The sequence below is a fragment of the Bufo gargarizans genome, chromosome 7, assembly GCF_014858855.1.
Source record: "Bufo gargarizans isolate SCDJY-AF-19 chromosome 7, ASM1485885v1, whole genome shotgun sequence".
NCBI classification, from domain to species: domain Eukaryota; kingdom Metazoa; phylum Chordata; class Amphibia; order Anura; family Bufonidae; genus Bufo; species Bufo gargarizans.
In genome coordinates, this window is record NC_058086.1 from 7,867,218 (window position 1) to 7,939,306 (window position 72,089).

At 44.3% G+C, this 72,089-nt stretch overlaps 1 protein-coding gene across 1 annotated transcript; it reads left to right on the forward strand.

Moving 5' to 3' along the window:
• The first annotated feature begins 6,405 nt into the window (after positions 1 to 6,405).
• CSNK1E (casein kinase 1 epsilon) lies at positions 6,406 to 57,922 on the forward strand. The gene is made up of 11 exons (XM_044300936.1): positions 6,406 to 6,484; positions 29,485 to 29,568; positions 41,788 to 41,898; positions 42,227 to 42,375; positions 44,379 to 44,607; positions 45,125 to 45,295; positions 49,938 to 50,086; positions 50,502 to 50,694; positions 53,390 to 53,529; positions 54,650 to 54,711; positions 57,100 to 57,922. Exons 2-10 carry the CDS (start codon positions 29,493 to 29,495, stop codon positions 54,680 to 54,682), a joined length of 1,251 nt encoding a protein of 416 aa, XP_044156871.1. The 5' UTR covers positions 6,406 to 6,484; positions 29,485 to 29,492; the 3' UTR covers positions 54,683 to 54,711; positions 57,100 to 57,922.
• The last annotated feature ends 14,167 nt before the right edge of the window (positions 57,923 to 72,089 follow it).

Here is a 72,089-nt window from a genome sequence, read left to right on the forward strand (position 1 = left end):
TAGTGATCTGAAGGACACTAACAGCTCAGTGATATGTGAAGGACATTCTGCGGCCACATGTGTTGTCTATCATGGCAGGGCTTCCAACTGGTATTTTTCAGCAGTATAAGGCCTCATGCACACGACCGTTGTGTGCATCCGTGGCCGTTGTGCCGTTTTCCGTTTTTTTTTGCGGACCCATTGACTTTCAATGGGTCCGTGGAAAAATCGGAAACTGCACCGTTTGGCAGCCGCATCCGTGATCCGTTTTTCCTGGCCGTGAAAAAAATAGGACCTGTCCTATTTTTTTCACGGCCAACGGTTCACGGACCCATTCAAGTCAATGGGTCCGTGAAAATCACGGATGCACACAAGATTGTCATCCGTGTCCGTGATCCGTGTCCGTGATCCGTGTCCGTTTTTTCCTATCATTTCAATGGCAAACTTGACTTAGATTTTTTTTTCATTTTTCATGTCCGTGGATCCTCCAAAAAACAAGGAAGACCCACGGACGAAAAAACGGTCATGGATCACGGACCAACGGAACCCCGTTTTGCGGACAGTGAAAAAATACTGTCGTGTGCATGAGGCCTTAGGGCTCATGCACACGGACGTTGCCCGGCCGTGGCAATACACAGACACCGGCCGTGTGCACCCTGCATCACGGATGCGGACCTATTCACTTTAATAGGTCTGTAATTCGGGAGATGCGGTGCAGTGCGGAACGGAGGCACGGATTGGAAGCCCACTGAAGCACTACGGAGTACTTCTGTGGGTTTTCTGTCCGTGTCTCCGCACCGCAAAAATGTAGTACATGCACTACCTTTTTGCGGTGCAGACAGTCGGATGCGGATCACAGACCCCATTCACATTCGTGTGCATGAGGCCTAATGCTCGCCTACACACTGCAAGGGTTTCCCAGGAATGTCTCCTCCAAATTACAACACTTCCTTGGGTTGCTCGTTCACCAGATTTATCTCCAATTAAACATTTATAGGACAAGCTGGGATGCCAGCTTCGGCAATCTACGAGTGTGCAGGATCTACAGGACCATCTGCAACTTATGTGGGCAAACGTGCGTAGGATACCATACAGAACCTGTATACCTCCATGCCCAACCACATCTTATCTTGTATCCAGACTAGAGGTGGCCCAACAGGGTACTAGAGCCTCCTTTCCATTGGGCCGTTTCCCCAATAAACTTATCCTTACTCTTTAATACAATAATCCGCACAAAAAAGTGCACACAGAATTGACATGCTGTGGATTTCAAAATCAGGTCAATTTCCACATGGAATAAAACAGCAAAGTGTAGAAGACCTTTGTCTAATCTCATCCACTTTGCTGGTATTGTATTACTGTATTAGGCCTCATGCACACGACCGTTGTGTGCATCCGTGGCCGTTGTGCTGTTTTCAGGGTTTTTTTCGCGGACCCATTGACTTTCAATGGGTCCATGGAAAAATCGGAAAATGCACTGTTTGGCAGCCGCATCCGTGATCCGTGTTTCCTGGCCGTGAAAAAAATAGGACCTGTCCTATTTTTTTCACGGCCAACGGTTCACAGACCCATTTAAGTCAATGGGTCCGTGAAAAATCACGGATGCGCACAAGATTGTCATCCGCGTCCGTGATCTGTGATCTGTGTCTGTTTTTTCCTATCATTTCAATGGCAAAATTGACTTAGATTTTTTTTTTTCATTTTTCATGTCCTTGGATCCTCCAAAAATCAAGGAAGACCAACGGACGAAAAAACGGTCACGGATCATGGACCTACGGACCCCGTTTTTGCGGACCTTAAAAAAAACGGTCGTGTGCATGAGGCCTTACACTGTGGTTTTGCTGTATGAGAATCTGTGCAGCGAAAAAAGTGCGCAATCTGCAACATGAATCGTGCAGGTACCTTTCACACTCCATTCACACGTCCGCAATGTGTTTTGCGGATACACGGAGCCACGGATCCGCAAAACACGGAAAGCGGCAATGTGAGTTCCGCATTTTGCGGACCGCACATTGCCGGCACTAATAGAATATGCCTGTTCTTGTCCGCAATTGCGGACAAGAATAGGACATGTTCTATTTTTTTGCGGAAACGGAAGCACGGATGCGGAAGTGCGGATCCGCAAATGTGGATGCGGACAGCACATTCCGGCCCCATTGAAAATGAATGGGTCTGCACCCGTTCCGCAAAATTGCGGAACGGATGCGGATCCATTTTGCGGACGTGTGAATGGACCCTTATGGGGTTCTCCAGGATCAAACAAATATGGCTGCTTTCTTTCAAAAACAGCACCACTCCTGTCCACCGTGTGTGATATTGCAGCTCAGCACCACTCACTTCAATAGAGCTGAGCAGCAGTGATGGCCAGTTCGCAGTGTTCGCCGCCGAACACATGCGATCTGCCATCTTTATTCCCAAGCCCGGCGATGCAGAGGTAAGTCCTTACCAGTGCCTGCGCCGCGAGCCGCTCTGAAACACATGTGGTCACCGGGAGCAGGCAGTTCCGAGAGAACAGCTGCTGGGGGCCTTCATCGGGCTTTTCTCGGAACTGCCTGCTCCCGGTGACCGCATGTGTTTCAGAGCGGCTCGCGGCGCAGACACAGCTAAGGACTTACCTCTGCATCGCCGGGCTTGGGAATAAAGATGGCAGATCGCACGTGTTCGGCGGCGAACACTGCGAACTGGCCATCACTGCTGAGCAGTAATACCAGATACAATCCATGGACAGGTGTTTTGCTGTTTCTGGAAGAAAGCAGCGATGTTTTCTAAGACCTCATGCACACGACCGTGCTGTGTTTTGTGGTCTGCTAAATTGCGGATCCGCAAAACATGGATGCCAGCCCTGTGAGGGCAGCCCATTATAAAAATGCCTATTATTGTCTGCAAAATGGACAAGAATAGGACATGTTCTGTTTTTGTTTTTTTTTGCAGGGCCACGGAACAGAGCAATGGATGCGGACAGCAGAGAGTGCTGTTCATATATTTTGCGATCCCATTGAAAAGAATGCAGCTCGGATGCGGACCAAAACAACGGTCGTGTGCATGAGGCCTAATTCTGGACAACCTCTTTAAGGGCTCTTTCACACAAGTGTGTGAGAGGGATTGTGCAGTCTGTACTACAGATGTGCAGGCGTTATCATGATTTATAATGCTGTGTGCCTCTGCCTGACCTTTCTGTAACAAAATCACACCGACAGCTTTATGTCACTACGATTCTGTAACAGTAAGGTCAAGCAGAGGCACACAGCATTATCAATAGTGATCCAGACTGCGCAATCCCTCACGCAAGGGACACACAAGTGTTTTGAATACTTAAAGGTGTATTCTCATCTGAGACAATGGGGACATATCGCTAGGATATGCCTCCATCATCTGATATATCGAGAACGGAGCAGGCCAAAGTGGTGGCTGGAGGACTCATGTCTGCCCACCACCAAGCGTTCTCCCCATAGAAGTGAATGGGAGTGCACCTCTCATGACCGGCCACCACTCCCATTAACTTATATGGGCCCAACGGAAATAGATAAGCCAGCTCGGCTTTTTTTGGCAGCCCCATAGAAATTAATGGAGGACGCCTAGTGATATGCCCCCATTGTCTCAGATCAGACAACCCATTAAAGGCTAAGTTGAAATCTGCGGTGGATATTCTGTTAGGAGCCACCTCCTGCGCAGGTTTCGGCAAACATGCAAACCGTGTCGGACTGGGGTGCCTAGGGCCCACCAGTAAAATTCATTCTGGGGGCCCACTGCATAGTTACATGCAAGTATTACCTGCTCGCACAGTAGCATGCATCAGCATCCATTGATTATGGGGGTACCTCCAGCAACTTCAAGAAAGTGGGTCTCTGGAGAAAGAGGATGCTGGCTGGCCTCTTCTATATCTAGAAGTCATCTCAGCCAGACGATGCATCTACAGTAACATGATAAACTTCCCAGTCTTTGTTTGGATGCATAGGCTGGTTGTGCAGGGAGTGGGGGACTAGGGGCCCACCGGGGGATTCACCTGTACCCCTGTGGGCCAGTCCGAGCCTGCATGCAAGACAATAAAAAGTGCAATATGCTGCACTATTATGTCCTGCAGAATGAAGGAGAACATAACAACTGGAACCTGATTCATCAGACCTGGTCTGTTGGGCACCACTGGTGTCATATGCATTTGGAGCTGCTGGTCTGGTTTTTTTTGTTCCATTTTTCTATTGTTTGACCACAACAAAAAATTCACAAAAAATATACTGGAAATGTGAACCTTGCCTAATCTGACATAGGGCTCATATGCACACAGCCGGAAGTGTTTTGCGATCCGCAAATCGTTGATCCTGTGCATTCCACCATTTTTTTCTGCACTCCGATAGAAGTGTTCTATCCTTGTCCGCAAAACGAACAGGAATAGGACATGTTCTATGTCTTTTGCAGGTCCACGGAACAGACATACTGATGAGAACGGCAACCAGGTGTGCTGTATGCATCTTTTAGGGCCCTATTGAGATGAATGGGTGCACATCCAAGCAGTCAAAAAAGCGGCTGCGGATCAAAACTACAGCCGTGTGCATGAGCCCATAGTGCAGAGCAAGTGCAATTGTAATCATGAATAGCAATGTAATATAAAACGTGTAGCATCATTATTACAGATATTATCTATATCATAACAAAATGTGTATCTCAATATTATATATATATATATATATATATATATACACACAGTATAGAGCTACAGTGTGCACACACAGGGGACATTTACTATTCTAGTTAGGCCTTTTGCACATGACCGTATGGCTTTTTCAGTGTTTTACGGTCCGTTTTTCATGGATCCACTGTTCCTTTTTTTTGTTTCCGTTGTGTTTCTGTTTCTGTTCCATTTTTCTGTTCCGTTTTTCCATGTGGCATATACAGTATACAGTAGTTACTTAGAAAAAATTGGTCTGGACATGAAATTTTCAATAGATGGTTCCGCAAAAATGGAACAGATACGGAAGACATACGGATGCATTTCCATATGTGTTCCGTTTTTTTTGCAGACCCATTGACTTCAATGGAGCCATGGAACGTTATTTACGGGCAATAATAGGACATGTTCTTGCACGGAACGGAAATACGGAAACGGAATGCAAAATGGCTAGTAAATGGAAAGAAAAAACGGTTCGGCCTCTTTCACACGACCGTATGGCTTTTTCAGTGTTTTGCCATCCGTTTTTTCATGGATCCGTTGTTTTGTTTTTTATTTCCGTTTGTGTTTCCGTTTCTGTTCCGTTTTTCCGTATGGCATATACAGTATACAGTAATTACATAGAAAAAAACTGAACAGATTCGGAAGACATACGGATGCATTTCCGTATGTGTTCCATTTTTTTTTTTGCAGACCCATTGACTTGAATGGAGCCACAGACTGTGATTTGCGGACAAGAATAGGACAAGACTCAAAATCTAGCGGAACGGAATTGCAGACATACGGAAACGGAATGCTCATGGAGTACATTCCATTTTTTTGCGGACCCATAGGAATAAATAGTTCCGTATACGGACCGTATACGGAATGCAAAAAACGGGCCGTATACGGAACGCAAAAAACGTTTGTGTGAACAAGCCCTAAGGCTACTTTCACACTAGCGGCAGCCTTCTCCAGCAGGCTTTGCCGTCGGAATTCACTATAATGGGGGCGGCCGGAGGTCCGGCTGCAGCACGACAAACAAGCCAAGAGGCGGACGGACATAAACTACAGAGTGCTGCGGTTTTTGTCCGGCCGCCTCTTGGTTTGCTGTGCTGTGGCTGGACCTCTGGCCCGGTCCGTCCCCATTATAGCGAAAGAGGCCGGACCCAACTTCCGGCGGCACGGTGGGCTAGCGTTAGCACGGATTTGGCGGGCTGTTCCCCTGCCGAAACAGCCTGCCGGACCCTGCTACCTCAAGTGTTAAAGTGATCTAAGCCACTTTTGTACATATTTGCCGCAAAATCTGCGACTTTTCCCTCTTCGCGTCACTTTATAGAAGAAAAAAGGGGGTGTGATGACGGCAGGTCCACCATATTTATTATTTATTCCAGTTTTCAGGCGTGAATAAAGACAGAAATCTATGGCAGATAGGAGGCTGCCAGAGGGAGGATGTGCCAAATCTATAAGCGGCGCGCACCTCTACATAACTTTGGCGCATCCTCTGGTGGCACTGCAGGAAGCAAGAGCGATGCCACAGCTGTTTGATTGAATCGTCCTGACAATATGTAGTAACGCAGTAATAACACCACTGCAGGCTGACCGGCTACACCAACACTATACTATAATACACAATGCACATATGTGACATAGAATCTCCGTGCAGTTTGCCCTCCCCACCATGTATGAGTCAGTGTGAGGTGGACTGTCATCTATTAAACAAAAGGGGTGTTGTCCCTTTAAGTTTCACAAGGATGACATCAGCACTAGGGCTTGGCAGGCGGATTCAATGAGAGTAAGAGAGCAGAGACAGCTCACAGACTGAAGGGGGAAGGCGAGAGGCAGAGCAGCCAGACGCAGCAGGTAAGCGCCCCGCAATCTCTCGTCATCCTCCCCCCCGGAGCCCCTGCCAGAGGTGACACCCCCAGGAGCAGAGAGGGGGGACCCCCTGCAGCACACACATACCAATATTGGGGGGAGTGTGTGTGTTTATAGGGCTGAAATCAAGGGGGAAACGTCGCACCCCTAGAGCCAGTTTTCTGTGGACTGCTGGGGGATGGGTGTCATACAGTATAGACAGTATACAATATGGGGGGCTTCTCCCTGTGGACGGTCCTAGGTCCTCTGCTGTCCTGCTACTCTTTAGTTTTATTCCTGGGGGCAGCTATTATTGTCTGATGGCAGAGGTTTATATGGCACTTTTGGGGGCGGGGGGTGCTGGGCATGGCCCCCCACCCAGACATCTGATTTCTGTAGATTTAATAGGTACATTTGTATCAATCGCAGTAGAAATGTGGCTTTTAATGATGAATTCCTATTATTTGCAGTAGGTCCATAACCCATAAGACAACCCAGGGACTAGGGGTCTGGAGGACATGTACAGGGGGGGATAGGATGACCCCCAATATCTTCAGTGCAATACATCATTCTATCTGTTTTGTATTCAAAGGGTGGGGTAAAGGCCTGGGAAAAAAAAGCAGAGCCCACCCCCTTTGTTCTCTGCTGGACAGAAAATACAGCGAATACATGGAGGATGTGAATTGTGGCTTGTTTATTCTCCGGCAGATCACACATCTCCATGCAGGGACTTGTGAGGAGCATTACATAACCTGGGGAGATGCCTCCTGGCTCAGGCAGGAATCATTTGTGGTGGTATTAGGAATATGCTCCAGCTCTGCATGTATGTGTGTGGGCAGGACATACAAGCCGTTGTACATGTTACATGTTATGGGATCCCTTGTAGGGACGAGAGGCGTCCATGTGAAGGAGGACGTATTCTGACCAGCAGTGTTTACAAGGCGCAGAGCTGGGGACATTGGTCAGGGTCCTTCAGCCTTACAAATGTTATCCTCACGGTCTGTGATCTATTGCTTTGTGTTGTGGCTCATGTCAGTGCACTGTCTGACGGCTACTCTCCATAGTCGTCCTATCACCGGTATTACAAATCCGCTTTATTATTCGTGTACCAAAGATACAGAAGCTCGACTACACCACATTATCTTACCGAGTGCCACAAAGGGTTTGATTTCTGTAGGTCATATCCAGTTCACAATCTTCACTAAAGGACATATATTTTCAGTCGTCATAGGGAATTCATCAATTTAAGTGTATTTGAGATTAGTTTTTAGACTGGAGTTGCTAGGCCATTGATGGAAATGGCGCACAGTAGTAATGTGCCACACGTGTAATATGGTTGCGGCTATTTTATTATTACTATTTATTACATTTTTGTGATAGAATGCTTGGTGTGGAGTCGTGGCTTTTTAAAAAGTCACCGTTCATCGATGTGATCTACTCCACAATTCTGGCCCACTTTTCACTCCATATCTGCAGGTGGCGCTCAGTCGTAACCGCCTTCCCCCACTTACGGCTTTTTGAGGGCTTGATAAGTTTCCCCGTTTTATATGGACATTGTTAGTAATTCCTTTGTGGGTGTACGTAGGTGAACATGTATTTGATAGAATATCTTATAAAATGTGAGGTCCTGGTTTTAGCATAGAAAAAAATGACGACCACATCTGTGTTGTGTGCCTTGGGGGTTCCATGATCTGAGACCCCCACATGTGATGTCACTCGCATGTCATGACCCGTGTTGGTAAGCAGCAGCCCTGAATCCATGATGCACTAATACAATAATAAACTCCACTGGAGTTTTCCTTTTAAATTCCTAAAAATGTCATTAGGCTGAATTTTTCAAGGGTTTTACTATAGAAAACCTGTGCTTGATGACCCAGAGAGATCTCATGGCGACCTGTGTTCTGAGGAAGGTTTTCCAGGATGGCAGATTATATTCCCACAGCACTGCCTCGCTGTAATATGGAACCATTACGATAAGAGGGGTATATTAGGGATTTCTTAGATTCAAAATATCAGCCATCCTGGGTTCTCCTCCTTTAGCGGTTTGGGTCTAGGACATGCTAAGACATGTACAGCGTACAGGCTGTGTTCTGTTAGAATGTGACCTTAGAATTTTCAAATGAAATTCATAATAACGTGTAATATGTGCCCCATGAGGAAAATGTCAAAATGGGTTGTGCACTAATTTCCAGACGCCTCAGGCTGACAGAGCCCGCATTGGTGATCATACGTCCCTGGTGCTGGGTCCAGCCTCGTTCTCTCCCCGACCTCTGCTGATTGTCTCGGGTCCCTTCTTGTAAAATTCCAGCTTGATGCTGCGGCAGCCAATCGCTGGTAGCAGGGCTGCTTTGCTCCCCCTCGCTTAACGCGACCATTTGACATGATGCAAGGGAAGCAGCTATCGGTGATTGGCTGCAGCGGCGTCAAACAGGAATTTAACATGGAGGGACCTGAAATGAGCAGCATTGGCCAGGGAGTGAACGAACTGGGACCCAGTGCCAGGGTTCAGGTAGGTGTGATCACCAACACAGGTCCTGCCAGTAGGAGAGGGCTGGAAATGAGTGCACAACCCCTTTAAAACCAGGTTGGAGTTGCCATAACTGGCATCAAATGTCGCAAGATGTTAGACGTAAAGATGCACCAAATTTGTCAAACGCGAATGTCTTGAGATGTTGCTCTACTTTCTATGCCACCCCCTTGCTGGAGTAAGGTTTTGTGACTTTAAAAAGTTGCGGTTGATAAATCTAGCTTCAGTTGGCTCGACAGGTTAAACCACTTCCTCTTTTCTGCCCAAAAGTAAGTGGTTCAACCTAAAAAGTAGCAGAGCCCCTATTTTGGAACATTAAGCCAGAATTCTGAAATGCATGACCTGAGTACTAATGAAATTTATAAATATAATTAAAGGGATTGTCTGACCTAGGAGCCAACAACCCCTAATATGTGCCCCATTAAAAACAAAACCAAACACCTGTCTGCAGTTATGCTCCGCCTCCTTCCTGGCTGCTTCCGGTCCCCACAGGACTAGGAAGTGACATGGTCCAAAGACTGTTGCGGCCAATCACAGGTTTCAGCTGTCACAGCGACTTAAACAGTACATGACAAGGGACGAACTATTCAGGCAGATGTGACTGCTAAGACTAGCGATTGGCTGCAGCGGTTATTGGACCATGCCACTTCCTAGTCCTGTGGGGACCTGGAGCAGGAACGAGGCACAGCAGGACTGTTTTATTTTCATAAAATAGGGCAAACAATAGAGGCCAGCTTCTTAAATCCATGCAGGAACATGGAAATCCCTGGTCAAAATATCATTCTCAGGCCTCTTGCACACGACCGTATGTATTTTGCAGTCCGCAAAAAATACGGATGACGTCCGTGTGCATTCTGTATTTTGTGGAACAGAACAGCTGGCCCCCAATAGAACAGTACTATCCTTGTCTGTGATGCGGACAATAATAGGACATGTTCTATTTTTTATTTTTTTTTGCGGACCCATTGAAATTAATGGTTCTGCATACGGTCTGCAAAGGAAAAAAGGACACGGTAAGAAAATATGTTCATGTACAAAGGGCCTTAGGGGGTTTTGCATCACATTTTATGCCTCAGTTTTTCATATATGTTATGAAAAAAAAGATACAAAAAACGCAGCGCACCATGTTCTTGTATCCCGCAGAGTCTGGTAAAAAATGAAAGTATATAGTTGTCCCCCCCCCAATGGATCTCTACAGATGCTACTGTATGACCTCAGTCTGAGGTATCCATTTAATGTATACGTTAAACGGATTGGAAAAACATGATGTGAACCCAGCCTTAGGGCTCATACACACAGCTGCATTTTACGCTCGTGTACGGGGGGCCTTAACCACTTATCCTCATATAACCCCCCCATCTGTTATTCTACAAATAAAACCTGAAAAGTCTCTGCAGGTTGATGGAGAAGTGTAGAGAGCGATAATTTTTGCCTCCTTGTATTGTCTGCGGAGGGTTGAGAAGTTGTCATTTCTGAGATAGTCATGGTCCAGCCGTGAATGGTCATTCTGACATGTTTACTTCAAATATTAGAAAGGCACAGTTTTCTGCTGAGCGTCTTTAATAAATGGCTAATTTTGATTTGTAATTATGATACCTTTAGGTTAGTCACGTGGGGCGGCTACAATGAGGTTTCTGCACAGGGGACGTGTAAGGATGAGGTTAAACAAATGTCTTCCATGTGCTGTGTAAAATATCCATACCGGATTCCAGCCGTCAGCCTGTCACCACTCCTGATCTGCCTGTTTTAGTAACTACTTGCGTGCCCTGTGTAATATAAGTTCTGGGGCATCTTTTCAAATAACTCGGTGTCATTCCTAGGTTATTCCTACTAGACGTTTGTGAATGAATTGCTAGTAGTCTGCAGTAAGGGTCCATCCATCTGGCTGTTACAGTTGGGGTTGGGCCCCTGGACAGTCTAACACCATCCCAAAAGTGCTGCCAGTGTCAGACTGTGTGGACCTTAATTAGACTAGTGGCAATTCATGTATACACTTCTAGTAGGAATAATAGAGGAAAAGCACAACATAGTCCTAAGAATAGATGCTCCAGAAATATGTTTATATGTTTAAGGCAGACATGGCAGTGGCCGAAGCTGCAGATTTGGAAATCCACATTGCAGGTCAATTTCTGCACAAAAAATCTGCATAGTGTAGATGAGATTTGGTAGATCTCATACCCTGTGTTGGTACTGTAATATGCTGTGGTATTTCTGCTCGGGAATCCGCTCAGAGAACAGCGCCCTGTACAGTATTAGAATGTATTGGCACAGATGAGCCGAAGTTGCAAGACTTCAGGTAATAACTTAAAAAATTAATTTCTACTGTTAAAAACTTTTACTGAACTCGGGTCCGGTTCCAAGTGGTACGTTGGAACCAAACCCAAGTTCAGGAAATGTTTTTTACAGTAGAAATTTGTTTATGAAGTTATTATGCGAAGTATCGCGAGACTTCACGAAGTAATAACTTTGGCTCATCTGAGCCAATACATTCTAATACTGTAGGGAGCTCAGTGTAATATTCAAATAAAGTATTATCCGTATCGACTTTGGATGTTTTATCCGAAGTCGGTTCGCTCATCCCTAGTGATAAACTCTCGCAGCGTGTCGGTGAGAGGTCCCGTCCTGACAGGATCGCACTGCATTATACTGATTTAGAATTCTGTGTAAGGCCATATGCACACGGCCGTTGTTCACGACCGTGAGCGGTCCATGGAACCACGAGCTGGATTCCTGCTGAGAGCAGGAGCGCACGGCGTCATTGGTTGCTATGACGCCGTGCGCTCCCTGCTGCCGGCACAGTACAGTAATACACTGGTATAGATCATACCAGTGTATTACTGTATTGCGGCGGCAGCAGGAAGCGCACGGCGTCATAGCAACCAGTGACTCCGTGCGCTCCTGCTCTCAGGAGGGATCCAGGCCGCGGTTCCACGGACCGCTCACGGCCGTGAACAACTGCCGTGTGCATTCGGCCTGATAGTCAGTCAATACAAGCTCCTCTGGAATTCTGCTCTGCATCGGTGATGGGCAATTATAGGATAGCTGCCTTTCCTCTCTGGTGGCATCAAAGGCAGAGGTTAAGAGATGCCGTACAGTGGCATTTTGCGAAATGGTAGAAATATCCGCAGCACTCTCCCATTTGTGCAAAAAAATACTATTTTTATATTTTTTTTTGTTCCATCAGCAGCTTGCAATGCAATGTTTTTGCTTGATAAAGACTTATCGAAACGTCTCATTGTAAGCTGCTGATGGAATAAGAAAACTGTATTTTTTGCATAAATTGGAGAGTGCTGCGGATATTTCTATGATTTTGCTATTTGAAGAGACCCCTAGCCTGGATCTCCTTCCGCAGGCACCACCACTCTGGACCTGGACTATTGGTATGATTTATCCCATGATGGGATTTGTAGTGCTCTATACCATTTGTTAGTACTGTGGCATTTGTCAGCACATGAAGTCTGTTTTTGATGGATTCAGCTGGAAGGAAAGCACAGTGTACTACAATTGTACATGATTTATTTTCCCAACATATACGTTAAACATGGGACAAAAGCATGTTGGGAATACAACCGAAGATCTTTTGACTTCTGTTCCTGAGTGAGTCCTATTAAAGGACATCTGTCAGCAGGATCAACCCTATTAAACCAGGGGGGCAGGCTGCCCCTGCTGATTAAAATTATACCTTTCTTGTGAATATTGCTTGTAGCGTTCCCAAGGGGAAAATACTTGTATTTATGCAAATTAAGGATTCAGTGCACTGAGGGGTGTGGCCAGCACTGAGAAACTAGGCCCCGCCCAGTGGTGCGCTGAGAAACTAGGCCCCGCCCAGTGGTGCACTGAAGCCCTCAATTGTATAAAAGTCTTTAGTTTCTTGGGACCCCAGCATCCAATTTTCACAAGACTGGTATTATTTTGATCAGGAGCAACCCTACAGGGAAGTATGTCTGATCTTATGGGGTTGATCCTGCAAACAGGTGCTCTTTAAGTCCGTTACATGGCAGGGGGTAATGTGCTTTGTCCTAAACGTATAAATAGTCATATGTGGCTAATCGCGGTGCTGTATTGTCTTTTCTAAACCTACTTATTTCATTGTCTCTCATTACTATGGAGATCACTTCAGTGTCACTGGTGGCCCCTGTGTGGTAATTGCACAGTGCTGCAGCCAACCTGCCTGACCAGTCCAGGACTGGGCGGCCTATTGTCATCTATGCTTTGGTTGTCAGGCAAATGGTGTTTTTTTTAGCAAGCTGCCCTTCCTCCGTGGCGCCCTCAGGGAAAGATGTCCTCTCAACCAGAATCTTTGTATAATGGCGTGTATGAAGGGTAATGGCCTGTAGACCTGGGACAACTCTTATCTCGTGATACTTTAGGCCTGTGCTATAACATTTTAGCCATGGTATCCCTTGCCTGTTCTTGTAATGCCCATCCATCCGCTAATACCATCAGTTAGAGCGAGAATTAGTGTCGGCCATGTCTGGAGGCAGATTGAATAGTCCTTTGCTCCTTTTTCTCTCTTTTATGTAAAAATAAAGACAGCAGACAGCACGTGGATCCGATGATTTTTTTTTTTTTTTCTACTATTTATTACAAATTTTAATGTGTTCACATATCAGTGGTTTTCCATTCACTGTGGGAGTCATGTAAAACTTTGGTCAGTGACGTATACCAAACTCGCCCATTGAAGTCTGTGGGTCCGTGAAAACAGTTTACAGACCACTGCTGGTATCTGTTTTCTGTCAGTGGTTTTCGCTGATTTTGAGTAGGAGACATTCTGCAAGTCCCTTTTTCATCCTAGCAGTGCATGTGGATACCGAGGACATACACTGGCCAAACATGGACCATTCACTGATGAAACACTGACGTGGAAATTTATCATTTACCCCATGACCGTTTCCTATTTGTGACTATTTACTGGTAAATGCTATTGCGCTTAAATGTAGGCGCAAGTGGTGTTTCAATGCCGCCCATGCCACTTTCCCCAAAAGAGGAAGGGTGTCCGAGGCCAGTCATTATTTTTAAAGCATCATTCATTCCATGGCGGTGTACCTACATAATATAAAACAAGTACAATGTGCAGGAAGGATGACACTGTAGCTGAAGGTAAAGCCGGTCATGGCGGTATAGGGCAGCAGGGTTACTGTAGGTTGTAGGCTTGTCTTAGGGGTGGGCTTTCAGTTTTTTTGTTTTTGGGAAGGTTTCCACTGTGGGTGAGCGTCTGATATGTTGGGGTAAAGAGTTTGAGTATTGACGATGCGCAGGAGAAATCTTGGGGGTGATTGTGGTAAGGGCAGATAAGAGAAAAGTAGAGAAGTTCTTGTGATGATCAGAGATTAAGTTGGGAAGGTATTGGGAGATCACGTCACAGATGTATGGAGGGGACAGGCTGTGGACGGCCTTGTATGTGTAGTTAGTGTTTTGTACTGGAGTCTCTGGGCAATGGAGAGCCTGAAAAGGGATTGACAGCGGAATAATGGTGGGAGAAATGGATTAGTCAGGACTAGAGGTGTGCGAGTCTGCTAGATGGGAGGACATAGAGGAGGATGTTACAGTAGTCTAGGTGGGGGATGATGAGGGCATGTACAAGTATCTTTGCACGCTCTGGATTGAGGAATGTGAGAAACCGAAATATATTTTTGAGTTGGATGCAGCAGTTGTCAGGAGAGGTGACAGGTCCTCTTTAGGCCAGAAAGAATAAAAGAAAAAGGAGATGGTGGGGGGGCACTAAAAGACAAGCAAACCCCTTGACGACGAGCAGTGTTACCCTTCAGCTTACAATCTAAAAGTCAGGACTGATTAGAGGCTTTGGCTTGTCCTTCTTAAAACCATGTATTGTGGAAACCCTGTTCCTTCTAAACACGTATGTCAGAGACGAGTACAGAGATCCTGGGGGAACTCCCGAGGCTCCGGCTTTTCTTGCCTCTCCCAAATATGATTTCTATTAACATGTTGTAACTCAAGCACATGTTCTGCTGTGAGAAAATTATATACGTAACCTCTCCGGGTCGGAGGCAGGCCGAGCCTGAACGGAAGAGCTTCCTGTTGCTCAACTGTCTTCAGTTGTGTGTGTGTGGTTTTTTTTTTTTTTTTTTTTTGTTTTTTTTTTTCCCCTCTCTCCCTTCTCTCCTCCATGAAGTCTGTCTTTAGGCAGAGACATTTGCCCCAGATAGTACATGATATAAGACATGAAAATTCATTCCCGGTGTGCGTGTTTTCCAGAAATAATGAAAAATATTGATGGCAATAAAAGATGTCATTTACCCTGCTGTGTTCACTTGGGCTGAAGGCCTAAGCGGTGATTATGAAAGGAAGTGATATAATAGCTGACAGGAATTAAGCCACCTCACTGGCACGTACTGTCTCACTGCCACAGACGATGACTGGAAAAGCAAGTGGCTCGATATGGCACTGCGCAGATTGCCAGGACCTGATCTTTCTACGCAAATCTAACCTGACGGATCATGGAGACCGTAAATATGCATGTTCAGGAGATGTGATAAATTAATGGTGTCGGTATCCTATGTTATATGACAGATCAACATTTTCCACTGTGACTGCCCAGAACAGACATGGAACAAGCTGTGTAGGTTCGGTCTGTTAGTATGGCGCCGCCTGTACTGCTTGCCCTGGATGAAAGGATGAGCTTTTATATCCTGTCCATCATTAAACTATCACTGCCCTGTGGCTGATACGGGGCACCAACGTGACCAATAACTAATTAGAATAAGATCAATGTCATTTCCTGAGTTGAGTATAAAGAGGGGGGCGGGGGGGGGGGGGAATTGGGTGTTTGGAGAGTTAAAGGGGTTGTGCCAAGTTTTGAAGTTCTGTGGCTAGGGGAGAACAAACTGATCATGGGTGTCTGGCCGCTGGGACCCCCACTGTTCCTGAGAATGGCAGTCTTGGTCCCTCAGTCTGATGGAGTAGCAGATTGAGCATGCACCCTGTCGCTTCATTCATTCTCTATAGGATTGCTGTAGATGGCAGAGTACAGCATTCTGATATTTCCAGCCCTCTCTTAGAGAATGAATGTAGTGGCAGGATGCCTGATTGCCCTGCCGATCCATCAGACCTGGTGGAACTAGACCTCTTTTTTTTTTTTCAGGATCCGGGGGCCCCAGCGATCAGACCCCCAGCGATCAGTTACCCCCTGTCCTATGGCACACCATTTTAAAGGGATTCTGTCACCTCCCCTAAGCCAAAAAACGATTTTAAAGCAGCCATGAAGCACAGCTTACCTGGATTAGGCTGTGCTCTTTTATCTTTAAATCCGTCCAGCAGTTACTGCAAAAAACGACTTTGATTGATATGTAAATGTGTCCTGAAGGTGCCCAGAGGGCGTTTTGTTCTTCTTAGAGAGCCCAGTACCGCCCCTCTTACAGTGCCCAGCCTGCCTTCCTTGTACTGTATAACCGCCGCCCCCAGCCTGCCACAGCCTCTCCTCCCTCTCCTCCCCCTCCCTCACGCCGAACGAAGTCTCGCACAGGCGCAGTACCCACTGAGGGCTGCGCCTGTGCGATCAGCAGGAGACTGAGGGCAGCAGCTTCATCCTCGTCACTGGGCATGCGCTGAGCCCAGTGACGTCCGATGCTCGCTCTTCCCTGCTGACTGAGGGAAAGAGCTAACATCGGACGTCACTGGGCTCAGCGCATGCCCAGTGACGAGGATGAAGCTCCTGCCCTCAGTCTCCTGCTGATCGCACAGGCGCAGCCCTCAGTGGGTACTGCGCCTGTGCGAGACTTCGTTCGGTGAGAGGGAGGGGAGGCTGTGGCAGGCTGGGGGGTGGATAGACAGTGCAAGGAAGGCGGGCTGGGCACTGAAAGAGGGGCGGTACTGGGCTCTCTAAGAGGAACAAAACGCCCCTCTGGGCACCTTCAGGACACATTTACATATCAATCAAAGTCGTTTTTTGCAGTAACTGCTGGACGGATTTAAAGATAAAAGAGCACAGCCTAATCCAGGTAAGCTGTGCTTCATGGCTGCTTTAAAATCGTTTTTTGGCTTAGGGGAGGTGACAGAATCCCTTTAAGTTGGCTGTATATGTTAGATAAAAGTTAGTCAAATGGGACTATTACAGTGGGATTGGCCTAATAAGGTGTATGTGGGTCTTGTGACTTTACCCCAACAGCAGGTGTTGGTGGCAAGAAGAATGGGACTATTGGATTTCTACTGACATATACTGAGTCTTGTTGAAAAGCACACTGACTCCAGTAGAGGTAGGGTGGCGTAAAACAAACGGAGTAACATTTCTATGCAAAATTGCTATTTGGAAAGATGCACCTACTTTATGAAACAACTTGGCGCAAATTACGTCACGCTGTGTTATAGCATGCCCACTAAAAACCCAAAATGTTTCATAGCGAAGGCTACACAACGCCTGTGACATGCTGCAGGGTGCCGTAACCTGACAGTTGCAAGAAATCCAGTCGCCTGCTCCCGTTTTGCTTCTTAGAAATGCCAAACATTAATTTAATTCCTTGTCTGACTTGGCATATGCTGCGCCAAGGTTTTTTTAGGCATTACTCGTGTGCATTGCCATCAGATGAACCACGTAAAGGGGTTTTCCAGGTAGTTGTGATTCTGTGTGATGGCCACTTCTGGGATCACGTCCTGTACATTGGTCAGAAAATCTGTCCGATGATCTGTTGGTGTAATCCAGCCCTTAGATCACACGCCCAGTCATTGGTCAAGTAGCAAGTGATATGATTGGCTGGTAATGAGCCCCATAGACATGAGATTGTCAACAGATCCTACCAGCCAAAAAAAAAAAAGGTGTAGGTAGCTTTAATTAGTGATGTTTTTCTTGCACGGTTGGTGTGAGGAGAATTGTGGTAAGTTTTCAGTTTACATAAGGTTGGTGGTTTACGACTCCTACAGAAGAGATCCTATCAGCAGACTGCAGCTTTGAGCCCTGAGCTTGTTTGTGCAGCTCTGTTTATACGAATCCGCTGTGAAGATGTTCACATTGCATCTCAAGAAGACGTGTGGGTCTTGCAGGAGAACATGGCTGTTCACTGGTTGTCACATTGCTACTTATCAAGTTAGGGTTTACCAGACAATATGCAAGTCTTATTTTATAGGCATTCCCACATGCACAATGTACCCGGACAGCTGAAGTTTCTCATTTTTGTATGAATAATTTGGCAGCATCAAAAAAAGATCCAGTGTCAACTATAAAGGGCATCTGTCAGGAGATCTGTACCTATGACACTGGCTGACCTGTCACATGTGCACTTAGCAGCTGAAGGCATCTGTGGGTCCCATGTTCATATGTGTCTGCATTGCTGAGAAAAATGAAGTGTTCCATTTGCAAATGAGCCTCTAAGAGCAACGGGGGCATTGCTGTTGCACCTAGAGGCTCTGCTTTCTCTACAACTGCTGAGCCCTCTATGCTTTGAGCGACAGGGCCAGACAGTGAAAACATGATCACTGCAGAGAGAGCAGATGTAATGGCAACGCCCCCCCCCCCCCCCCCATATCATTGCTCGTGGAGTCTAACTTGCATATTTTTCTCAGCAATGCGGGCACACAACACAGATGTCTTCAGCTGCCAAGGGCACATGTAAGGCTACTTTCACACTAGTGGCACGGACCTCTGGCAGGCTGTTCCGTCGGGTGAACAGCCTGTCAGATCCGTCCTGCCGCTAGTCACCGCGTGCCACTGGACTGACGCTCCGTCCCTATTGACTATAATGGGGGCGGTGCGGAGTTCTGGCAGAGGCACGGCGAGAGGCTGCTGGAATGAATGTCGGACATGTCGTCGTTTTATTCTGGCAGCCTCTTGCCGTGCCTCCACCTGAACTCCGCCGCTGCGGCAGTCTGGGGGCACACGTTCACTAGCGGCAGGACAGATCAGACAGGCTGTTCACCCGACGGAACAGTCTGCCGGAGGTCCATGCCGCTAGTGTGAAAGTAGCCTTACAGGTCAGCCAGTGTCATAGGTACAAATCTACTGACAGATGACTTGTTAATGGTAAAGGGGTTTTCAAAAGTAGAATATTGATGACCTAGGTGATTGGTGGGGGTCGACAATCGCCACTGATCAGAGGTTTGGAGAAACCAAAATGCTTTGGTGAACACGGCGGCTGCTATACAGCTTACCAAGCACAGCGCCATTCCTTGTATAGTGGCTGTGCTTGGTATTGTAGCTCCAGCCTGTTCAGTTGAAGGAGACTTTGCAGCAAACGGGAGGGGCGGTCCTTCACACTGCATGGCTGCATTAGGATTCAGGGTGAGGAGGCGTGTCTCAGTAATCCAATCTGATTGGCTGGCAGGGAGCTGCTGGCTACAGTGAGTCTGTATGGGAAGTGAGGGAAAGCAGTTTTTGCCTCAGAACTGTCACAGGAGCCACCTTGAGAAGGTCCTCATATTGTAAATGTTTAAACAGCCGTAACTAAGGGAACATTCAAGAAACTAAAAATTGCTAACCTATGCTAAAATGTACCGTATTTGCTTGAAAACATGACAATTACAGTTATCCTTTAAAGATGCTTTAAAATGATTGCATCAATATAATCGTATTGTCAGATGTACACAGTTGTTTGGGATTTATGAATTCTTATCTGTACACATAATAATTCACTGATCAAGTATTGTGCACTTCACTTAAAGGGAACCTGTCACCGGGATTTTGTGTATAGAGCTGAGGCCATGGGTTGCTAGATGGCCGCTAGCACATCCGCAATACACAGTCCCCATAGCTCTGTGTGCTTTTATTGTGTAAAAAGCCTGATTTGACACATATGCAAATTACCCCGAGATGAGTCAGAGCTTGAAAATATGACTCTTCTCTGGTCACACAAGTAAGATATGACTCTTATGTTAATTTGCATATGTAGCTTCTTTTCCAGGGCCTTTAGGGCTCATGCACACAGCAGCGTTGCAGGTGCAGACCCTTCTACACTGCTAGCCTCCCTACATAGGCCTTCTGTGTGCTGCCATTATGGGGTCCCCTGACAGATCCTATTCCTAAGATTTAGTGCTTCCAGGGAAGGATACCTCAGGAATAAGATGTGCACCCCTTATACAATCACTACTGTTCCAGGATCCATGTGATCTGAATTTCAGTCTCGACACAATAAACCATTGTGCACATTGGTTTATTTCCTTGGTACACCATGGGAATTGTTTGTTCGAGGACAGTCTGTATAGTACTAAGTGTCTGAGGCCGACACTTGGATTTCTGCCGTGACTGTATGGTGGATCGGCACAAGGGTTATTTGAGTGCTTATTTCATGTACATTTTGGCACTTGCGAACTTTGCCTATTTTCACACTAACGTTTTTGCTGGATCCGGCAGGGCTCAGTAAAAAACGCTTCCGTTACTGATAATACAACCGTCTGCATCCATTATGAACGGATCCAGTTGTATTATCTTTAACATAGCCAAGAAGGATCCGTCATGAATTCCATTAAGTCAATAGGGGACGGATCCATTTTCTATTGTTTCAGAGAAAACGTATCAGTCCCCATTGACTTGCATTGTAGGTCATGCTCTGCATCCCAGTATGAGAACGGAATGCATTTTGGAACATTCCGCTCTGTTCAGTTACATTTTGTCCCCATTGACAATAAATGGGGACAAAACGGAAGCATTTTTTCCAGTATTAAGACCCTATGACTGATCTTAATACCGAAAAATATTAGTGAAAGTAGCCTTGGCTTTAGGTTGCAAGCATTAATAGCTTGAGGGTGCCCATACACAGTGGTTGTGCCACGCAGCTGGGAATGGAGTGGCAAAATGCATGTGGATTAAAGCAAATGGCCACGGTTTTGGACCAATGAAACACATAAAACCATGCAGAACAACAACTAGTGTGACGCACCCGCCACGTGTATGGGCACCTTATAAATTGCTGTACCATTCGTGGATGGCTCCGTTATGGACTCCTGGACCTCCTTCCATACTCTGAAGACATACTTCTGAAGAAATTTGCCTTAGTATGTGAGATAGGAAGAATGAAAGTTACATTGGAGACAATGGCATAAGTGTGAGTTTTACAGTCTCTGAGAATCTGCATCTCTACAAGGCTCCTGCACATGACCATATCCGTTTTTGCGCTCTGTGGCTGAGTGCTTTTTATTTTTTTTCTCCTGCAGAGAAGTCCTATCCTTGTTCACAAAACGGTCAATAATAGGACATGTTCTCTTTTTATTTTATTTTATTTTTTTAAGGGAACTACAGATACGGAAAGCACACAGGTGTGCTGTTCTCATCTTTTGCGGCCCCATTGAAATGAATGGGTACGCAAATTGACCAAACATTAGAATTTTCTTTTTCATGCTACTACCCATTGATCTGTTTAGTTTGTGATGTTCAGCTTGATATATTTTTTTTTTTTTCTCTTCTGAAGGGAGACTACGGTATAGTTTCTGTATAACAGATGGCAGTGTCACTTTGGTAAATGAGCAGCTGATCTTTCCTTTTGTCTCCCTTGACATCAATTCTATATAGCAATGAGGTGATGCAAACTTTTTCTTCCCCATTTGCTGCTTGCACAACAGACTGGCTAGATCGGGGCTGACATCACATCTTGGGTTGTGCTTCCTGTACATAAAGCTATTTGCTTGTGGCATATAAGGATATAAAATATACGTTCTGATGACCGTGTGAAAAGTTTATGGCTGTTCTTGAACAAGTGGATAAATGACACTTAAAGGGGTTGTCTCTCAAAAAATATTCTACAGTTTTTAAACCAGCACCTGAATCTGAATACTTTTGTAACTGCATGGAATTAAAAATTTAGCCACTGAGTTATTTAATATGTATCAGTATAGCGCCACCTGCTGTTTTGTTTTATTCTTTTGTTGTCCTGCTCACTGAGGTGGTTGCACATGCTCGGTTTCATCCTTCATCTGCCTCCTGAGCTGTGATGGGGAGACCATGGACGCGCCCCCTGAGCTGCAGCAGAAAGGACACTCCCCTTGAGCTGTCAGCTTGATATAAGTCTAGCAGAGCAATGAATGGGGAGATCTCTGGATCCATGTGAGATACAGGGCTGGTTTAAAACTTAAAAATGGGAATCCGAAGTGGGCTTTGGTACTGGCTGGTACCTTTGTACCAAAGCCCACTTCTGATTCCTATTTTAAATATTTTTTTTAACTACACAGATATGAATACAGTAGTAATTCACCAAAGTCTCACGCGACTTAGGGTGAGACGAAGTTTGGCTCCACGGAGTCGATACATTTTAATGCTGTACGGAAACGGCATTAACATCGAAGTTTTTGAGCATTGTATGGTGGCTGTGCTTGGTATTGGTCTTCAAGTGAATGTGGCTGAGCTGCTTCTAGGCCACGTGACACATGATCGTGTTGACACTGACTAGGAAAAGCAGAGAGAAGCCTGCAGCGCTCACAGGAGTGCCGGTGAATTCTCAAACAGCTGATCGGCAGGGTTCAGTTGTCAGACACCACCGATCAGATAGTGTGGATAGGTCGTCAATATCAAAATCCCAGAAAGCTTCAAGTGCACTGGGGCATAGCTTTTTTTTTTTTTTTTAAAGTGCTCTTTGCATTGAGTTACCCAACAACCCCTCCCATTTTCCTTTGAGTGATGGCTGTAGCATCCAACAGGGCACCCCTATGGCTGTCACTCAGAGCCGAGGGGAGCGATGCTGAGAGGACTTCACAGTGAAGCCCCGGGCACTTGCTGGAGAAGAATGCCAGAGCACGTCGGGGATTGGAGCCTCCACAGACATAAGGGAAAGATCTGCACCTGTTCTGTGTTTAGAGCCACACCTGGTTTTGACTAAAAATCACTGATGGAAATCACTGACCAAAACACGGACGTGTTAATGAGGCATGAGTCCTCATGCACACAGCCGGGTGCAGTCTGGGAAATACGCCCCGTGGGTCAGCCTCATGTCCTGCATTGACAGAGGCTCCTCTGACACAAACTCTCTGCAATGTAGTAATTTTATGATGCAGGGAGTTCCTATATGATCATGGGTACAGTTGGTGCTGGGACATCCTGGCACTGACTGTACCCACTATACACCACCCTAATCACTGTCCCGATACCAGCGCACGTTGCTATAGCACAAGACTTGTCCCCTTTAGCTGGGTTTTCTGTGTATGTGCTATATGTATCCCTGTTTCCAGGAAATGTTCCATGTTGTGGTTTCCGAGGAGCTGTAGTTAGTCTTCATGACCTTTTAGGACTGACCTTGTTTCTTCCCATTTCTTAGACAACAGGGTCGTTTCTGTATAGACGCATGAAGGTTATTCCATTTTCCCGGCTTCCAGAAACGCACAATACACACACACACACACACACACACACACACACACACACACACACACACACACACACACACACACACACACACACACACACACACACACAAAAATCTGTTTATTTCCTTACTTATCTGTAGGTGACTAGGTGTGACAGCAAGTGCAAACAAATTGCCTTATATACCGATACGCAAATCTCCGAATGATGTATGTGGTGGACTAAGAAAATGCTTTTATGTTCTTATCCATGTGCAGTTTCTCATGCGCTTCCCAATGTGCTATTTAGCTTTTTCTTCAAAAAGTTCACTCTGCCCAGCTAATCTTCACGCTTTCTAAATGTGAATGCTTGCAATATTGAGTTCCCTTCTACATGTAGATCTTCTGCAATGCGGTGTCTGAGAGCGCAACTGACACATACGAAAATAAAGGCGAATTTTACATGAGCTGTTCATCTGAACTAACAGCATAATCATTACCGGTGATGCTGTGAGTTTTTGGTGACCAGACCTGTGGTCCGACTTTGAATGCTGGCAGATCTCATCCATCCCAGGGAAGACCATTGGCATGTGTGGGTGTACATGATCTGCAAGGATGGATTCTTACCCAGATTGGTTGAGAGTGCCTTCCACATGAATGAGTGGGCCCAGAGAATACCGCAACAACATTTTCCAGACCATAACTCTGTCACCACCAGCTTGTGTTCCTCCAGCAATGGTTGTAGGGTGTTTGTTCTGTTTTTCGCCTGACACGGCAATGTCTATCCGTTCAATGCAGCAGAAGACGTGACTCATCGGAGAAGGCAACCCTTTGCCAATCGGCAGAGGTTAAATTCAGATACTGCTGTGAAAATGTAAAGCTTTTTCTGCTGATACAACTTCATTAGCAGAGGTGCAGTGACCATCAGTCTGCTTCAGAGCCCCATATGCAGTAGGGATCCCTGTACTGTTGTTTGACACATGTCTGGTAGCCCCCGCTTCATTTTGGTGGTGTACTGCTCCACTGTAGTCTCAGTCCACCCTCGCACACCTTCACAGCTGAAGTATACGTCTCGCATCAATGGCACGTGGTGCTCTGCAGTTTCCACATCGCTTATTCACAAAGGTAACATTTGTCCACTCAATACTTTCACTACAACAGCATGAGAACCGTTCACAAACTGCGCAGTTTCAGATATGGTTCCACCCTTGGCTTGAAAGGCAATAATCATCTGTTTTTGCAACTCTGATAAGTTATCCCTTTTACTGAGGGATGTGTATGCGGACAGCCTATCGCACACTTTATAAACCCACCAAGCCAGCTTATGACACGATCCTTCATAAGCTACGCACGGTCGATGTTGAAAGTAGGAAGTGATTATAATAATGTGAGCCGACTGTAGGATGTTGTGCATTTCCTTTCTACAGGCTACAAACAGGTTAACCGGCCTTAGTGATAGTTGCTAGGTGGGGACATTTCCAGCCAGCTTGAGGAGCCTTATACCAGCCTCTGAGGAAGAAACGAGACTACATTATAGTGTACCATCCATTTAGAAGAGGTAATTGTGTGTGTTTAAAAATTCTGTGGCTATAACCTGCCTACAGCTTCCAGACTCCAAAGACCTTTGTCTGATAGAATAAGAGCCCTGGCATGGAGACAGGTTGCCAATCTGCTAAGTAACTGCCGCCCGCATTTGGGTACTTGTAAGGCTACATGCACACAACCGTTGTGTGTTTTGCGGTCCTCAAATTGCAGATCCGCAAAACACAGATGCCGTCTGTGTGCGTTCCGCAATTTGTGGAACGGTACGGACAGCCATTGATATAACTGGCTATTCTTGTCTATCTTCATCTCCATCTTCCATCTTCCATCTTCATCTCCATCTTCTATCTTCCTGTTTGTGGCACATTAGTATATGTGGGGGGGGGGGGGGGGGGCTGGGCTTATCAAGATGGGTAGTGACCATGGCGGCCATTTTAAAGTCGGCCATTTTGAATCCAACTTTTGTTTTTTCAATAGGAAGAGGGTCATGTGACACATCAAACTTATTGGGAATTTCACAAGAAAAACTTTATTCTTTCATGAGTTATTTATAAGTTTCTGACCACTTATAAAATGTGTTTAATGTGCTGCCCATTGTGTTGGATTGTCAATGCCACCCTCTTCTCCCACTCTTCACACACTGATAGCAACACCGCAGGAGAAATGCTAGCACAGGCTTCCAGTATCCGTAGTTTCAGGTGCTGCACAGCATATGCTGTGAAGATACGAGATGTGCAGCACCTGAAACTACGGATACTGGAAGCCTGTGCTAGCATTTCTCCTGCGGTGTTGCTATCAGTGTGTGAAGAGTGGGAGAAGAGGGTGGCATTGACAATCCAACACAATGGGCAGCACATTGAACACATTTTATAAGTGGTCAGAAACTTGTAAATAACTCATGAAAGAATAAAGTTTTTCTTGTGAAATTCCCAATAAGTTTGATGTGTCACATGACCCTCTTCCTATTGAAAAAACAAAAGTTGGATTCAAAATGGCCACAATGGTGTGTGTGTATGTATGTGTGTGTGTGTGTGTGTGTGTGTGTGTGTGTGTGTATATATATATATATATATATATATATATATATATATATATATATAATGATGTGGACCAAAACAATGCCCGTGTGCATGAGGCCTGTTGCTGTATTTAAAATGGCAATTGATAGGAATACAGTAAAAGGGAGAGAGAGCTGGCTGAATGGAGAGTGAAGGTACAGGTATTGGAAGATTGACTCGGAGTAAACTAGGCCTGTCTACTAGCTTTGCAGCGGTGGTAGACCTAAGATCTGCCAGTCCATGCATAATTTGAACTGACTACTGATATATACACATACTTTACCATAATTGCCAGTAAAAAAGTTGTTAATTTTTTTTAAACCAGCCAACCATTGGCGATGTGGTGAGGAGAGAGAGCGTCATACTGCAGCCCCTCCAACTCTGCGTTGAGTTGGGGACCCTGCCTTGCAGGAGGTCTTCCCAAAACTGGGTGCGCTGTCCCATCACTCTACCGCGGCCCAGCGAGAGCTGGAGAGGGATTTTAACTGTGAATACTACAACCTCTATCCTACCACGCCTTTCTCTGAGGACCCACTTTAAACACAGAACATGATTTTGTTAATATATGGTTCTGTACTGAAAAATCATAAAATATGATCATGTTGATCCTCTCATCTTTTACTCTATCCATACTGAAGAAAAACACAGGGCCTGTCTGAGCATGCATGTTTGTGAGGTCGGGCAGTTTTTCTGGCTATGGCAGCATTTAGAGAGGTTTTGTATAGCTAGCTGCCAAGCTGTGTTTGTTGGCATGTGGTAATACCAACATTCATTTACAACTTGCTTCCCATTTTGGTACCGGGGAGTGACTGTTTAAAGAGACTATGGGAATAACTAACATACACAAGACTGAAGGGTCCTTTACACAGGCTGAATATCGCCTAGATCATCGCTATCAACCGTTCACAGTAACGCTTTTTAGTAATTATCTGGCGGTATAAATGTATTGCCGATGAACAAGCTAAATGCTCGTACATCGGGTAATTGGATCATTTGTGTGAACACGAAAACCCTTGTTTTCCGACAGCAGATCGTTATGGTGAAGAGTGATGGAATTAGCAATCGCTCCTCCCCATCTCAGGAGGAGATCATTAGATGTAAATGCAGTGATCTCCTCCACCAGTGAGCAGCAGATTGTTAGTAGAGAAGCGTTCCTTCCCGACAATCTGCTGTAATATCGTCCCATGTAAAGGGACCTTAAGACATATAAAAAGGGCTGAACATAGCAGAGTAGTGATCAGGGGCTTCATCTATTAACTTATTGATGCTTAAGGCTACGTTCACATCTCCATTAGAGATGATCTGGCATAAATGCTGGCTGTCGGCCGGACAAAAACAGCTGCTGCAGTATTTGTCTGGCCGAAACCCAGTATTTATGCCTGATCGCCGGTCAGTCAGGGTCTCGCAGCTATTCTCTGCCGGAAACTTTCACTGGAGATGTGAACATGGCCTAAGATTGTATTGTGTGAATGGTGCACTTTTTGAAATGGCTTCAGTGTGAGGTCCTGCAAAACAGATGGTCCAGGCAAAAGCAGTGTAACAACCCCGAACTTCATTTCTGTAGAGAGGGGTTATATAATGGCTGCCAGGGCCCTCTGGTCAAACCCTTCATTTACTTGTCTGCAAATACTGTACAGTTGCAAATAACGTTTTCTTCCATAAGGTGATGAGGCACATTTTGCCTTGTGAGTTGTTTTCGTTCTTTTAAGATGCTGTCTGGCACAAAGTTCTGCGTGTGCCGCTAACGGTGTGCTACTCCCACGGAAATGTGCTTGTTTTGCTGTGTGATGTGGGCAGAAGAGTTCAGTAGGTTGCAGAGGGAGAGCTTCTAGAGCAGGCATCCTCAAACTGCGGCCCTCCAGCTGTTGTAAAACTACAACTCCCGCAGTGCCCTGCTGTAGGCTAATACCTGTAGGCTGTTCGAGCATGCTGGGAGTTGTAGTTTTGCAACAGCTGGAGGGCCGCAGTTTGAGGATGCCTGTCTAGAGTATTGCCATTCTCACTCCAAGCAGAGGGCGGCATTGGGGTCTGAAAACATTTTTGTATCTTTGAGACTTAATTTGATCAGAAGATTTAAAGGTGTATTCCAGCACCAGAATTTTTTTTCCCATGGGCTGCACATGCTAGAAAATTTAATTATATCGCACTGATCCCCCTGCCATTGCTGTTCCGATGATGCTGGGGTCCTCGCTGCGATCCACTTCCTGCTCGTGTCTTGCAGGAAATGGCTGGGGATGCCATTCAGCCAATCACTGTTTGAGGCGGGGCATCCCTGCAGCCAGTCATTGGCTGAGCAACAATCCCAATCCATTTCCTGCTGTGTCTAGACAGGAGCAGGAAGTGGAGCACAGTGTAAAGACTGTGACAAGGGATCAGGAGGGCAAATATTACACTGTAATGCCCCTCTAAAGGGGTCAAACCCCTGTAATGCTTGAGCACACCTACAATAGGGATAACATGATATTTGTACATAACTGAAAAGCAGCGCTTGGTTTTACAAGTCACAACCTGAGATCTAAACATGAGTACGGTATATAGCACTGAAGTCCGATCTGTAGCTTATGGCCTCACTAAAGCACCTCATTCTTTCACAGGCTATCCTGTTACATGTGTTTTGTCAGTACGCTATACACTGTGACACCCGATGGTGAAGGAGATATCCATTTGTTACTCACAGGACCAGTACTGTATTTACCCTACTACTTACCTTACCTTACCATGGTGACACGCGCTATGTGTGGGCAATGGTGCAGCAAAAGAAAATGTGTTAAAAAACAAACAAACGGATGTCTTTGGTTCATATGCAATTTATAGCCTCATTATTAGAATTAGAATTCACTTTTTTTCATTAAATCATTTATTCATGGAAATAAATATTTGCCACTGTTTGTACTTCAGGAAATAGTTTGTCTTGCATATGAATAAAGCTGACCATACACATAAGAGTCGTCGGCTGAACACTTGTTCAGCCAACAGCTATAGACCCCTTTACACGGGCCGAGCATTATCCAGATAATCGCCAACAAGCGTGTGTAAGAAAGCTCCTTATTAGCTGGTGTAAAGGTGGCGCCGATTACCCAATGAACAATTGAAACACTCGTCCATTGGGTATCTGTTACATGATCATGTGTACGGTCACCAAAATCATCGTTTGGCGGCAGTAGATCGTGCCATCTAAAGAGCCTCTGCTGCTGGCAAACTGATTCTGTATGGAGACGAGTGATGGGATTAGTGATCGCTGCTCCCTTTGCATGTAAATGCAGCGGTCTTCTTCACTGATGAGCAGGCAATTGCTTGTAAGGAATGCTTCCTTCCCGACAATTGCCTACTAAATAGTGTGGTGTAAAGGGACGTTATCTCTCCCAATCCTGCTATAAATGTCCCAGATGGGAATACCCCTTTAAATGCACTGGAGGCAGAGCTTAACCGTTCTCTGCATTGAGCTGCCTCACAGCCCCTCCCCTCTGCTCTGAGTGACAGCTGTAGTGATCCCCTGGTTGGATGCTATAGCTGTCACTCTGAACAGAGGGGAGGGGCTGTGAGGCAGCTCAATGCAAAAACCGGTGAAGCTCCACTTCCAATGCACTTAAAGTGGTTTTCCGAGACTAGAACTGATGACCTATCCTCATAAAGTTAAACTGACATTTTTCTTTTTTCTTTATTTTTAGGTTAAAAGATGGAGCTCAGAGTGGGAAACAAGTACAGACTGGGCAGGAAGATCGGAAGCGGCTCCTTTGGAGACATCTACTTAGGTAAGCTGGCTGTACTGGTATTTAAAAGGGTTTTCCAAGACTTTACAACTGATGACCTATTCACTGGATAGGTCATCAGTATCTGATTTGTGGGACCCCCGCTGATCAGCTGTTTGGGAAGGCAGTGATGCTCCTGTGAGTGCTGCGGCCTTCTCCCTGCTCACCAAGCACAGTGCCGTACATTGTATAGCGGCTGTGCTTGGTTGGTATCACAGCTCAGCCGCATTCACTACTATGGGACTGAGCAGCGCCTAGGCCACGTGACTGATGGACGTGTCTTCATTGGCCTAAGAAAAGCTGAGAGAAGGCCACTTATCATTAGGATAGGTCATCACTATGGAAGTCTTGGAATACACCTTTAACTGCTCAAAAGGAAATTACATGAGTCAAAAAGCAGAGGGAACGGCCTTTGTTCACTTATTTTTATTATTTTTTAAACACAAAAAAATAAAATAAAATAAACCTTCTGGTTCCTCAGCTTTCAACCGAAATCCAACATGTTTGAACTTTTATTTTCATAGGGGTTTATTTATTCCTCTCCCCATTGAAATTAACAAGCTCACCCTGATGTAGCTGTTCTTGTATGTGTATAAAGGGGTTCAGGAAACATTGCTTTTGTTCAGGCGGCCATTTCTCCTTGCTCCCCTGGTTAACAGGTTGGCCATGCATACATGGTATAAGCTGCCGCCAGACGCCCCTCGTGTTGCTAGTCTACTTAGGATGCTCCCATACACATCAGTGTGTTGCTGCCCAAGAACGGCAGGTTGTGACCACAATCTAATGTGCATGGGGAGCTCCCGAATCCATGACAGATTATGGCTGGGAAGAGAAAGATTAGGCAAACAGAATTTTTTTCGCCTGATCCTTTTTCTCTCCCAGGAGATAGGCTGCCACCAGATGATGGGGGAGAGAACAATTGGGCGTGTTGAATTTCAATGTCTCCTGGAAGATGACTGCTGCTGAGGTATTTGGCAGCGGCTTTCTCTCCCCATTAACGAAATATACACACTCGGATGGGAGTCGGGAAAGATGTCTGACAGCTACTGAATGTGTAAGGACCGTTTTCTTCTGTTAGTTATCCATTAAGGGAGTTTTCCAAGATTTGCATATTTATCTATCCCCAGGATAGACAATCAATATGAGATTGGCGGAGGTCTGACTCCTGGCACCCCTGCTTTTCTGCTATTTAAAGGGGTTGTCCGAGTTATTTTGTTTTTTTCTATGTTCCTAACAAGGCAAATATAACACCTTTCCAATTACCTCACTTTCTCCGGTGACCGGTTTCTCAGATTTCACTGAGGGTCACATGACCTGTGATGTCAGCTTCTCTCCCTGCTCTGATAAAGGTCGTTTACAAGTCTGTAAACTAGATATCACTGTGCTGGCCACGCCCCCTTCACTGCCGGCTGTCTGCTCTGTCCTAAGATTCTTAACCCCTTCAGCTGCACACACTGGGTAGCTCTGCAGGCAGTGAGGAGACAATGCTGGGCACTGGAGCTGACATACTAGAGAGAGCATTGCACAAGAAGGTAGGGGGAAGATCCTGTGTGTATTAGCAGTCTCATTATACAGGTGGGACTTGTAGTTCTACACATACAACATGCTGCAGAGTCTCCCAGCAGGCAGACATGTCACTCAGGGCAGCTCTTGTATCCACTCCCTTAGCAGTGTCATTATACAGCTGGGACTTGTAGTCCTACACATACAACATGCTGCTGAGTCTCCCAGCAGGCAGACATGTCACTCAGGGTACCTCTTGTAGCCACTCCCTTAGCAGAGCGGGGGGAGGGGCAGAGATTGTTTTTATTGCATGTAAACAAAGGGCCAGAAAAGAACCAGGGAAATATATTTATTTTTGCATAAAACTTGCTTAGTTATATATTGCTGCCCATCAGATTTTCAGTGCTATATTTATTTTTTCATAACTCGGACAACCCCTTTAAGGAAGCTGCTGCGCCCCAGGGAGCTTTGCAACCTGCTCGCAACTTACAAAGCATAGCGCTGTCCTTTTTGGATAGTGGCTGTGCTTGGCATAGCAGCTCTGCTCCATTCACTCGAATAGGACTGAGCAGTGCCTAGGCCACGTAACCGATGACCCAACCGTTACAGGCCTAGGAAAAGGCTGCAGTGGTCACCGGAGCATTGTGAACTCTTCAAACAGCTGATCAGATGGGTGTCAGGAGTCTGCCCCCATCAATGAGACATTGATGACTAGGCTTGAGCGAATTGACCTTTGGATCATAGATACGAACTCGATTCGTTCAAATACTTCCGTATCTGTACAGCATTAAAATGTATTGGCTCCATGGAGCCAAAGTTCATTTGGCCCGAAGTCGCGCAAGACTTTGGTTAATTCCTATTGTATTCATAGCTGCGTATTGAAACACTATTTCAAATAGCAATCAGAACTAGGCTGAGGTACCAGCGAGTACCAAAGCCCACTTCAGCTTTCTATTTTACATTTTTTCAATACACAAATATGGAAAAAGTATGAATTAACCGAAGTCTCACGCAACTTCGGGCGAAATTAACTTTGGCTCCACGAAGCCAATACATTTTAATGCTGTACAGATACGGCATTAACATTGAAGTATTCAAAAGAATCAACTTCAGAGCTATGATCCAAAGGTCGATTCGCTGAAGCCTATTGGTGACCTGTCCTGCGGATGGGCTATTATTGTGAAAATCTCGGAAAACCAATTTAAGAGATGATGGGTAAATATCACAACTTTAATGGTAAATGAGTGGCATTAGGTTTTCCCATATCTGTGGCCAGTTGCAGCATGGTGACCTGTATTACATGCACGGATGTTATTCTGGCTCAGACAACCAGGATCAGAGTTTCTATTTCTGGGTGTTCAGGGGGAACATCTGCTGACTGGCCTCCATTCCTGGGTACTGGAGGTTTTCTGTGTCTGGAAACAGTCTCTGTTCTGCCCTCACCTCCTCAAGACAGTCATGAGGGTTACGGGAGTCCCTTGGGATTACTCTATGTGCAGACATTGGACTTAAAGTATTGGCTGCTGAACGGGGACAAGTAATGTAAAGACGGCTCAGACCTGACATAATCAGGTGCTTGGCTCATCCTTTCCTACTGTGTTCCCAGCCTGGCTGAGTACAAACAGTTTGTTAGGTTCTTAGAAATGCTGTTAATAGATAAGGACTTCCTGTGCCTCCCAGACTGGGCCTTTTTGATAGTTTAATTAACCCTTAGGGTCTATGCTCTGTAAATAGTCTCGTCCACGTTAAGATGTTTGTAGAACCTAGACTAAAGAAGTGCAGGGATTTGCCCTTTGTTCACACTATGGTTGGTATCTGGACTCCTATGAAGCTCTTCTGCTTGATCTGTATCTGTTTTGGGTCCGTTCATCTTGTCAGTCAGAAATATTTTCCCCAACAACCTGCGCCCCCATATTTTATTTCTGTTTATGACTGTGATACTGTTCAGTAAAGCAGTACACCGACAAACATTTGGGGGAGATGGCTGGCTCAAGGCTTCATTCACACTTCGGCATCATGGTTCTGTGTCACATTCTTGTATTTGGACCACAGGGCTGGCTCACATCTGGAGCAGGAAAACGCTTTTCATAAATGAGCCAATGTAGGATTTACTGTATTCAGGCACAAATGTGAAGGCTAAGGTCCTTATTACACCTACAGATCCTGCAGGCGATTATTGGGAGGGAAGTGTTCCTTCCTGGCAATCTTCTGCTTGCTAGAGGAGAAGACCACTACTATCACATGCAGCGATCTCCTCAGTTACTGAATCATTGTTTGCCGGCAGCAGAGCGCTGATTACACGGCACAATCTGCCGCCGGCAAACGATAATTTTTTTTAAACCCGTTAAAAGACAGTTTGCTTGTTCATCGGGCTTTGACAACGGACGGCCCTGTAATGAGAAAAAAAAATTGGCTTGAGTTTGCATTTTAACTCTGTAGGAGAGGGGCAGACGAGCTGATGGTATTCCCTAGTACAAGGGATGGCATGTTGTAGTCTAACATGTCTGATCTTGGTCGGGGACATGCGTGATATTCCCCTTTTATGAGACTGGCTGACCCTAATGCACATGGACAGCTTAACGTGTACTTCCAGGGATACGCTGCTGCTGGATTTGACATCAGGTGTGGACAGGTACAATTGCTGAGGCAAGTCTATGATGCCTGGGGACTATCATGCACAGATCCTATTATTTTCTACCATAGGACCCATGCAAGACTGTCTGGACTTCGTGCAGTTACGCTTCTCCATGTCCCCAATGTCCAGTTGAGCTGGAGAGCACCTCTGAAGGTGCACCCTGACAAATACTTCATGGACAGAGCTGTCTGAACACAGTACATGTAACTGCTTTCACTCATGCATAGCCTGGCTGTGTACGAGGAAGGATATCCCGAGTATTCCCCAGAGCTTGTGATCTGTTCAGTGGCTGATTTGCCTGCGCTGCTGCAAAGGGAAAACAGGATGTTTCTTGCCATTTAGAGGGAGTGGAAAGGGGGAGACAGCTGCAGCGTAAGGGGTGCTTGCTGGGGGCTCTGCAGCTGCTCAGACTGCCATCTTGGCTGTAGAATGTGGGCGGCTTGTGCTGAGCAATGGGTTAAGAAATTGTGCTGTTCATGGACCGTAAGAGACCTGACTAGACTAGGTCTGTGTACACGGAGTGTGTGTGGAGGAGAGCAGCTCCCTGCCCCCATCCTCTGCTATGTCTACCCCCATCTGCTGGGCTCGGCCCAGAGCTTCTGGTTTATCTCTGATTAGACATGCAAAGCAGGATCCCCGGAAGGGTTCCTGAAGATCCAACCATAGGGACTTCTGCTTTTTCTGTTATAGATGTGCCTTATTTGGGGCCCATTGGTTATAAATTTGTATCTGGATCATACCACCTTTTGGTGATGACGACAACCTGATAAAATGTCCCTGTAATCCGCATTAGTTATATAAGAGTGTGCTGTTAGCTCAGTGGCCTTGCTTACCTAGCGCAGTTATCTCTTAATTTGCACTGTTCTGATTCATCCCCAGCTATGTTAACCATACCATTAGCAGGTGGTTTATGGTTATAGTCCAGTGACTCAGAGCGGCCTGTCGTATGACTGTGTGCTTGCTTAATGGCTAAAATGTCAGTGGAGTGACAGAATGTCACCTGGGAGGGACTCGTATCAGTTTTATGCTCCAGAAGAATATCGGGACATTAAACGGTGTCCTCCTACCAGTATATGTGAACTCGGCCTAAAGATTACAGCTTGTTGGTCTGAAATCCCTTTGTGTGAACAGGAATTTTCTAGTCATTGGCAGAGAAGACTGGAGTGAATGAAAGACAGGCGGTCTCAGAAGTGCTAAAAAATACAAAAAGTGTCTTGCATATAAATGTGTCTTTTGAGCATAGATTTTCCATATCGTCAGTTTATCTATACAGTTAAAGCTGGTTTTGCAAAAGAAATTTCCTGCACCAAAAAAGCCACTGCCAGAAACTGTCTATTAAAGAGGACCTTTTATGGGATTATGTGTTACAAACTGGTATGCTTACCAGATAGGGTGGCTCCTACAGATGCAAGCACTTAATTTTATTTTTTTCTAAAATACCCCTCCGTTTTGCCATTTTGTCCTTTGCTGTTTTTGGCGCCTAATATGTTAATTTAGACCATCAGTACAGGGAGGAGGAGACATTTGGTTTCCTCAATGGGAGTCTCCTTCTCCCTGGCTGTGACGCCGTCTAATCGCAGCAGAGAGTCACAGCCAGGGAGAAGGAAATGCCCATTGAGAAAACAGAATGTCTCCACCTCCCTCTACTGATGATCTAAATTAACATATCGGGCGTCAAAAACAGCGGGGGACACAATGGCGGAACAGAAAATAACAGAACAAAAAAAGGTCTTGCATCTGTAGGGGCTGCCCTATCTGGTAAACATACCAGTTTGTAACCTACAATCCCATGAAATGTCCTCTTTAAGGCAGATTATCAGTGATTTATAGTTCCTGTGAATGCTCGTTCCCAACAATCTGCCTGTGTAAATGTGCTGCCGATCACACAATGAATGAGTAAAACTCTCGTTCATCTGGTGATCCTGTCGTTCGTGCACCTAAATTGTTTCTGGGCAGCAGATCGTACTGCCTAAACAGCATCTGCTGCCCAGAAACAGCGGCGCTGTATGAGGGCAAGGCGATCCCTCGTCCCCATACTGTGGAAGTGATCGGTCTCCTCTGAGCAGCCGACTGTCGGGAAAGTACGCTTAGAACGCTACTGCACCTCGGCACGTGTAAATGCACCTTAAAGGGGTTCTCTGGGAATTAAGAAAATGAAAATACTTAAAGGGCTTCTGTCAGCCCACTAAACCGTTTTTTTTTTTGGGGGTTAATAATAATCCCTACACTGCAAGCTCCCTGTACATCAGCTAAATATTAATTTTTGTTCAGTAGATTTTGTTAAAAAGCAATTTTTATAATATGTAAATTACCTTGCTACCAGCAAGTAGGGCGGCTACTTGCTGGTAGCAGCCGCATCCTCCTCTCATGACGCCCCCTCCGCTGTGTGAGTGACAGGGCCAGGGAACGGGATCTTTCTCTGCTGGCCCTGTTTGAATTCAAAATATCGCGCCTGCGCCATACCTGTCTTTAATCGGCGCAGGCGCACTGAGAGGCGGCCGCTCCATCCTCAATGCGCCTGCGCCGATAACGTCACATCTACACCAGCCTCTCAGTCCGCCTGCGCTGATTAAAGACAGGTACGGCGCAGGCGCGATATTTTGAATTCAAACAGGGCCAGCAGAGAAGGATCCCGTTCCCTGGCCCTGTCACTCACACAGCGGAGGGGGCGCTATTGTACTATGCATTCTGTATTAAGAATGCTATTATTTTCCCTTATAACCATGTTATAAGGGAAAATAATACAATCTACATAACACCAAACATGCTGATTTTTCTCAAGCGTGTGCAAAATGCATTACAATGTTTTGCACTTGCGCGGAAAAATCTTGCATTTTCCCGTGACGCACCTAGGGTTGGACGATATCAAAAATATTCAGACGATAACGATATAAATTTTTTTATCGCGATAACGATATATATCGCGATAAATACCCGTTTAAAAGAAAAAACAACACAAGGAGACGTTTTACTGTATGGGGGGCCACAAGGAGACGTTATACTGTATGGGGGGCCACAAGGAGACGTTATACTGTATGGGGGGCCACAAGGAGACGTTATACTGTATGGGGGGCCACAAGGAGACGTTATACTGTATGGGGGGCCACAAGGAGACGTTATACTGTATGGGGGGCCACAAGGAGACGTTATACTGTATGGGGGGCCACAAGGAGACGTTATACTGTATGGGGGGCCACAAGGAGACGTTATACTGTATGGGGGGCCACAAGGAGACGTTATACTGTATGGGGGGCCACAAGGAGACGTTATACTGTATGGGGGGCCACAAGGAGACGTTATACTGTATGGGGGGCCACAAGGAGACGTTATACTGTATGGGGGGCCACAAGGAGACGTTATACTGTATGGGGGGCCACAAGGAGACGTTATACTGTATGGGGGGCCACAAGGAGACGTTATACTGTATGGGGGGCCACAAGGAGACGTTATACTGTATGGGGGGCCACAAGGAGACGTTATACTGTATGGGGGGCCACAAGGAGACGTTATACTGTATGGGGGGCCACAAGGAGACGTTATACTGTATGGGGGGCCACAAGGAGACGTTATACTGTATGGGGGGCCACAAGGAGACGTTATACTGTATGGGGGGCCACAAGGAGACGTTATACTGTATGGGGGGCCACAAGGAGACGTTATACTGTATGGGGGGCCACAAGGAGACGTTATACTGTATGGGGGGCCACAAGGAGACGTTATACTGTGGGGGGGGGGCCACAAGGAGACGTTATACTGTGGGGGGGGGGCCACAAGGAGACGTTATACTGTGTGGGGGGGGCCCACAAGGAGACGTTGCACTGTGTGGGGGGGGGCCCACAAGGAGACGTTGCACTGTGTGGGGGGGGCCCACAAGGAGGCGTTGCACTGTGTGGGGGGGGGGCCCACAAGGAGGCGTTGCACTGTATGGGGGGGGGGGCCCACAAGGAGGCGTTGCACTGTATGGGGGGGGGGGGGCCCACAAGGAGGCGTTGCACTGTATGGGGGGGGCCCACAAGGAGGCGTTATAATAAGGTGTTATGGGAGCGAGGAGGCGGGAGAGCCGGGGCGGCCGCTGCGGGAAGTAAGTTTATAACTTTGTCATCAGACAGAACGCACTAGTGAGGCAGCCGCAGGAAAAGTCTCTCCAGAGACAGTACTCGCACAGCGCCCGGCACTGGTGGGTGACGACGGTGATGATGTCAGATGGTGGGTGGAGACTTGACTAAGGGAGGCGGAGCAAGAAGGAGGCAGGCCAGGAGCGAGAGGAAGAGCAAGGTGCAGGGGCGGGCTGTAAGTGATCAGTCAGTTCCTGAAGGCGAGTTGTTAGAAGCGGGCGGACGCACGTTTAGAAGAGGTCAGCGCACAATGTGAGCTGACCTCTTTGATGACGTCACAAAATACAGCGGTATTTAGGAAACGGCCATATCGACGTTTTTTTTAATACCGCGGTATATCGTGATACCGGTATATCGCCCAACCCTAGACGCACCCGCATCTTATCCGGCCCAAAAACATGATGCCTGTGTGAAAGAGGCCTAAGGGGTACCAATACGCCTTGGACTTTTCCCCTACATTCAGCAGCACAGGGAATGGCTTGAAATGACCAATAGCAAAGCTCCCATACAGTAAGAAGATTTACTATTGGATGGTTTGGGTGGGCACCAGAGCGATACAGTGCACTGCAGCAGGGGAAACCGGCGGGAGCTTGAAGGAGGAGGGTCTGGCTCCCTGCACAAGGACTCTGGGTAACATGGCGGCTGAGGAGCTGAAGAGGACTCCTCAGAGGTGGCAAACAGCCCTGGACATCAAGGTAACGGCGCATGTATACATCACACTGCCCTACATACATCACACACATGTATACATTACACACTGATGCGTGTAGTGTATGTTGTGCACTGTGTAATGAAGGTAGGCAGACTATTATAGCCAACTGATAAAGTATAGGGTTAATTCCGCTATATTGGACCAGACTTTATCACTTGGCTATAATTGCCTGATGGTACTTGGTAATGGTCCCCTGCATAAATACCCACCTCTAAGGCCACGTTCACACCACCACAATTTATTTCTGTTCTGCTCCGTTAGATGAGCAGAGCAACAAAAATAACAGACGTGATGGATCGGGCATGTAAGGTTGGGTTTTTATCATACATTCAACCTACACAAAAAACGTATACATTAACGGACACCTCAGACAGATGCCATACTGTAGCATTCGTCACCATGGAGTTCCATTGTAAAAAAAAAAAAAAAAAAAAGTATACTCTGCCGACTATGATGGGATCCGTTCAGTTTCCGTTCACGAGCCTGTCTTTTTACCAGACAAAAAAGTGCTGCATACAAGGTTTTTTTGTCTGGTCTTTTGACAGAATCTGCATCAGAGGCTCCAAACGCAGCCTCCAACGTAGATGTGAGCACGCGCAGGCCTGCGTATTAGGTATTTGTATTACTGCAGCTTTCGTACTCCTCAAAAATGGTCAGAGGAGTATTTTTACTCTTCTGGAAAAAACGTAGTGCGACCCATGTCTGCCCACATGTAACTTGGCAGATATAGGTGCGGACGGTTTTCTATTTTGTATAGGTATCTGATTTCTTTCTGATATAGAATATGGGATTCAGATTGCAGGAAGAAGAATGTTGGTTGATCTGCTTACATTTTAAACCTTGTTTCCTTGACTATTTTAGTGGTAGAGACATGAATGCACATTTCAGGCTTTGAGCATACAGTGCTGCATTTTGTACTGTAATATGCTGTGCGATTCTGAACCGGATTGTTACATTTCAGGCAACCATATCTCAAACTCCATTACATTGCATCAACAACCATATTCAGATCCATATGATCCACATTTGAGGTCGATGTTTAAATTTTTTTTTTTAATTCTATCAAGACATGGTCAGGAAGAAGGTTAGGCTTCGTTCAGCCTTTCCGTTCGCCTGAGCCCACAGGCCCCATACACTATGATGGAGTCCGTTAGGTTTCCACTCAGAAGAAGATGTGCATTCAGCACTTTTGTCTCAGCTTCAAAAATCTTCTGAGCGGAAACCCAACGAACCCCTTTATAGTCTATAGGGCCTGTGTACTCCATTCGGCTCAGTTATGTGTTGAATCCGTCCTTAGTTTTTCTGCCCCTAAACGGGGCAGGGGAACGGATAGGCTGAATGGTGATGTGAACGAAGCCTAAGCCTCTTGCCTGATCCTTCAGACCTCAGATATGCCAGTGCAAATAAACATTTTTATGTAATGTTTTTGCCATCTACAGAGATCCCTAATTGATCTTTACAGGAGATTGTGTGCTTATCCCCAGTGATCATCTGCAGATGCATTGAGTTCTGCGTGTGGGAGTTGAGCGCTCAGTAGAGGGGCTGCAGGATACCTTTCAGGGCAGGTGGTGGTAAAATTGAGTACACAAGAAGCCGACTGAAGGGTTTGTTTTCGTTGGTGTGTCTACATTGATATCTAGTTAAGAATCCCTCCTTTTGATCTTTGGTTTGCACCTGGACTGAGTGGTAATTATCCTTTGTCTGAAAGGTGTACAGGTGCTTTAGGGCGACCTCATTGGAGGTCTCTTTTTTTTTGAAGGAACATCTCTACTCGTTTATGGAGGCCTCTATGTATATTTGGCTTCACAATGGCATATTGAATGGGTCTGCTCAGTTGGAGATTCCTGAAGATTGTTCCTGATTGCTTTGTGGTTTACTCGGGGTAAGCATGACGAAAGCTGTGGAGTCTAAAATGGAAATTGAGTGTATTAAAGGCTTTGCTTTCCATCTGTACTGCAATGCAATCTGAGGACATTGAGCTACAGTAAATCCTATCTTTCTAAAATATTTGCATTAATCAGCTTCAGCATTGAAACATGTCATCCCATTATTATGGGATAGGGGGCAGTATGCTGTTAACGTATTAGAATAAAGCTGATGTCTGGGAATTGAGAAACATCCTTCCACCAGCCCTACTGATGGGCCAGGTCTCCACAAGGACCTTCCACAAGTCAATGTTTATTATGGCCTCAAAAGATCCTCCTTTTTAAAGGGGCTGCCCGGGAATTAAATATTGATGACCTATCTGATCAGCTGTTTTAAGGGAGTCTCTTCATGCAATACCAAGCACAACGCCTTACTTTGTGTAGTGGAAATGCTTGGTATTGCTGGGGCTGAGCCGCACAAAGGACATATGACTGAGGGATGCGACTCTGTTTCATGTACCATATTAGTCGTCTTTGCAAGATGATTCGGGTCTTTGCCAGAGTGAAGAGCAGTGACTAAAGTAAGTATTTCTCTCTCTGCTACATGCACACGACTAAGTATTTTGCAGTCCGCAAATTGCGAATCCGTAAAAAAAAAACAGATTATGTCCGTTATGTCATCTATTTTTTTTTTTTTTTTGTGGGGCTACGGAAAGGACATACTGATGTGGACAGCACACGGTGTGCTGTCCGCATTTTTTGCAGACCCATTGAATTTAATGGGTCTGCATCCTATCCGCAAAAAAAACGGAACGGACACTGAAACAAAATACGTTTGTGTGCATGTAGCCTTAAGCCTCATGCACACGGCGATGCCTGTATTACGGCCCTGCAAATTGCGGGCGCCAGCCGTGTGCACCCCATATCCAGAAGGTCCTGTGTGGAATGGAGGCACAGATCCCCATGGAAGCACCACTGAGTGCTTCCATTGGGTTTCTGTCCGTGCCTCCGCAGCACAAAAAAATAGTGCATACGTTACTTTTTTTGGGTGCGGACAGATCATGGAACCATTCAAGTTGCATGAGGCCTAATGCACTATTTTTTTTACTTTTACCAAAGATTCCTTTTAATATAAATCAAATTTGCCCCAAATTCTATGACCCTCCACACGTGACAAGGAAGAGGAATGGAGAATGTGCTCCTTAATATTCAACCATAAAAATATAGATTTGTCTTCGGTGTACATATGAATGGATTCCGTGTGAAAGTAAAAGCCGATTTGCATGAGAAATGGTTACTGAGTAATTTGTGTCCTTGTCAGAGATTTGTGCCGACTTGTTTTATGTGCTTTACACAACAGGAGACATTTGTTTGTTTCTCGTGTTTCCACAGGTGCAAATATTGCCACCGGCGAGGAGGTCGCCATTAAGCTGGAATGTGTGAAGACAAAGCATCCTCAGTTGCATATTGAGAGTAAATTTTACAAGATGATGCAAGGGGGAGGTAAGACCTGTTGGCATACCCTGCCTCTGATATTAAAAATTGAAGGCAGACATTTTTAATTTTTTTATTTTTTTAAATAGTTATGGGGTAAAGTTATAAAACACCCTAAAACTGGTTGTCATTGCATCCTACTTTTGGCTTTATTATCTTCTACGTACAAATTCTCATCTTGATTTGATTTGGTAACTCATTATCCCAGTGTACTACGGTCCACTGGCAGTAGCGATATAAAACTACCAGTGCTCATATCTGCGTCATGACATTAGGAGCTCAGCGGCTGATGGCAATCTGCTTTTGTGTCTCTTTACATTAACGTCTTGTCTGACAGTGGGGATTCCTTCCATCAAGTGGTGTGGAGCAGAGGGAGACTACAATGTGATGGTGATGGAACTACTTGGCCCTAGCTTGGAAGACCTGTTCAATTTTTGTTCTCGCAAGTTCAGCCTGAAGACCGTGCTGCTCCTGGCAGATCAGATGGTAGGTATGAGCCACCATGATGGATGAATGCAAATGCTTCATGTTTTACACTGACTTTTTATTCTTGTGAAATAAACATTTTGTTTAGTAAGGTTTTTTGGTCCTGCTGGTTCAGATAGAAAAGCCAGTGTTCACAGGCAAATTATATTTGATTCCTATTGCTAACTGTAGTGAGTCAATGGGTTTAAAGCCTGCGATGAGAGCAGTTCAGCCCCATTGGTCTTTGCTCTTTCTCTAAACCCACCACTGTATGTTGTGGAGATGCAATACATGGTTGATATTTGGAGCGCTCCTCTTTAACTTGAGTAGAGGTGTGGATGGTAGGTGAATATTGTAGTAATGAATGTTTTTGGCTTCACTTTTTTTTTTTCCCCTGTCCCAATGGCCTTTGAATACACTAAAGTAGTGACCTTCCCCCCCAGTACTTTGAGAACATCTAGTCCCAAGGCTGGGCTCAGATGGGAGTTATGATTACTGGGAACATATGTGGACGCACATTGTGGACTCCGTGTGCATCAATTTTTTTATTTTATTTTTTACTGGACCAATTCGTCTTGGACAGAAAATAGATAGTAATGGTGCATGCTGAGGGTTTCCCTGCACGGACCAATGATCCATATGGAAAATAGACTTGAGAATTGCACCATTTAACTTAATGAGTCTGTGTGTTATGCGGGTGCAGTATGGATAGCACATAAAACATTGGTGTCTAAATGAAAGGCTCACGTGAACACTGAGGCTCTGCAGTGATGTGCCGTTCCTGCACATGTGACTGCTGAGGCCACTGATTGGCTGCTGCAGTAATATGAATGGGAATGAACATCCTAAATTCTGGCCAGCTAGAGCCACTGTGCTGGAACGGTTGAGTGAATGTTGTTTTACCATCCCTCCAGATATGGCTTGTTGCTCATTAGTAAGCGGTTTCATCTGAGCAGATTGATATACTAAATCTTTTATCTACAAAACGATATACTTTGTAAACTGATATTTTCTGCTTAATGTATGTTTAGGAGCAGGGTTAAGCGAATTGAGCATTGGATCTTAGATCTGAAGTCGATTCGTTAAAAAACTTAATTTGTAACTGTTTCCGTGTACGTCATTACAATGTATGTGCTCAGTGTAGGAAAACTTTCTCGGCCGAACATTTCGGTGAAATTAGTACGGTATTCCTATCTGCGTATTTAAAAAAAAAAAAAAAAAAAAAAACACTTTAAAATAGGAATACTGAAGTCTCGATCAACTTTGGCCGAGACTACGTTTTCCTACACGGAGCACATACATTTTAATGCTGTACAGAAATGGCATTACTGTACAAACACTTTCATTATTTATTTATTTTATAAATCGACCTCGGATTTTTGATCCAAAGCTCGATTTAGGAGTCCTGTAGCTGTCAGGAGTCCAATGGGTGGTCCAACTTGGTGAATAAGCATAGAAAGATCAGGGATTTCAGTCTGTTAAAGGTACAAGTTATGGTGTTATACTACTGAACTTTGGGTAGGATGACAATCGATAGATGAACTCATTGATTTGGTGTTAGTTTGCATTGGACTGTACGCGGGCTGGAACAATTACTACCACGGTCATTTCTCCCTCATTCAGTTGTATTGCTCACACTGATTACACAGGAGATGTGCTGCCTGTAACTGGGCATCTTGCATTCTGAATGAAAGATGCAGTCAGCTCATAAGCAAGCATTTCATGTTTTGTTGGCTGGTTAGAGGCACAATTATGCAGGCCAAGTATTGGGCATAAGCATTCCTATGAACGTTTGTTACCGATTTAGTGCTCCAAAAAGTGGATTGTGTAATGGGGGCTTTCTGCTGAACGTTTTCCCACAAACTTATATATTAATCGGCTCTGTGGTAATGTACTGCTGGCAGACTGCATGTTCAACATGACCGGTTCCCTTTAATTATAAAGCTGTAGTATATATGTCGTATTTAGATGCTTATATAGTTCTTGCATCATTAAACGTATGACTACTTTGTGATCTATTACAGATAAGTCGCATTGAGTACATTCACTCCAAGAACTTTATTCATCGGGATGTTAAACCAGACAACTTTTTGATGGGACTTGGAAAGAAGGGGAACTTGGTGTATATAATTGATTTTGGCCTAGCCAAGAAATATCGGGATGCTCGGACGCATCAACACATACCCTACCGAGAAAACAAGAACCTGACTGGAACTGCTAGATATGCCTCTATAAATACTCATCTGGGCATAGGTAAGTGATGGTAAAAATAGAGTAGAAATAAATACCTGTCACATGTTCTCAAAACGCATCTCCTGGATGAATGCCCTCTCTAGCCCACCATTGAAGAATGTATTCCCTTCCCAGCCTTTCGAGGCAGAGATTGTAAACCAGAGTAAGCGCCAGCTAGAGGTAGGCTGAGTTACTGTCATGGCGGAGCAGGCGGCACTTCACTGTTTTTGGAACTCCTATAGCCATGAGTGAGAGCTATGCATAGGCACAGCAAGTCCCCATTCAATCCTAATAGAGTTAAGGTAACAGCGGTGCCCTACCAGCTTAGATGTTTCCATAACTCCGGCCACCCCAGCTTGGTCGGTCAGGTTATTCCCATGTCCATGGCCCGCGGATCTGCAAAACCGGGATAGTGGGTGTGTGCATGCCGCATTACAATGTGGGCCCATTGACTTCATAGTGTATGTGTTGCTATTTGTTTTAATACAATGTTCAGAAATGGAAAAGCCTTCTTATTTGCCGCACTTCTTCCATGTAGAACAAAGTCGCCGGGATGATCTGGAGAGTTTGGGATATGTTCTTATGTACTTTAACCTCGGGTCGCTGCCCTGGCAAGGATTGAAAGCTGCAACCAAACGGCAGAAATATGAACGTATCAGTGAGAAGAAAATGTCCACCCCTATTGAGGTCCTCTGCAAAGGCTACCCCTGTAAGTGTTTCATATTGATGATCTCAATTATTATGTACACCCCCCTCCCCCTCCAAAAACTTATGTAATGTTGGTAAGATTTCTGGGCAGTCACTTAAATGGAACCTCTCATCAGCTTTATGCTAACCTCACTGAGGGCAGCATAAAATAGTGACAGAAATGCTGATGTCAGCACTGTGTCACTCATGAGCTAAAAGTGGTTGCTGAGAACCAGCATCATAATCATTGCAGAGTCAAATCTACTTAAGAGTCCTGGGTATTCCTAATCTCCTGCTCTCCCCCCATCTGCTGATGATTGGCAGTTCTCTCCTAGAGAGAAAGGGAGAAAACTAAGGCTGAGTTCACACGAGCGTGACAGATTAGGTCCGGATGCGTTCAGGGTGCGTTCAGTTAAACTCGCACCATTTTGCAAGCAAGTTCAGTCAGTTTTGTCTGCGATTGCGTTTAGTTGTTCAGTTTTTTCCGTGCGGGTGCAATGCGTTTTGGTGCATTTTTCACGCGCGTGATAAAAAACTGAAGGTTTACAAACAACATCTAGCAACCATCAGTGAAAAACGCATCGCACCCGCACTTGCTTGCAGATGCAATGCGTTATTAACGCAGCCCCATTCACTTCTATGGAGCCAGGGCTGCGTGAAAAACGCAGAATATAGAACATGCTGCGATTTTAAAGCATTGCAGAAGTGATGCGTGAAAAAAAACGCTCATGTACACAGCCCCATTGAAATGAATGGGTCAGGATTCAGTGCGGGTGCAATACGTTCACCTACTGCATTGCACCTGCGCGGAAATCTCGCCCGTGTGAACGCAGCCTAAGTAGAAGCCTGTCAGTCATCAGCAGGTGGGCGGGAGAGCAGGAACTCGCGAATGACCAGGCCCAGTCAGCAATGATTTTGATGTTGGTTCTCGGCATCCACTTATAAACGACAGACCGCTGAAATCATCTCACCTGTCTCTACTTTATGCTGCCCATACTAACAGCAGAATAAAGTTGATGACAGGTTCCCTTTTAAGCCTTAGGCCTCATGCACACGACCGTTGTTGTGTTCCGTTCCGCAAAATGGGGTTCCATTGTTCTGTGATCCGTTTCCGTTTTTGTTTCCGTGTGTCTTCCTTTATTTTTGGAGGATCACCAGACATGAAGGGAAGTAAAAAAATAAAAGTCTAAGTCAAGTTTGCCATGCAAATGATAGGAAAAAAACTGATGCGGATATCAATCTTGTGTGCCTCCGCGTTTTTTCACGGACCCGTTGACTTGAATGGGTCCATGAACCGTTTTCCGTGAAAAAAATAGGACAGGTTATATTTTTTTGACGGACTGAAACCACGAATCACGGACGCGGATGACAAACGGTGCATTAGCCAAGTTTTCAACTGACCCATTGAAGGTCAATGGGTTCGCAGAAAATCACGAAAAACGGAACAACTGACACGGAATGAAACAACGGTTGTGTGCATGAGGCCTTATTCACACCTCGGTGATTTCCATCTGTGATTGTGAGCTAAAACCAGGATTGGATCCTCCACAGACATAAGGTATAAGGGAAAGATCTGCTCCTGTTCTGTGTTTAGGGTCGCACCTGGTTTTGGCTCAAAATCGCTGATGGAAATCACTGACCGAACACTGACTTGTGAATGAGGCATTACTTGATTTGAACATATTTCAACTGGTGTAGTTGTAAATATAACACTTAGTCACATTTTATAAATCCTAACAATCTCCTTAGTCAGCATCCATTGAGTTCTTATGAAGGGTTAACAGTGGATAGGAGTGCTGCTCTTCAGCACTGAACACCCTCTTCTGGCGCCTTCGATGATTACAGTGTGCACAGAAATATGGTGGAAGTAAATTTTTTTTTTTTTTTTTTTTTTTTTTTTTTTTTAAAAGGGGTGTTAAATATTGATGCGCTGTGTGGTAGGTGGAGATCCGGCACTCCAGTGATCAGCTGTTTTGAAGAGTCCGCAGCGTTCAAGTCTCCGATCTATCATCCGTTTGATAGCAGCTGTGCTTGGTTCTGCAGCTGAGCTCCATTCACTTGATTGGGACCGAGCTGCGCCTAGGTCACGTGACTGATGAACGTGACGTCACCGGCCTTCTCTTCAAAGAGCTGATTGCCGGGGTGTTAAGAGTCGGACCCCCACTGATCAGCTATTGATGACCTACCCTGTGGATTGGTCATCAGTATTAAACACCTGGAAAACCCTTTAATGGTTTTTGTGTGAGGTTCAAGGAATTTATACAGCCTTCTGTCCACTGTGTAGTTTCTAGCACTAGCTGCAATAGCTGATGAGTGAGGTACTGTGTGTCGCACCACAACTGGTCTGATATTTGTGATTTATCCTAAGGTTATCCATCGGTGTCCAAGTCCCAGAAATCCCCTTTAATCAAAAGGATTAAAAATGTTTATATTTTTTCTAAATGTATTATACAAAAATACATTAATACGATATATAATACTATAATATAGAATACTGTTCTAGCAATTGCCTGGTGACGCATAAATGGGTATAACAATTTAAAATTATAAAATGCTACAATAATCAGGTAGAATTATGCAAGATAGGCATAAAAAAATAAATAAAAACAAGTATCAAGATCTGCCAGGCTGAAAATGCATATACAATGAGGCAGGCTGCTCACAATTATGGAAATGATTAAATCCATGCAGAACTTTGTTGCCGAAGCATAATATCCACAGTTGATGTTAATATGTTGTGTGCTGTTAGAATAGAGTTCCCTTTGATCCTTTTACTGGGCCCCTTGAGTCATTTCCATGCTCAGAGATACGGGCACTGTGCTCGGCGTACCCTGTGTTGATGGTGACAGTTTACATACTGAGCACTGATTCCCTTATCTCTGAGCATGAACTGACTCAAGTGGCATTGTGAACCGATCAAAGGCAACTCCTTTATTCTAACAGCACACACCACAGTAAAGCAAAGCATGAATATTGTGTTTTGGGCACTATTTTAAAGCATCATTTGAAAAGTCCTACAATGATTTTAATTAATTATTAATTCCAGAGACTACATAACCTGAGGACATAACAATTGCAGTCTACTGGTGATCGAACAATTGCATGTTTAAGTCCCCTAGGGGGGTCTAAAAATATTTAAAGGGTCACTGAGCTTTCACAAAACTTTTGATATATCGAAGGTTTTGATTGTGGGGTCTAAGAGCCCACAGATCGCCAGAATGAGGAGAGAAAAGTGATCACAGCGTGCACTCTCTCTCCTCACTGCAGGAGACGAAAAAAAAGATTGAGCCCATCTGCTGCAGAGAGCACCCTGTGTGACCAATGGGGGTCTCTGCATCAAACCCCCATGATTTTTAAACTTTTTTGATATCTCTTTTGTGAAGGCTCAGTGATCCTTTTTAAAGGGTTTCTGTCACCAGAATTAACCCTAACCTAGCTGACGTTAGCGATGTGCTAATGTCAGCTGAACCTAACTAGTCTATTCCTACTTTTATCTATGCCCCCGTTACTCCAGAAATATAACTTTTATAATATGCTAATTAGCCTCTAGGTGCAGGGGGGGCATTGCCCCTGTTCTAGAGGCTCCGTTCTCCCACCTCTGGCCACACCCTGCTACATTAGATTGGCAGGGCCAGGCAGCATTCACCTCCAACTGCCGGCCCTGTGCGCTGGGGAAGTCTCGTGCCGTTCAGTATTTTGGCGCAGTGAGGCAGCCAGCGAACACCCTTTACAGGGCCGGCAGTAGGAGACCAACGCTGCCTGGCCCTGTCAATCTAGTGTAGCAGGGTGTGGCCAGAGGTGGGAGAACGGAGCCTCTACGAGCAAGGGCAACGCCCCCCCCCCCTACACCTAGAGGCTAATTAGCATATTATAAAAGTTATATTTCTGGAGTAACGGGGGCATAGATAAAAGTAGGAATAGACTAGTTAGGTTCAGCTCATCGCTAATGTCAGCTAGTTTAATAGGGTTAATTTTGGTGACAAACCCTTGAAAAAAAAAACGAAAGAATTAAACATTCAAAATGTCCCACTCCCTCTTTTCTTCCAATTTTATATATTAAAAAAAATAAACATAATGGGTATCGCCATTTCTGAACTATAAAAATTGTATTTAACCTGCATGGAGAACACTGTAATGGGTAAAAATCTAAATGTCTGGGGGCTTTTTTGACCTCGTCCCATGGTAAAAAAGAAAAATGGGAGTAATCAAAGTCATATGTACCCCATGGTTGCAATAAAAACTATAGCTTGCTACAGAAAAAAAATATAAAAATGACCTCACATAGTTCTGTAGATAGAAATATAAAAAAAGTTATGTCAGAATATGGCAAAGCAAAAACACTCTTTTTTTTGCTTTGCCATACTACTATAAAAAGTTGTAAAACAAAATAAAAACGGTATAAATGTGTTTGTGGCCATAATTGCACTCATTGACCCACAGAATAAGAAAAGATTTTTACAGATACAAGACATCCAAAAATATGGTGCCAATAAAAAAAAATTCAACCTGTCTCACAAAATAAAAGCCCTTGTATTGGTATATGAATGGAATAGTAAAAAAGTTATGGCTCTTAAAAGGCGGGGAGGGAAAAAACAAAGCAAAAATGAAAAGTGGCCAGGTCCAGTTATATTGGGGTAATGTATGTGACTACTTTTCTCTTTTAGCTGAATTTTCCACATATCTGAATTTCTGCCGTTCCCTGCGATTTGATGACAAACCAGACTATTCGTACCTGAGACAGCTTTTCCGGAACCTCTTCCATCGACAAGGCTTTTCATATGACTACGTGTTCGACTGGAACATGCTCAAATTTGTGAGTTTTTAATAAAACTATTGGTCGTGATACCGTAGGGCCCCTCAGTTTTCTTTTTGCTGACTAGAAACACACACATCCTTATTTCTGTAAGTTTTTAAATTCTAAAAATTCAGTTTTTAGAATTTGATTTACATTACTTTTTTAACCCTTATTTCGGCTGAAAGGTATTTTTCTAGGACCTCCTATAACTTGTGTGTGAAATATAACATAACATAACATAACATAATCTAGCTCCTCAGGACAGTATTCTACATGTGCTTAGATTTATTTATTTTTTGCACCTTTTTACCCGTTTTTAACGAGTAGTGTTCTAGCCCTGCAGTCCAACCTTAGCCGGGTTCACAGGTTGTACATTAAGAAATAAATATTTGCTTTGTTATTCATAGAACTGATCTAGTTGTTTGATTTGCAGGGTGCAGCTCGGAATCCAGAAGATATGGACAGGGAAAGAAGAGAGCATGACCGAGAAGAGAGAATGGGACAGCTTAGGGGATCAACCACTCGAGCACTACCTCCTGGCCCTCCTGCAGGTGCAGCCCCTAATCGGTTAAGGAATGGTGGAGACCCTGTAGCCTCCACACCAGCCTCAAGGATTCAGCAGAGTGGTAAGTACTTGCCAGTTACACTTCTGCTCGGTATTATAGATGAATCTATCTAAAATGAGGCATTTTCCTAGAGACTGACCAGTTCCTACAGTGTTGTTGTTATGAAGGTATCCAGGCGTGGCTTTGCTTAGTGAAAGCAGTTTATGACCTAATCAGTGGCTGAACCTGTGTAAAGAAATACTTTAAGACTAGTTATTAACCTAAAGGTTACTTTTATTTATTTTTTTAAATGCAAAGCTTTAAGGATCACAAGAGTAAAAAAAAAAAAAAAAGTTCGGTGTATTCTGGATGCAAAGACCCCACTGATTACTAGAATAAAGGGTAAGGCTGGTTTTCTTCCAGCCGATTCTCAGCATATTTGCGGCTGGATGTCTGCTGGTCCCCATTATAGTTAATGGTGCCGGACAGCGACGTTTAGGCTTCCACAATGCCGGAATACAGAGGGATTCGGCAGGCTGTTTCCTACTGGAAATTAGCCTAAGGGCTCTTTCACACTTGCGGCAGGACGGATCCGCTGTTTCGCCGGACCGCCGCTCTGTCCCCATTGACTATAATGGGGACGGGGGCTGAGCTCCGGCGCAGCACGGCGAAAGCCGCCGGACTAAAAAGTCCGCCATGTCCGACTTTTTAGTCCGGCGGCTTTCGCCGTGCTGCGCCGGAGCTCAGCCCCCGTCCCCATTATAGTCAATGGGGACGGAGCGGCGGCTCGGCGACACAGCGGAAGGACGGATCCGACAGGGAGACCAGCCTGCCGGATCCGTCCTGCTGCAAGTGTGAAAGAGCCCTTAGGCTACAGTCACACGTCAGTATTTTTCTATATCCCGAATTTCGGTCCATTTTTTGCGGATCCGTTATTCCTGAAAATGTTTCCGTATGTCATCCGTTTTTTGAGGATCCGCAAAAAACCGGAAACGTGTATAAATTTCACAGAGCAAATAAAGTTGTTTGGATTTTCTTGGGAAAAAAATTTGAAAAAAAAAGTGAATAAGTGATTTCTGTGGGCAGGCTTTAATTTCCAGGAACGGATTCCGCATAAAACTGATGACATACGAATGTCTTCCGTTTTTTGCGGAACCATTGACTTTGTATTGTACCAGGATCCGATTTTTGCGGAAAAGAATAGGACAAGTTTTATATTTAATCGGACATACGGAACAACGGAAACGGACAGCACACATTGTGTTGATTGATAATATATATATATATATATATTTTTTTTTTTCCCAGGACCCATTGAAAATGAATGGGTCCAGAACTGGTCCTGATCTGTTCCGCAAAAAACGGACGTGTGAATGGACCCTTAGACTGCTGGAAGTTGAGTCCCTTTGCACTTTTTTAAGCACTTATTAAAAAGGAAAGATTAGCTATGTGAGCGCTATAGACCTGCTATAAAGGCCAAGGAAAGGCAAAAGAGGCTTCAAGCCAAATGGCCACTGTGCTCATTTGAGTTCTTCTAGCTGTGTTCTTAAAATTATCAGGGTCTTTGCTTGAGGATCCCTCACTGATTTCTGTTACACGTGACAAACTGGGACAAAAACTGTAGGAATTGCAATATGCTACAAAAGACAGGTTCAAAGGGATTGTCCATCTTTTTAAGATGGACCATTCCCCAGTGGAACAGTACATACTTGTCTGCCTGCCTCCCACTGCTTGGTCCGGGGTCTTTCAGTCCACCGCTGTGTTGGTTGAAACCTGGTCCCTGCTTGTCAACTTCCGGAGTGGACGGGGATCATATTCCACTACAGGTAGTGACTGGCCGCAGTCCTCTAAGCGGCATGTCACTTGGGGGACTCGCCACCGCTGCTGTGGCACACATGACCCCTCTCCACTTCAGATGTTGAGATACTGGACTGCAGCAGTGGATTAAAGGAGCCAAGGAACCAAGCGGCAAGGAGCGGGTAAGTATGCTACTCTTATCGTTGTGGCAGGACATGGGGCTGAACAAAAAATACAAATAAAAAGCTGGACAACACCTTGAAATAAAACAAGAAAAATTAAAAATTAAAAATCTAAAATAAGATGTATACATCCGAGCATGCTTCCTTATTGCTGACTGTGGCCCTATGGCTAAAATTTCAGTAAGGCCTTTATGCATGTGACTAGTTTTGATCTGTGTTAATACACATTTTTTGGCGGATTGCGCTCGGAACCATTTATTTATATGGGTCTGTTAAAAAACAACCAAAAAAAAAAACAACAGTACACCGATTGGAACATAGTTTCTAAGCCGGTAAAAAGACATCTGTCCATCCAGTTGAGCCTGTTATCCTGCAAGTGGAACCAGAGATGCCATCTACATCCATATGGCCATTCTGCAAATTACAGAACATGTCCTATTCTTGGCAGATTTGCGGAGAAGAATAGCCAGTTCTAGGGAAAATGTGGCATGCAAATGGCTGGTATGCAGAGTTTGCAGAACCCAAAATGGATATGGTTGTCTGCATGACTCCTCATGGTTTAAAGCGGTGCCATAGTTCCATCCAGACTCCCTTAGGGCAAACTGAAAAAATTATCATTCTGGTGATTCGGCACCAATGCAACCTATTGACGCTGAGCTAGACACATTAGCTTAGCCTCATTACCAATGTCTACAAGTGGACTGGTTTTGAGATGGAACAGGTACATTTGAATCTTGAAATGAGATGCAGAATTCAGATCTTTTAATAATTTCTCTTAATGCCTCTTGTTGTTCAAGGTAACACCTCTCCTCGGGCAATCTCACGGGTGGACAGAGAACGCAAGGTCAGCATGAGGTTACATCGGGGAGCCCCAGCAAATGTCTCTTCCTCGGATCTCACAGGGCGACAAGAAGTGTCACGGATTTCAGCATCACAGGTGAGACAGCCCTCGTGTGACTCGGCGTCACATCTTCCCCTTCTACAAACGCTGTAAACCCTGCATAGAAGCAGCACAGGACCTCTACTAACTAGTTTCATCACACTCTGGGTCTCAATGTCCCCCTTTTTTGGGGGGGGGGAATAGTCTGGGTTTAACAAAAAATTTGAAAGTATTAAAAATAAGTGTTATACTCATTGTTCACACCCTCCATTCAAGCGCTGTGACTGCGATCCTTCCTTCATGACTAATTGATAAATTTACACCCTGTGAGACCAAGGATCCAAAAAGTAATGAGTTGTCTAGAAGTCACAAATATATCCATATCCTAAACTTTTTGAATATATTCACAACCATCCTTAGGGGGGGTTCAAAATTTATAATTATTATTATTATTATTTTTGAGTGACCCATATACCTATTTTTCATGCCAGCACTATTCTTCCCCTATTCTCACTGCTCCTGGCAGGATGTTTACATGCAGAACTTCCTGTTTTTTCATCAGCTTCCTGCTGGGTTTTCTAACCAGACCCAGCATGCTCTGCGCTGTAATGTTTCACAGGGCTTGCTCCTCCTAGCTAACCTGGAGAAGGGAGGTGTCCTCTGAAGAAGGAACAGTGTAGTACATTACAGAGCAAAGCTTGCTGGGTTTGTGTAGAAAAGGTCTCGTCCGCCTTCGCCACTTACCCACATTTATCATCTTTTATGGTTTTCTTGCATAAAAACAAATCTACGTCAGCCGGGAGCTGGTGTAGATATCAGTGGGCACATGGACTGCCAGATGCTGTGCCCAATTTGACGAGGTGTACGCCTCGTCATAAATTGGGCTAAGCCTTCAGCAGTGCACACGAGGTTATCGTAGACTGACAGCGTACATCCTAATTTTTGCAAGAAATAGCACAGCAGTGTACACTATTCCGTATTGCTGAAAGACGCTATACCAACATGTGTAGCAGCCGGATAGAGGTCAGAGGACATTCTGTTCGTGTTTGCTGGGTGCCTATGGATTTAGATGCATAAAACCCTTTCAGCTTTAATAAATGTCAGTTGAAAACCTCCTAACGAATTCTTGCACACGTCTTGTGGAGCTTATTGGTAATTGATGTTGTCTTATTTTTAGGCCAGCGTACCATTTGACCATCTTGGAAAATGAAGGCTGTCACTGGACCAATGTTTGCTTAGGTAAGATCCCTTTTAACCTACTGCAAAACTGATATGAGAAGGCTCTTGTAACAGTGACATGAATAAAAACATTTTCAACCTTTGTATGTCAAGAGGTTATACTGTGCTTAAGGATTAAAGGGGTATTCCGTTAGGCCTCATGCACACGGCCGTTGCATGTATTGCCTGCATTCACTTGAATGGGTCCACAGATCGGAGGCACGGAAGCACTACAGAGTTTTTTTTGCCTCCGCACAGCAAAAAAAATAGAACTTAGTCTAATTTTTTTGTGCGGAGCGGATGGATCACGGACCCATTGAAGTTAAATGTGTCTGGATCTGTTGCGGCAGCCACACGGATGGTGCCCTTGGAAATTGCGGTCCCCAATGCACTGAACTCCCAAACACCAGCCATGTGCAAGCCTCCTTAGCTACACGATAGGTGTCTGATCAACGGGAGCCCGACCACTGGGGACCACACCGATTATGAGAATATGGACCCAGTTTTCCCTGAATGACACATGTGCACGCACTGCTGCTCTATTCAACTTCACGAGACTGCTGGAGATGGCTGTGTGCAAGCAAACTGCCATCTCCGCCAGTCTTATAGAGATGAATAGAATGCATGCGTGACTGCTGCTTCATCAAAACGGGGAACACGGGATCCCCATTCTTATGATTGCCGCAAGTCCCAGTGGTCAGAGCCCAGCCAATAAGAATGTATCCCCTATCCTGTGCATAGGGAATACATCTTTATAATGGGACAACCCCTTTAACCTCCATATTCTGACAGGCAGATAAGAAGTTTTCATTTGGCCCTGGTTTGCTTGCTTACAATGTAGTCCGTTCCTGCTGGCAAGAAATATTTAGATGATGCAGACTAAATATACTGTACAGCCATGTGAAGGTGCACATACAATAGGCTGCAGTCACTGCCTGAGACGATTGCAGCCTTCCTATATCCTCAGGAGATGGCTTGTTATATTCTGTTTATTGCATGCAGAGATTTTACAAGAAAATAATTTTGAAGCCACAAAGTATCACCCCTTGCACTTGAGGCAAAGGATTTTCAGTCCACTCATGCTGGAAATTACATTGATTTAGTAACTGATTTATATAGGAAAAAAAAAATGGGGGGTAAGGCTACTTTCACACTAGCAGCAGGACTGATCCGCGCAGCACGGCGAGAGGCCGCCGGACTAAAAGTACTGCATGTCCAACTTTTTAGTCCGGCGGTCTGGGGCACTGCGAAATAGCAGCAGGACAGATCCGACGCGGTGAACAGCCTGTCGGATCCGTCCTGCCGCTAGTGTGAAAGTACCCTAACCTTTCTAGTAGGCTTAGTTTATGCAGGTTATTAAAGGGGTTTTCCACTGATGCAAAAATTGGCAGTGGAGTTGGGGTGGCTTGAAGGGGCTGTCTCACTTCAGCAAGTGGCATTTATTATGTAGAGAAAGTTAATACAAGGCACTTACTAATGTTCTGTGATTGTCCATATTGCTTCCTTTACTGGCTTGATTCATTTTTCCATTGCTTATACATGGCGTATATCCAGGTGTTATAACCACCTTGCAATCCAGCAGTGGTGGTCGTGCTTGCACACTATACGAAAAAGGTGCCGGCTGGGACCATGGGGGCTCACATAGGCATGCATGCGCAGCAGCTCCTGTCCTGGCCACCTTGTATCTGTGCTGTAGGGAAATAAGCAGTGTATAATGCGATGGAAAAATGAATTCAGCCAAGGAAGCAATATGGACAATCACAATACATTAGTAAGTGCCCTGTATTAACTTTCTCTACATGATAAATACAATTTGCTGAAGTGACACAACCTCTATTAAAACATGTACCCAACCTTCACTGATTCCCTGCCACTGCCTGGGTCGCCTCGGCTCTCCATTCCAGTGTGACTAGATGGGAGCCGGAAATGCCTTCCTCATGCTTGGATGAAAGGGGCCTAAGGGCTCATGCACACGAGCGCTTGTGCCCCATGCTGTGGACAGCAAATAGTGGTCTGCAATACATGGGTACCGGCCAAGGGCACGCAGTTTGTGGATGCAGACCCATTCACTTGAATGGGTCTGTGATCCGCGTTTTTTTTTTTGTTTTTTTTTTTTTGTTTTTTTTTTTGTGCAGTGCAGAGGCACTGACTGAAATCCATTAGTGTTTCCAATCCGTGCCTCAGCATCTTGGGGATTGTGGACCCATTCAAGTCAGAGGGTCCGCATCCGTGATACAAAGTTCACACGCCTGCTGCCCATATATTGCGGACCCGTTGTTTGCTGTCTCCAATATGGGCATGGAGCACGTGCTCGTGTACATGAGACCTTAGACTGTGGCACAGGTAGAGAAGAAAACATGAAGGATGATGTGATATAATATTGACACCATTTTTTTCTTTCTTTTCCAGTGTCTTCACTGTATTTCATTTTTCTTTTAAAGACGACAGAATTTAATTTTTTTTACTTTTATTTTCTGCCAACGAAGAGAGCCATGCTGAAGATGCTGGTTCCACCGCAGACACAAGAACTTTGTGCGTGAAGGAGGGATTTGCCTCTCCCCTTTCCTTCCAGATATACTGGCAGTCCGGGACAGCAGAAGTTCTTCCTGCTTCTTCTGAACTGAACACTACATATAGATATATACTGTATATATTCTTTTTATTTTTTAGCTTACCTCCCCCAAACCCACCCCCCTAAAAAAAAAAAAAAGAACTTTACATTTTTCAAAATGTAAGATTTTAGCTGTACATTTTTTTTTCCTATGACCTTTAAAGATGAGAAGATTTAGCCAGCTGCGGAAAAAGGACTGAAGCCTTTCCTAGGTACGGTAGCCTGGGTTGGGCGCTATTCCCCCTTCCAGCCTTCTCTGATTTAACAACAGGAGAGATAGATGGGGCCTTCCTGACACGAGAGGTCACCGAATACTGACGGCTGGAGAGGGGCAGGATCGTTGCCTAATTCCCTAAGCTGTTCCACAGTGGAGGCCTAGCTTGCTTTTAGTATGCACCTGCTCCAAAGAACCATGCAGATTTTGGAGGAAAAGGTAGAGTTGCCTGAACGGTGGGTGATCCCAGCTGTTACTGGCTGTTTTATTTATAGGTTTAATAGTATTTTAGTAGTAGGTTTATTGTTGGGTATCTCCCACTGTGGCTGCTAGTGGCTTGTGGTCTAATTCTTTTTGAAACAAAAAAATACCAATGCACATTATTCTGAACCCCCCCTCCCCCGCCCTTCTACAGTAACGAGAGACTAAGATGGCTGCTTTTTCGACTTTCCTGATGAAGACTGTGAAGGTGCATATACAATATTTAGCGAGGGTTGTAAATGGTAGGGACGGTCCTGGTCGGTGGGATACCGAATGTTTGAAGCTCCTATTTCTCACCATTTCCTGGACAATCTCCATCTGTACCCCCAGATGGCGCCATGTAACTCTTACCCTCCAAACTGTTTCAATATTTAACAATGTTTGGTTTCCTAATTTATTTACTATATATTTACGTTTTCTTTTTCTTTTTTTTATTTGTGGTAATTTTTATTACTTTATAATTTTAAAAAAAAATGCAAAAAAAATCCAGTTTTGGGGGGGAGGGGATACACAACTTTTTGGGGGGGTTTTTGTACTTCCTGTGTAAATATAGACTTTTTTCAGCTTTAATGTGTTTGTTAATTTGAGGTAATAAAGTAGAAAATGATGAAGTGATTAAAAGGTGTCTTGACTTTTTTTTTTTTTTTTATGTTAACGGCGAAGTTAATAATTTGCTCACCTAGGATACAGTACCCTGAAAGATTAGAAAAAGACGACTGAGGGGAGATCTAATTACTATGTATAACTATATCAGGGGTCAGTACAGGGATCTATCCCATCATCTATTTATCCCCGGGCTGTGACTGTGACGAGGGGACATCCTCTGCGTCTGGAGGAAAGAAGGTTTGTACACAAACATAGACAAGGATTCTTTACGGTAAGAGCAGTGAGACTATGGAGCTCTCTGCCTGAGGAGGTGGTGATGGTGAGTACAATAAAGGAATTCAAGAGGGGCCTGGATGTATTTCTGGGGTGTAATAATATTACAGGTTATAGTTACTAGAGAGGGGTCGTTGATCCAGGGAGTTATTCTGATTGGAGTCGAGAAGGAATTTTTTTTGGCTTCTACCTCACATTTTTTTTTTTTTTTTTTTTTTTTTTTTTTTTTTTTTATATTCTTCCTCTGGATCAACTTGCAGGATAACAGACCAAACTGGATGGACAGATGTAAACTATGTTACAAGGATTGTGTACAATAAATTGGGAAGCGTTTTTCTTTAATGTTTTTATTATATAGTTGGTGTGGAAAAATGTATGTACATAGTCAGGTCCATAAATATTGGAACACCGACACAATTCTAACATTTTTGGCTCTATACACCACCACAATGGATTTGAAATGAAAACAAACAAGATGTGCTGTAACTGCAGACTGTCAGCTTTAATTTGAGGGCATTTACATCCAAATCAGGTGAACGGTGCAGGAATTACAAAATTTTGCTTATGTGCCTCCCACTTAAGGGACCAAAAGTAATGGGGCAATTGGCTTCTCAGCTCTTCCATGGCCAGGTGTGTGTTATTCCCTCATTATCCCAATTACAATGAGCAGATAAAAGGTCCAGAGTTCATTTCCAGTGTGCTAATTGCAATTGGAATCTGTAGCTGTCAACTTTCAATATGAGATCCAAAGAGCTGTCACTATCAGTGAAGCAAGCCATCATTAGGCTGAAAAAACAAAACAAACCCATCAGAGATATCAAAAATATTAGCCAAAATAACTGTTTGGAACATTCTTAAAAAGAAGGAACGCACCGGTGAGCTCAGCAACACCAAAAGACCACGGAAAGCAACTGTGGTGGAAGACCGAATAATTCTTTCCCTGGTGAAGAAATCACCCTTCACAACAGTTGGCCAGATAAAGAACACTCTCCAGGAGGTAGGTGTATGTGTGTCAAAGTCAACAATCAAGAGAAGACCTCACCAGAGTGAATACAGAGGGTTCACCACAAGATGTAAACCATTGGTGAGCCTCAAAAACAGGAAGGCCAGATTAGAGTTTGCCAAACAACATCTAAAAAAAGCCTTTACAGTTCTGGAACAACCTCCTATGGACAGACTAGACCAAGATCAACTTGAGTGATGGGAAGTGAAGAGTATGGAGAAGGAAAGGAACTGCTGATGATCCTAAGCATACCACCTCATCCGTGAAGCATGGTGGTGGTAGTGTCATGGCGTGGGCATGTATGGCTGCCAATGGAACTGGTTCTCTAGTATTTATTGATGATGCGACTGCTGACAAAAGCAGCAGGATGAATTCTGAAGTGTTTCAGGCAATATTATCTGCGCATATATTTAGCCAAATGCTTCAGAACTCATTGGACGGCGCTTCACAGTGCAGATGGACAATGACCCAAAGCATACTGCAAAAGCAACCAGAGAGTTTTTTAACCCCTTAAAGACATGGCCATATTTCACTTTAAGGACCAGGCCATTTTTTGCAAATCTGACCAGTGTCATTTTGTGTGAATAACTTTAAAGCGCTTTTACTTATCCAGGCCATTCTGAGAGTATTTTTTTTTCATCGTATGTTGTACTTCATGACACTGGTAAAATGCAGTCAAAAAAATTCATTTTTATTTATAAAAAAATACCAAATATACCAAAAATTAGCAAATTTCCAAGTTTCAATTTCTCTACTTAAATAATACATAGTAATACCTCCAAAAATAGTTATTATTTTACATTCCCCATATGTCATTTTCTTTTTGGGGGACGTTACAAGGCTTAGAAGTTTAGAAGCAAATCTTGAAATTTTTCAGAAAATTTCTAAAACCCACTTTTTCACTTTGTGAGGCTTACATAATAGAAACCACCCAAAAATTACCCCATTTTACAAACCACACACTTCAAGGTAATCAAAACTGATTTTACAAACGATGTTAACCCTTTAGGTGTTCCACAAGTATTAAGTGAAAATAGAGAGAAAATGTCACTTTTTGGGCATATTTTCCATTTGAATAATTTTTTTAAGTTACAAAGCAAGGGTTAACAGCCAAACAAAACTCTATCTATGGCCCTGATTCTGTAGTTTACAGAAACATCCCATATGTGATCATAAACTGATGCACGGGCACACAGCAGGGTGCAGAAGGAAAGGAACACCATATGGTTTCTGGAAGTCAGATTTTGCTGGATTGGTTTTTAGATACCATGTCCCATTAGAAGCCCCCTGATGCACCCCTAGAGTAGAAACTCCCAAAAAGTGACCCCATTTTGGAAACTACGGGATAAGATCGCAGTTTTGTTGGTACTATTTTAGGGTACATATGATTTTTGGATGCTCTATTACACTTTTTGTGAGGCAAAGTAACAAAAAATAGAAATTCTGAAATTTCATCTCCATTTGCCATTAACTCTTGTGGAACACTTAAAGGGTTAACGTTTTTAAAATTTCTTTTGAATACCTTGAGGGGTGTAGTTTCTTAAATGGAGTCACTTTTTTGAGTTTTTACTCTAGGGGTGCATCAGGGGGTCTTCAAATGGGACATGGTGTCAAAAAACCAGTCCAGCAAAAACTGCCTTCCAAAAACCAAATGGCATTCCTTTCCTTCTGCGCCGTGTGGCCATACACTTTTACATTTCTGTAAACTACAGAATCAGGGCAATAAATATTGAGTTTTACAGTGATTGTAGGAGTGGCTCACTTCCAATTAATTATGGTGAGGTGCTACTAGCTAGACTTGAGGACACCCTACCTCAATCAAAAAAATATATATTTCTAGAAAAGGGATAAGCGAGCACTCACACTATGGCATCAAATGCAATTGATTTATTAATAAAACAATTGTGAATGTAATTAAAATATTTTAAATATATTAGAATAATAGCAGCATAGCTAATAACAATAGCAGCATTAAATAGTAGCAGCAATACAATGTCACAATAATGGCAGCAACTCTGTGTTTTGTTTCCTGTGTCTTGTCTGTGTTCTGTGATGTGTCGGGGTGTGATTCTAAAAAATGTTGTTCTGATAATTGATCATATCTATTAGTTACTGGTATTGAATATAGGTTTCCCGTGTTTCCTATCTCTCTATTTGTGATATCACTATTTTGTGTACTTTCTCTATTATTTTGGGATTTTTAAGATTTCTTTCTATGTTTTAATATTCTGAATATGGGATGTGGAATCATCCCGAAATGCGTCTGGTAGATTTATTTCGGATATCTTTGTAATACCTCCACTAAAAATAACGAAAAAGCATGGCCATGCAATCTTAGGTCTACAGGATCCGAACATTGAATTCAATTGCTCAGACCTTCGCTACCTACTAACATTGGGATTACGTCAGCAAAGAGAAAGCGAAAGTCTCACCTGAACCATCGCGATACTTGGATACTGCCAGTTGGAGACACGTGAAGTGAGACGCTACAGCACCTTCCGCACCACTCGCACCGTTCGCCTCCTGGGACAACTTGATAGCAGCCCATTCTGAAATACACAGAAGGGAAGATAAATTATACTTACTGGCTTATAATCCAAGTCAACAATCTAGCGAGTTGGAATACCAAGACGCAATCACCATCTTTGTGACTATATACATTAATATAAACAAGTGACACGCCACAGCGCCTTTCGCGCCTCCTGGGACAATTTGACAGCAGCCCATTCTGAAACATATAGGAGATGAGATAAATTACACTTACTGGCTTACAATCCAAAGTCAACAATTAAGATTTGTATAGCGACGCAACCGCCATCTTTGTGACTATATATACATCAATATAAACAATAAACGCACTGGATATTAATTATCAAATACTAACTATATATTTGGAGATTTTTTTTTTTTTACACCAATCGCATGTGACCAGGATTACTGTTGACGTCTATTAGGAAAATTGTATATCCATTTTTCGAATTGTGTTGGAGTTATTTTTACTTTTTTTTTTTATTTTTTTTTTCAACATCTTACACTATTTTTCACAATTTTTCACTTTTTTTTTATCACTTATACCATTTATTTTGTTATATTTATCAATCAACTTGATCTATATTTGTACCAACATACCAGGAGCATCTAGGTGACCTTTTATTGCTGCCATTATTGTGACATTGGATTGCTACTATTTAATGCTGCTATTATTACCTATGCTGCTGCTATTCTAATATATTTCAAATATTTTATTTACATTCACAATTGTTTTATTAATAAATCAATCACATTTGATGTCATAGTGCGAGTGCTCGCTTATCCCTTTTCTAGAAATATTGAGTTTTGTTTGGCTGCTAACTCGTGCTTTGTTACGGGAAAAAATGAATTGAGGTAGGGTATCATTTTTGTGGGAAGAGATGACTGGCACTATTTTGGGGGGCATAGGACTTTTTGATCGCTTGCTATTACACTTTTTCTGATGTAAGGTGACAAAATGGCTTTTTTGACACGGTTTTGATTTTATTTTTGACAATGTTCACCTCGGGGTTTAGGTCATGGGGTATTTTTATAGAGCAGGTTCTTACAGATGTGGCGATACCTAATATGTCTACAAAAAAAATCATGTTTTAGTCTGAGAGCCATAGTTTTTATATTTTTTGGGCCATTGTCTCATGTAGGGGCTCATTATTTTTTTTTTGCTGGATGAGGTGACTGGTACTATTTTGGCATACATAAAACTTTTTTGATCACTTATTTTTTTTGGGGAAGTAGGGTGGGCAAAATTTGAAATTCATCAGTTTTTTTATTTTTTATGGCGTTCACCGTGCAGGGAAAGTAACATGACAGTTTTATAGATCAGGTCGTTACGGACACGGTGATATCAAACGTGTAGGGAATATTTTTATTTTATTTTTAATCAATGATAAATGGGTCTGTCTGTATAGTACAGTACACTATATAGTGTACTGTATTTTCACTTTACAAAGCCTGATCAGACTTCTGCCAAAGGCAGAAGGCTGATCAGCACCATGGACAGCCGGACAACTACAAACCCCCTCTGGCACACCACAGAGAGGGCTGCAAGGGGGGGGTTAAACATAACCGTGGGGATCAAAAACATCCGAAAGTGCTGCAAACCGCAGGTCTGAATCGACCTGCGGTTTGCAGCGATCACGGATACGGGGGGGGGGGTCACAGGACCCCCCTCGGCATTGACCAAGGGTGCCTGCTGATTGATTTCAGCAGGCACCCAGTTCCGATCACCGTCCGTCGCGCAGCGATCGGAACTACACAGGACATACCTGTATGCCCTGTGTCCTGAAGTACCAGGACATCAGGGCGTACAGGTAAGCCCTGTGTCCATAACAGGTTAAGGGAAAGAAGTGTAATGTTATGCAATGGCCAAGTCAATCACCTGACCTGAATCGGATTGAGCATGCATTTCACTTGCTGAAGACAAAACTGAAGGGAAAATGCCCTAAGAACAAGCAGGAACTGAAGACAGAGCATCACCAGGGATGAAACCCAGCGTCTGGGGATGTCTATGCGTTCCAGACTTCAGATTGTAAGTGACTGCAAAGGATTTTCAACCAAGTGTTAAAAAGTGAAAGTTCGATTTATGATGATTATTCTGTCCCATTACTTTTGGTCCCTTAAGTGGGAGGCACATATGCAAACTGTTGCAATTCCTACACCGTTCACCTGATTTGGATATAAATACCCTCAAATTTAAGCTGACAGTCTGCAGGTAAAGCACATCTTGTTTGTTTCATTTCAAATCCATTGAGGTGGTGTATAGAGCCAAAAATGTTACAATTGTGTCGATGTCCCAATATTTATGGACCTGACTGTCGGACTTAGACTGACATACATGCATTTACAGACAAAGAGAAATCCAGAAGGACTGATGCATCTTCTGTTACCCCCTTTTGCCTAGAAGGTAGCATAGGGGATGGAGATTAAAGTCCCCCACCATACACACAACTATCTTGGGGCTCATTCACACGACAATTTGTTTTGTGGTTCGCAAATCGTGAACCCTCAAAACACTGATCCTGGCTCGGTGCATACTGCCATTTTCTTATTCACTAAAATAGAACTGTCCTATCCTTGTCCGCAAAATAAACAAGACTACAACATGTTCTATCTTTTTTGCGGGGCTGCAGAACGGACGCGTAGATGTGCACCGCACACGGTGACCGGTCCACATCTTTTGCCGCCCTATTAAAATGAATGGGTCCCCAACAGAACCGCAAAAACATGCAGATCGGATGCGGACTAAACATACCATCGTGTGCATGAGTACTTAGGTGTATGGGACCTCCCAACTTTCCTCCAACAGATAATATTGGGAGAGAAAAGGATCAAGCATGCTGAATTTCAACACCTGATCCTCTCGTTCTCCTGTGATATAAACTGTCACCAGAGGTATCTGGCAGTAGCATACATTGGCAACACATACATGCTCGGCCAAACAAAGCATGCATGTGCATAGGGGAGTCAAGAGGAATAGCTATTGGCCAAATGAGTGTTCACCTACAGTATAGCTGGTGGTGTCTGTATTCTGTATTTTAAGAAAACCTTACACAAACCGGCGCAGAAAAGAAAAGCGGATAAGACTATATGCACGCTCCCTGTAACGGTCGTAAGACTTGTTTCTTATTTTACATGTATCTGATGAAATTCTTAAACCCAAGTACTTTTCAGTCTTATCATGTTCTTGAGTTATCTTGTTTGAAATTAGTGTTCCTTTAGCTCGTTTCCGCGTGATTTTTTTGTCTCGTACATTAAAAATGTTGTTGCCGATTGCGACAGACTCTGCAGCTTTCTCGATCCAGACCGGCGAACTTCTGAGCAGATCCTAGCGCAGACAATGCTTCTAAGTGAAAATATCTTTGTAAAATGGCGCGCCTCTGTATGGAATCAAATGTACAGTACATACCCATAGCAAGCTATGGACACAGTACTACAGATTCGTACTACACCACTGTGCATGAGACCTTAGGTGCCGGGTATGTGGAGTCTTTTGCGGGCTGAATTTGGTGCAGACTGTGCCAAAGGGCCGACAGCCCCTCTGAATCTGCCCCCCATTGTTTTCGATGGAGGCAATGCTGTAGATCATCAGACCACGATTTATAGCCGCAACCGCACCCAGAAAGGACATGACGTTTGTTGTGCACAATGGCACTGTGGACAACACTTGAAATGGCAGTGAATGTCCACTTGCAGTTTAGCTCTAGTCAATGGGACTAAACAGCAAGAGGGTCTGCGGCATTTAAAGAGTCATTGAGCTTTCAACATACGATATATTCGGGACCGTGCGACTCTCCACTAACCAATCTTCTTAATCTCGAATCCTCGAATCAAGCAAACACCAAATTTGCCCCTGACAAAGCTTTAGCGAAACCCCGGGTCGGGCAGGATTATCGGGTTGAGAGTTGTTTTATGCTGTTTGTCAACCTACTCTTGTGAGTATATTAAGAATTTTATGTAAAAGTAATTAGTGGTGTTGCAGTACTGGAGTTTTTATGCTCTAGTAGACCACAGAAGAAACAAGAGAATCGAGGAAAGTTCAGTGGAAAAATTTGATTTGATGTGCCTAACTCCCACCTGCCCCTGTGAGTATAACAGCTGAAAGAGCGTGTGGGGAGCTAATACGGTACTTCACTATTAGTGCGCTTCCCTCTGCAGGAACTGTAGTGGGAGGAGGATATTTTGGGAATTTGGTGTTTGCTTGATACCTACGCAGTCGGAGGATTCGAGATTAAGAAGATTGGTTAGCGGAGAGTTACGCGGTCCCGAATATATCGCATACTGACATTGTGAATTTAACCCACTTCACTACTGGGACCTGCAGCGGTAAAACCATTGAGATCACGTGTTTTTTTATTATTGAGCTTTTAACATACTTAGCAATAATAGTACAGTGTGTACATGAGGAATAACACTATTTCTGGCCATTATATCACTTACATCTCGCATCTTTTTTAAAGCAGTTTTTCTGTTCTTGCTGAATATCTGGTTTGCAGTTCTCTCAGACTTGGTGGGTGGAGAGTAGCTGCCATCCACTGCACACAGAAAGTAGAGGACAACTTCCTTCCTAACCTTATCTTACTTGCCCAAAGCAGACCCAGGATACTGTAGTCCATTACGGAGAGGTACTGACCGGTGTGCTGTGCTATAACCTTACTATGTAGCTGTACAGACTGTCTTCATTTAAAAATGTCTCACTGATAAAACATATTACAAAGTTTCTTGTGATCACTTGTACCATTGATTTATGCAAAGTTGTGTGAACAGTTAGTGACCATTTAAATTAAAAAACTGTAGCAGAAACACCTCCTGCAAAAGCTGCCATGTGCACTAGCCGTCTGGCCAGTTTCACGTGAGTGTGCTCAGTCCAGGAAATTTCATTTATGATGCTTTAAATTCTTGACCGATGTGGGTCTGCTGTACTCACATTGTGCTGTGACTGCAGCGTAGAAGCCCCGCGGTCAGACAGGAACTCTGCATCATAAATCATTGTAATGCTGTAAGGTCAGTGTTCCGTCCGGAAAAGGCAGCCATCACACGAAGCGTGTTTTCTGGACCCGACATGCTTGTGTGAGACCGCCCTAACTACGTTTTTAAAGGGGTTATCGAATATCATTTAACAGTTCCCCCATGTGCTGGGCCCCTTAGAGAGAATATACTTGTCCCCTGCTCTCAGCGCCGCTTCTGGTCCCTGCACTGCTGCTTCTCCCTGTACACAGATGAAAACATCCAATGTCGGTGCAGAAGCCAATGGCAATCGGGGACAAGCAGTCACCCGCGATGCTAGGGAGGCTCGTCACCTCCTGCCATTGGCTGCTACCCCCCTCCCACATCGGATGTTTGACATTAGATAACCCCTTTTAAGGCATCAATTTATCTTTAAAGGGATTGTTTGAGATTAAGCAGAAGATGACATAAAATAAGAAACTAAGCGTTAGGGCTCATGCACACTTTTTTTTTTTTTTCTCCCCCCCCCCCCCCTCCCCCCTTGTGGCCTGTAAAAAAAAAAAAAAAAAATGGAAATGACTGTGTGCATACCTTTTCTGTATGTCCACATAGCCGTTACACAAAAAAGATAGAACATGTCCTATTATTGTCTGTTTTGCGGACAAGGATAGGCATCGTTACCATGGATACGCAAAAAAACCTGATGCAATATGGATGTCACATGGACATAATTTGTATTACTCGCTGCTCTGATGTATCTTTTGAAGTGATCGGGCATGTTTTGCAAATTCTGTCGTAACATAGTACATAAGGCCAAAAAAAGACATTTGTCCATCCAGATCGGCCTGTCCTCCTGCAAGTTGATCCAGAGGAAGGCAAAAAAAAAACCCTGTGAGGTTGAAGCCAATTTTCCCCACTTTAGGGGAATAAAAATTCCTTCCCGACTCCAATCAGGCAATCAGAATAACTCCCTGGATCAACGACCCCTCTCTAGTAGCTATAGCCTGTAATATTATTACACTCCAGAAATACATCCAGGCCCCTCTTGAATTCCTTTATTGTACTCACCATCACCACCTCCTCAGGCAGAGAGTTCCAGAGTCTCACTGCTCTTACCATAAAGAATCCTCTTCTATGTTTGTGTGAACATAGCCTAAAAGAAAGTAGTAGGTAAGTGCCCGGAGGGTGGCCCCAAGCCCCCCCCTCCGCTCCGGACTGCCAACAGACAAACTCCTTGATTGACAAGTCCAGGAAAGATTACTATGCAGGAACCTAGTCCTGTCATTTATGGAGAGGGAGGAGCAAGGGTGCACGGAGTGGCTTGTGTCTGCCTTTGCATATGGATTAAAAGTTTCTCCAGAATGAAGCAACAGACTGCTAAATGAAAGGTATCATTACATTGGGTTGAGCTAGCCCTACATGGCACTGTGAATTTCCTGGTGGCAGGCTCCGTGTAAAGGGAATCTGTTGGCTCCATGACAGTAAGCGGTGTGTAATGTATAGGATGCTGAGTCCGCTTATGTCATTTTTATCTTCATACTTGCATTCCGACGCAAGTGAGTGTAAAGATTAAAAATAATCGGACTCTGCACCCATATACTATACATAGCTTACTCTAGTTTGGGAGATTTGCAGTGCTCTTGTTAAACAGGACCTCTCCTGACTTCCCTGTTGAATGTGTGTACAATTAGCAAATTCCTCTATTACTCCTACTAGCACCACACTCATTTTATTGCAAGCGATCCAGGAGTCCAGCCGTACCCAGGTAGGAGACACCATTACCACTACCATACAGAGACATTACACCACTCTGGCATTCCTAAACTGGGACGTGCGTTATAACATCTTTGAAGGCCTATGACAATATCCTGCGCATGCTGCAATTGGCGTCACAAACAAAACTATAAACTATCGCCTACACCTGACCCAGCCATTACATAATTTGGTATCGCAGTGCATACCCCGGTCCAGCTCATTGCACATATCCACAGCCTGCTACTGATATGCAATCTCCAAGGCGAAGCGTTGTCACATGCTCAGACACACGTGCCCGGCTGTACGCACAAAGGCATCACTATTTTTAAACCCCTTCTGTCGCCATATGCCAGCTGTATGTCTTCTCCATATCTGGTCCTGGAAACTGAACATCCAATTCGAAAATGTCTCTACCAAAAACTTGGGTAAAAAGGTTTTGCCGTATGGATTGTTCATCTGACAGCAGGCCTTCTGTCCACAGCCCCCGGTATGGAAATCCTATTGTTACTTTGCCCCCCTGACTTTTCAGACTCTGTACGGCTACAGGACAACATTTTTTTTATAATGACAGTCTATGGTGTCGCACTGTCACTTGCAACATGCTGCTGCACAACAGTTGCACAAAGATCCATCCAAGTTAGAGTTTTGTGCAACAACATAGACTATCATTGTGACACCTTGCAGTGTAGTTGTACCCTTTTGTCACACGACAAATGGTGTTGTGTAGCCGTACCCTTAGGGTGGTCATTAGTTTTGAGCGAATAGGGTTTGGAATGTTGTATCCGAACCCAATTTATTCGAAAACTTCGTATGCAATATCTCCTCCGTCCTACCGTAAAATGTATGAGATCTGGAGGACTTGGCGTATTGCGCCAAATATCACAACACTTGAGGCATCACGTCATAGATGCGAGACAAAGCATTTGTTCGCATAAATTAGTGTAAAAAATCCGAAGTTGAATTCGGTTTTGTTAATGAGGCAGGAATCGGAGCTCCGCTTTAGATTTTGACACTGTAATTTATGCGAATAAACGAAGTGTCACATCATAGACACAAGACGAAGCAAGTCCAAAGACCTCTGAGGAGTCCATACATTTTACGGTAGGACAGAGGCTATATTGTTCGCGAAGTCTACAAACAAATCTGGTTTGGATACCGCAATCTCCATTCGCTCAACACTAGTGGTCATGCGCAACAGTGAAACGTTTATCAATGGACAATTTCAACCAAAACGATGATTTGTTGGGTGAAATTGAACAACGATAGATGGTTTTAGCTCGGTTTCATTAAACACGTATGGCCAATTTGAGCAGCTGTAACGGCCAATATGGACTGAAAGGTCATCCACCAGATGGTTGGTGGTTCACCTGCTGTTCAACCATCTTCTATGGAATATGTATGGTCGACGACCAGATGGTGGTTCAACCATGTTCTATGGAATGCGTATGGCCAGCTTACGTCTCAGTCTTCATTTTAGTTTTGGAAGATGGTTACATGTGGCCCCTCACTGCAAAGCAGCATTGCCAGCCTATTATTTTTTTTCTGCCAGTTGAAAGCAGGTAAAGTCAATCAGGATCTTTACCCTCATAATACAGGGTTCAATAGAAGTATATCTCCTGCACACTCCATGGCCTGACAGTTGTGAGCCTTCTTCTGTGACCAGGGAATAGCAGTTGGTGCCAGTTTTGTCATGAACAATGTAGCAATTATGATGACTACATCTGACAACCATAAATACATTTCCAATAAGTCAGATAAATGAGACATATGCATGTTATAGTCTGAGTTGGCATTTTACCCCTCCCCCCGATATTGTGTAAGGTTATAAACCATAGTCAAATAAAACCCTATAAGGCTATGTTCACATGGTGAATTTTGCCAATTTCAAAATCCGTCTCGATTTCCATGCGACAACCCCTTTGCTTTCTGCTGCATTTATTAAATTTAAATGCAGTGGATCCACCTGTGGTTTTAAATCCATTCAATGGGGCAAATCTACGAGCAGACTCTGACCTGATGTCAGCATGGAAACCGCACCAAGTGCTGTAGTCTGGAAAACCTATGTAAATCCACTGCTGTGTGGGAGACAGTTTAGGAGTGGAATCTGCACTGAAATTTGTGGACAAAATCTACAATGTGAAAATGGCCTAATGCCTGATTCACACAACCGCACTTGGTCTACGAAACATGGCTGTGTGTCAGCTGCCTCTCCCAAACAGACCTGACTGCATCATAGAGATTTATAATACTCAGTTCCTATCTGATCATGGGTATAATGTACTGTACTCACATCATTATGTGAGTACAGTATAATAGACCCGCAATCTGATCGGAACTGAATAGGCACCTTTGGCAATCAGTGGAGGTCCAATTCCGACACTACCATGAAAATTGAAGGCTTTTCTGCCAATACAACTTTGTTAGCAGAGGTGCAATGACCATCTATCTGCTTTGGAGCCCTGTACTCAGTAGGGTTCACTGAACTGTTGTTTTAGACACAGGTCTGGTATCTCCTTGGTTCATTTTGGTGGTGACCTTCTCCACTGTAGAGTGTCGGTCTGCCCTTGCTCTCCATCATAGCCAATGTTCACATCTCATATCAATGGCACGTGGTGCTCCACAGTTTCCATGTCACTTATTCACAATGGTTCCAGTTGTCCACACACAATACACTTTCACCACAGCAACACGCAAACAGTTCACAAACTGCACAGTTTTAGAAATGCCGCCACCCTTTGTCTGAAAGTCAATAATCATTCTTTTTTTGCCACTTTGATAAATCGTCCCTTTTACCCATGACAGCAATGAGGGATATGTGTCCAGACAGCCTATAGCACACCATATATACCCACCAAGCCAACTCATGACACGGGAGATATGCGCTGCTGTCAAAAGTATTAAGTGGTCATAATAATGTGTCTCGACTGTGTAAAACAAACTGCAAATGCTAATGCAATACTTAAATAATGTATCTACAGTGTGTCAAAGAGTAATAGTAAACTGGTTCAATACGTAGTGTGAACAGAATACAGACTGTAGTGGCAGTTGAGTTCCAAACATGTTTTGCCATTGACTTCTTCTGTGATCCCCAAGCTGCTGATCAGAGGGGACCTAGGGCCTTCAAAGTGGACAATCCGCTTAACAAAGCAATGATGGCTGAGTGGAAACATCCAGAAAGAGGGCCCTATCCTTTTCAAGTGATT

What these genes read in the sequence shown, in the direction of transcription:
- CSNK1E (XM_044300936.1), top strand. Translation starts at nt 29,493, where the DNA reads ATGGAGCTCAGAGTGGGAAACAAGTACAGACTGGGCAGGAAGATCGGA. An exon ending in CTTTGGAGACATCTACTTAG is followed by an intron (nt 29,569 to 41,787) that starts GTAAGCTGGCTG and finishes GTGTTTCCACAG; the next exon opens with GTGCAAATATTGCCACCGGC. An exon ending in TGCTCCTGGCAGATCAGATG is followed by an intron (nt 42,376 to 44,378) that starts GTAGGTATGAGC and finishes GATCTATTACAG; the next exon opens with ATAAGTCGCATTGAGTACAT.